At 36.0% G+C, this 72,089-nt stretch overlaps 1 non-coding gene across 1 annotated transcript; it reads right to left on the reverse strand.

The window, feature by feature from the left end:
* Nucleotides 1–49,915: 49,915 nt before the first annotated feature.
* On the reverse strand, nt 49,916–50,021 carry LOC128291145 (small nucleolar RNA R71). The gene has a single exon (XR_008280921.1). It is a non-coding gene; the product is annotated as a small nucleolar RNA R71 (small nucleolar RNA).
* Between the last annotated feature and the right edge of the window lie 22,068 nt (nt 50,022–72,089).

The raw sequence follows: 72,089 nt of genomic DNA on the forward strand, positions 1-72,089 counted from the left end.
TGTAATTGTGTACCCAAGGTTTCTTGTAGTTTATTCTAGAATCGAGATGTAAATCAAGGATCTCTATCTGAAATATTGGAGACTGACACTCCATCCAATCTAACAATCTCAGAAACATATAATTCAGCCAACCTATCCAAGGAAAAATCCATACGTATCGAAATAAAGTGTGTAGACTTTGTTAACTAGTCGACGATTACCAAAATGACATCTTTCTTCTTTAGAGATAGGGGTAATCTTAATACAAAATCCATGGTAACTTTTTCCCATTTCCATTCCGGTATGGTAACTAGCTGTAATAATCCCGAAGGCAATTGATGTTCAGCTTTTACTTACTGACATATCAAACATTTAGATACAAATTCAGAAATATCTTGTTTTATTCCTGGCCACCAATACATCGTTTTCAAATCATTGTACATTTTGTTACTTCCAGGGTGAACAGACATAGTACCATTATGAGCTTCGTTCAAAATCTTCTGTACAAGTTCTGAAATCCTCAGTACACATATTCTAACAATTATTAGACCCAATCTAAAATTCTGAATCAGAATTCAACTCACACTATAGCCGTTTAGCTCGTAGTTCATCATCATTGATGAGCTTCAAAAATCTATTGCAAAAACGTCGGTTTAGCTTTTAACTTAGCTATGATTGAACAACCATCAGATAAAAACAATCGGGTATTCATTGATGGCAAGGCAAATAAAGACTTTCTGCTTAGAGCATCAACAACCACATTGGTTTTTCCCTGATGATAGTCAATGACAATATCATAATCTTTCAATAATTTGAGTCACCTGCGCTGTCTTAAGTTCAAGTCTTTCTGCGACATCAAATACTTAAAACTTTTTTGGTTAGTGAATATGTGTCACTTTTCACCAAATAAGTAATGCCGCCAGATTTTTAGTGCAAATACAATGGCTACCAATTCAAGATCATGTATCAGGTAATTCTTCTCATGTGGTTTTAGTTGTCTTGAGGCATAGGCTATTACTTTACCTTCATGCATCAATACACAATTTAAACTATTTAATGATGCATCAATGTAAATTATAAATTACTTACCCGATTTAGGCTGAACTAACAGAGGTGCTTCAGTCAACAAAGCTTTCAATTTGTCAAAACTCTGCTGACATTTATCAAACCAATCAAATTTCACATCTTTTTGCAATAGACGAGTCATTGGAGAAGTTGTCATTGAGAATCCTTTAACAAACCTTCGATAATACCCAGTTAATCCCAGAAAAATTCTAACTTTATACACATTCTTTGGTGGTTTCCAATTAACAATAGCTGAAATTTTATTTGGATCCACTCGAATACCTTCTGTAGATACTATAGTCCAAGGAAACCGACTTCTAGCAGCCAAAATTTTTACTGAATTTGACATACAATTGTTTCTCATGTAGAGTTTGCAACACTATTCTTAGATGATCAGCATGTTTATTTTCATCTCGAGAATATACCAAGATATCATTAATAAATACCACCACAAACCTGTCTAGATATCGTCTAAAAATTCTTTTCATCAAATCCATAAATACGCAGGTGCATTTGTCAAACCAAAAGGCATTGTAAGAAACTCATAGTGCCCGTACCTAGTTTTGAAAGTTGTCTTTGCAACATTTGATTCCTTCACTCATAGCTGATAATAGCCAGAATGGAGATCTATCTTTGAAAATGCAGTGGCACGTTTCAACTAATCAAATTGATTATCAATTCAAGGTAGGGGATATTTGTTCTTTATTCTAACTTTATTCAATTGTCTGTAATCAATACATAATCTCAATGATCCATCTTTATTCTTTACAAAAAGAACCGGTGCACCCCAAGGTGAAAAACTAGGTCGAGCAAAGCCTCTGTCAATCAATTCTTGAAACTTTTCTTTCAACTCTTTTAATTTAGTAGGAGCAATTCTGTAGGGTGATATAAATATTGATGTTGTTCCTGGAACAAGATCTATAGAGAACCCCACTTCTCTAACCGGTGGTAAACTAGGTAATTCCTCTGGAAATACATTAGGAAATTCACAAACAACTAGCACTAACTGAATTTTTGACTCAGATACTTTAGTATCTAATACATATGCAAGATAAGCATCATATCCCTTTCTGATATATTATTGTATCGATATAGCTGAAATCATAGTAGATAGCCCATCCAGGTTATCAAATTCAACATGGAGTAACTCACCATTCTGACATTTAACACAATGTATTTTTATTTACAATTTACCACTGTATCATGCTGAGTTAACCAATCCATTCCCAGAATCACATCAAATTCATCAAAAGACAACAATAGTAGATCAGCCGAAAAACAATAACCCTTCAACATCAATGGGAAATTTTTACAAATTTTGTCCACCATAACATACTGGCCAAGGGGTTTGAAACTTTAACTACAAATTTAGTGAATTCAATAGATAAATTTTTAACAAACACTAAATTTGTACCAGTAGTAACATCAGGTACAGATGCATCCTCTCTTGCACATATAGCATATGTCCTTGCCAGTGCTCTGGCTTCAGATTTGTCTGTTGAATCTTTTGTGACACCTCAGCTGCCACTAATATTGCCGGGGTGTCGAGGTGGTCTGCCTCTTGAGACAAGATTGCTCGGTCTAAAGGTCTGAACAATATCTTTTATAGGTTTTTTGGGCAATCTATATGATAGTGGTCAAAAGAACCACATCTAAAACAAGCTTCACTTCTTATGTGGCATTCACCAAAATGTAATTTATTACAATGTTTGCATCTTGATTTAGGACTTCCAACACTCCCTACACTTGCAACAGATGGAAACAGAGATCTCGGATTAAAGCGTTGAGAGCCCCGCTCTTTTCCATAATATCTCATAGATGCAATAAAACGATCATGGTACTTCTTTGAATTCTTTAAAACAGATGATTGTGACTTGCTCACAAATCTTTTACCAGAATTTCAGGCTTCCCTCTCTGCTTGTTTCTTTTCTTTACTTAATTCCTCAACTTTGTGTACTCGATCTGCCAACACCACAAATTCTCTTATTTCTAGAATTCCAATCAATAGCTTGATATCTTCATTTAAACCCTCTTCAAAATCTTTATACATATCAGCCTCAGTCGGAATCCATTTTCCGGCATATTTGCTCAACCAAACAATTTCTCGCTCATATTCAGATACAGTCATGTTTCCTTGTTTGATCTCTAAAAAAAATCTTTCTTTTTATGATTTAGGAATCTCAAACTAATGTACTTCTTTCTGAATTCTATCTGTAACAATTCCCAAGTAACATTTTCTCTCGATACAACAGAAGTTATGATATTCCACCAATGGTAGCCTTTGTCTTTTAGTAAAGATACTGCACATTCCAAACATTCAGCCTGTGTACATGATAATTCATCTAGAAATCTGATGGTCTTTTCCAACCAAAACTCAATCATCTCCAGATCATCATTGGCAGTAGCCCTAACTTCCGGTGCCCCATACTTACAGATTTTATCCATCGGAGGCTTACCAGTTCTAACATGTTCAGCACTCTGTGACATTTTTGGAACCAGTTGAGCAACAGGAAGGGGAGGTTATTGTATAGTACGATTTGTTCTTATGAATTTTGTAAACCACTTATTCATCATTTGGAAGAAGGTTTCTTTTTCCTTCTCACCTCAGCCCTCTGATTCGAGCCTTCTACTACTAGATACAGCTCAATGCTCCAGCTTTCTCGGATTCAGCTCTGGCTAGGTTGGATGACGTTACTATATAAAAAACACATTTAAAATGGTCAGGAGATATCACACTATCACAAATTATATAATGGCGTGTATAGCTAAACTCGTACTTGCTACATTAGTTCAAGAATTGACTAAACCATAGCTCTGATACCAATAAATGTAACACCCTTAACCCGTATCCATTGCTGGAATAAGGTTACGGAGTATTACCAAAGTTTACAGAACAATTACAGATAATTCATGTCATTTACTATTCATATTTGAAACTATTCATATTTTCCCTTAATTGAACTCCCGAGCCCACTTTAATCATTAGAATCAAGTCGAGACTAAATCAGAATCTCAGAAATGTTTTTGCAAAATTAAAATTTTATTCTTATATACAAAGGTCACACACCCGTGTGGATAGGCCGTGTGGCTCACACGGCCATGTGACATGCCCATGTCTCAGGCTGTATGGGCATTTGATGTGAGACACACAGTCATGTCCTAGCCCTTGTCCTTACTTGTGTAACTCCCTAAATTGTGCCACACGGTCTGCCACATGCCCGTGTGCTAGGCTGTATGGTTAATTTAAATTTTAAAAATTAGGTGTAGGTTTCACACGGCCAAGACACACACCTATGTTCTGGGCCGTGTAGCACTTACAGCAGAGACACACACCCATGTCTCTGCCCGTGTGCCCAATTCTGAGCATTCTATTTCTCAATTTCTAGATGCAGGGGACACATGGCCAAACCACATGCCCATGTGTCAGGCCATGTGTCACACACGGTTAACACATACGGTCGTGTGTCTACCTATGTGGACAAAATAAGGCCATTTTCTAGCCTTATTTCTCACCCAAATTTAACCTTCAACCTACAACAACATTTGCATATAACCAAATCAAGTCATATAAATCAAGAAAACATCATTAATATATATGAAATAGTATCACATAGTCATATGATCAAACTTACCTTCTTGTAATGATTTATATTTTACTCTAATTCAATTTAACCAAACCACATACATATAAGCTAAACATGATATGTAATACCCTTACCCGTATTCGACATTGGAACAGGGTACGAGGCATTACCTGACGTAAACACGAGCAAATAGACATTCTGAGTTGTAAATTTGACACCAGATTAAAACTTTTTAACAGTCAATCACATCGTCCCAGAAATGAGCATACGAGGCCCAAAACATGCTTCGGAAGCGGTTTGGGACTAAACCGAGAACTTTAGAAAATTTTACGACACTTAGAGAAATTTTTGCTAAAACAGGGGTCAAATGCCCGTGTGGACAGGCCGTGTGGTCACACATGCCCGTGTCCCTAACCCGTGTAACTCTCTGTTTGTCACCAAGAACAATTTGAAGACACACGGCCTAGACACAGGCCTATGTCTCGAGGCCGTGTCCTTTACACGACTAAGACACATGGCCGTGTCTCATGCCCGTGTGCTCGATACCGAGCATTCTGTTTTGCAACAATTTTGGTGTAGGGGACATACGGCCAGATCACACGCCCATGGGCTGAGCGTGTGTCACTTACGGCATAGACACACGCCGGTGTGCCTACCCATGTGGACAATAATAAGGCTATTTACCAAGCCATTTGCCACCCTTATTCACACATACACTTACCCCAATTCAAAGGCACAAAACAATACATACTTAGGCAACCAAAACATCCACATTCATGGTTAAAACATATCAATTGTATATATTTATCTAACATATGCACTACATTTATTAAGCTCTAAATCAAACATACAAATCTCACATTCATTAGGCTTCGTTTAATTACTATCTAGTTACCAAATTATACTCAAATTCCTCATCTCATCAATAGGTCACAATTCCTAACATTACACAATCATGCCATAAATCACATTTCCAAATATTTCACATTCAGCAAGCATACCATGATCATATCATCCATAGACATTGAAACATATATGAATATACTTAGGCTTACAACCATGTTGCCACTATAAGCCAACTTACATGGCCAAATAGCAAAACAAGCCTTTGACAATTACAAGCCATTACATTAGCTAAAATCATATGACAAATATAACAAAATGACCAAGTCCTTATACATGCCATAACTCAAAATACTTGAATTCATAAATACCCAAAATGATAGCTTGATAGTGTGATAGGATCTCTGGCGATCTCCAACTCAAGCTAGCTTCATGGCACTATAAAACATGGGAAAGGAAGGGGGTAAACTATATAGCTTAGTAAGTTCGTATGAACATAATAAGCAACTTTTAACAATCATTTACCAAGTCTACAATATAAACACAAAACAAAATAGTATAAATTGCTATAATCCTCATAGTTATAAATTATCCAGTCACATTATTTGCTATATCAATTTGCAAGCATAATTTTACATGTCTTGACTTTAGCCTAACAACCATAATCTCTCTGTTATAATTGATTACCACAATCAACCAATCATTTCAAACCTCATAATAAACATACACATTAATTATGAGTATTCACTTTTCAAGTATATATTTTTAACATCTTTCAATTGTTAAAGCTCATACCTTCCCATACTTCCATAGTCATCTTAATAGGCAATTATGCCAATCATTTCTTTTTTTCTCATATCCGATAAATCGCAATTTGTGTGAATAAAACATGCTATATCATAACTCAATTTAGCCCAAAAACCAATTACACAATTGCCAACTGAATTTACCATGTATTTCATACATCACAAAAATAGACCAATAGTCACAAGGCTTTCACAAAAACATTCTCATGGAAACCATGAATTCACAATGTCATAAAGTCAATGCTTATAAACTTTATGTACATCCCTGTACTAATTCATAATACTTACATACTTTTTCTCTTCTTTGACATACCCGTTGAATTTCCTGTTGAACCACTAGGAATATTAAAGGATACTCAGGAATCTCATACACACAGTACCATACCAATTGCATATCCCAAATATGGTCTTACATGAACTCTAGTATCGATGCCAATAGCCCAGCTATGGTCTTACACGAAGTCTCATATCGCTGCCATATCCCAAATATAGTCTTACACAAAATCTCATATAGATGCCATATCCCATATATGGTCTTACACGTAAACTCAGTAACCCTAATGTCATGACATTTTTATCCTATCTATTCCTAAGGTTCAACCGGGACTTCTGCTGTATCGAACCTCTATCAGTCATTTTTATAGTGTCGTACTTAATAACATTCACATTTTAATTCAATAATTTAGCATTTACCACAATCATATTAGTTAAGCAATTATACATAAATAATTTAATACTTATTAAATATATGAACTTACCTCGGCATAAAAATGACGAAAAAGGCTTAACCGTCAAATACTTATTTTTCCCTCTTTCTAATTTCGAACCTCATTTTTCTTGATCTATAATATCATATTTAACTTATTTAATCATTATACTATTCACATCAGCTCAAAATCATATTATAGAAAAATTACATTTTTGCCCTTAAAGTTTCAAATTTTTACATTTTAGTCCCTAGGCTCGTAAAATGAAATGTACTCAATTTCTTCAATACCCATGCCTAGCCAAACCTTATACATGCTTATAGCAGCCCACATTTTTCTTTTATTTGCATTTTAACACCTATTTTATAGCTTTTTACAAATAAGTCCTTTTAGGCATTTTCATCGAAAATCACTTAGCAAAAGTCATTTATCATACGACAAACATACATTTCCTACCATTAGACATCAAAATAAACAAATATCCATCATGGGTAAAATTTTAGACCTTGATTATTTCTTAAATTAGTGGTAGAAATAGATAGATCATGTTATGAGGATTGCAAAAACATAAAAATCATTAAAAACAGAGCTAGAACGAACTTACAATCGAGCTTGGAAGCTTGAAAAACCCTAGCCATGGTTTCTCGTGAATTTCGGTCATGGGAGGAAGATGGAAAAAAAATTGGCTTTTAATTTGGCTTTTTAATTCATTTAATTACCAAATTACTAAAAGGCCCTTAATGAAAAACTTTAGAAATATACCTAACCATGTCCATTTTTGTCCAACAACTTAACCAATGGTCTAATTTCCATTTAAGGACCTCGAATTTAAAATTTAATAGCAAGTAGACACCTCTAGCATGTAGAACTCAACTTTTGCACTTTTTACAGTTTAGTCGTTTTGACTAAATTGAGTGCCCAAACGTCAAAATTTTCTAACGAAATTTTCACGAAATCATTTCATAAAATTGTAGACCATAAAAATATAATAAAAATAAATTTTTCTACGTTGGATTTGTGTTCCCGAAACCACTATTCCAACCAGACCCAAAATCAGGCTGGTACATGATATATAACTTTATAATAACATACCAATACAATCCATTTTAGCCATTCCTATGGCTAAGTTACAAACGACTATTTACATGCCAACATAGGCCAAGTTAACCTATACATGCCATTATATCAAAATAAGATTACTTTTTATACCAAAACAAGTTGGAGGATAGTGTGATGATACTCCGACTGATCTCCAACCTTTGCGAGCTTTCGAGCACTATAAAACAGAGAAAAGAAAGCCTAGTAAGCATTTAATGCTTAGTAAGTTCGTATAACAGGAATTTAACTTACCATATAATTACATTTAAGATAAGTAGACAATAATTATCCAAACAATTTGGCTTATTTCCTAAAACACAATTTCACCAAATCATGTTAGTTAATGATGGGCGTCGAAACCACAAAAAAGTAATTCCTACAAAGTAACTCTAATTAGTAGTAAGAGTGGTAGTAGGGTCGAGTCTGCAGTGATTGGATGCTATAATAAACTTTTGTGTATAGCTTATGATCAGAGTGTTTGTCGTCTTAAAGGTCATGGCAATAGTCGTGCCCACGACTACAATCGTACCTACAAAAAAATAAAAATAAAAGTAAATTAGGGGGTTTTGAAATGTTAAGAAACTAAATAATTGAAACAACATAAATAAATAATTAAATAAATTAGAAAATAAATTTAGAATTTTGCAAACAGATAAAATAAGCCTTAGCCTTAGAATCGGTAAATTTCGTATCAAGAAGCAATCCTCGAAAATTAATCTTCTCCTCCAATCGATAAGATGGTTATAGCAGTTAAGAACGTCCTAACCACTAATTCTTCCTCTAGTAGCTGGTTCTGGTACAACCTGCAAACCAACCCCTATCGATTATCTAACTGAGATACACGTGTTCTCGATTCAATATTCCGGTAGCCTTGTGTTCTGAAGAACCCAATTCGAATTAACGGCCTCAACTGCGTAGGTCATTTAAACCCGATCACTTCTTCCTAGATTTGTTCTCGAAAATCTAAATACAGCACAGCCGACTCGAATCTCCAACTGTAAGCAAACACGGCTCCAACCTAGCGTTCACTTTGATTTGAAATCAAATTTAACTTTAAACGATGATTGGTCTATCTCGATACTTAGGAAAAAAATGAATATCGATGGGATAAATTTTCAACACGAATTCGTATCTCAAGATTCCCGACCAGAAAGAACACCGGCCCAAGGCTAAGATGAAATTTAGTGAAGCATGAAATTATTCATGCTTTGTATGTTTTGAAAGGTGGGTTGAAGATAATGGAAGAAATTGGGGAATGGAGAGAATTTAAAGGCAATTAGCCCAATTTATAAAAGTAAGCAAAATGCCAATGAAAATAGTAATAGCTCACGTCAATTCCAAAGATAAAGAAGGAACAATTCTATTCCAAATTGGAGTAGGAAAATAGAATTAATTGATGATTTCCTAAGAACAATTTATATACATATGGTTTACTAAATTTAGCCTAAACTAATTTAATATAAAATCAAAAATAAAATAAGATTTTCCTATTTTTGACTTTTACAAAGTCAAAACATTTGATGTGTCCTTGGCTCTTTTTAGCTTGTTTTTGACTAATTGCATCCTTGATAAGATTAAATCATAAAATCACTTGATTAACAAGGTTCAGTTAAAATATAAACCAAATTAAACAAAAAAAATGCAAATTAACATGTTTATCAAATCCCCCTACTTAGATCACGCTTGCCCTCAAGCATGTTGTTCCTTCAAACACTAATAATTATTCGACAATTTATTACAAATTGAGCCTTTTTTCCACATCCATAATCAACGCAAACAACATTGGCAAAAATTAAACAAATTCTCAGAATGTATAGTTTAATCAACAAGTGTCTTAAAATTGGAATATGTAAACTAAATAATTTCACTAAATTGAGTTTCAATCCAAAATTTGCAAGGCATTATTAATTAGAAAGAATTTTTTTTCTAGACATGGTCAAAACTTTTTACGTGAACTAGGACAACCCAAGCACCCTATCTCGGTTACTCTGTTCAAATAGTATTTTTTTAAAGGCTTAGTTAGCGGAATGTTTGTAAGTTATCGACTTGTCACTCGAACCTTTTTACGCGAGTTAAGATGACAACCTAAGCACCCTGTCCCGGTTACTCAATTCGGTCACGTTTTCGAAACTTTCACTCATAACTTGAGCCTTTATTTATTTATTTATTTATGTACACAAGTAGATTATTTTTCAAAAAATCAATTTAATGCAAAGTCTAGTTACATATAGCAACCTTAAAACGCAAATGTCGACTAATCTAGATACTTTGAACACTTTAATTCACAATTTTCCCAATTGTCCAAATTGACTAAGTATTGATATGAGAGGCTCAACGTCGGAATAAACTATTGAATAATTCTAGCATAAGATTGAACACATGTAAAAGAGAGACATGTAGCAAAAATAATGCATATTAATCATCAATTTCAACCCCCCTACTTAAACTTTGCTTGTCCTTAAGCATGTGTCATATGAGATAAAAAAACAACAGCTCAAATAACAGGTAAAAAGAAAAGTTCAGAATACTCCTCAGGTGTTTCAATCGATGTTGTCGATGTTGGGAAATAATTTGTCAGCATTTAGCACGGTGTGCCCAGGCCACCATCAGTATCTAATTTTGGGAAAATTGACAACCTCCATTACGTTCCTGAAAACATCAAATTAACTAAATTAAATAAAAATTTATTTATTTACATCCTAGATCTTACTAAAACTTAAAATTAAACAAATGAAAATAAATTTGGGTTGCCTCCCAAAAAGCACTTTTGTTTAATGTCATTAGCTCGATGACCTTAAATGTTATTTGTTTGCCTCATTAAGAATTAATTTTTCCATCTCGTGCACTTGGATGTTCTTGCAGAAAAGTCTCGATCTTTGCCCACTATCCTTGAAACCTTTCCCAAATTCCTCTATCATTAGTGGATTGAGGTGTCTTTAAGCTTTTCCGTTCAAGTTTATATTTTTCTCTGTCGGAATCCTTGTACATTCTAGAAATGGTTTCAGATCTAATTTCGAGGCTTTCATGATAGCTTCACATATTGGTTTTTAGATCATCGATAATTCCTCTTGTTTAACATCGATATCTACATTCCTGCAAGGCACAGTTTGTAACTTATCACTAGGATGTCTCGTATCCTCATAAACATTAAACCTAACCACATCTCCATCAAATTCCATGGTGAGTGTTCCATTCCAAACATCAATTTTCATTCACGCAGTGCTCAAGAATGGTCTCCCAAGAAGTATGTCAGATGAATTGGCCGAGTTTTCATCCTCCATGTCGATAATGTAAAAGTCTGCAAGAAATATTTGCTCGTTTACCTTAACAAGAACGTCCTCCAGCACTCCTTTTGGATGCACTATAGATCTATCTACAAGTTGAATAATTACATCTGTTTCCTTCAAAAGACTCGCATTAAGTAGTTTATAAATTGACAAAGGCATAACCTTAATTGATGCGCCTAAGTCACACATTGCTTTTTTAATACCGACACTACCTATTTTACAATATATGAAAAACATACCTTGGTCCTTACATTTGCGTGGTATTTTCCTTTGCAGAATGGCAGAATCATTCTCTCTGACATTTACCTTTTCATTGCCTAAGAGTTTCCTTTTACTTGTGCATAACTCTTTTGAGAATTTTGCGTATCGTGGAATTTGCTTAATCGCATCGAGGAGAGGTATGTTGATTTCTACCTTTCAAAAGGTATCGAGGATCTCCTTCTCATCTCGCTCCTTCTTGCACTGGACAAGTCTGCTAGGAAACGAAGGTGGTATTGCAAATGACTTTTGTGGTGCTGACTCAACTGGAGTCTCCATGTTAAGTTTCTTCTCATCTCAACCAGCATTGTGGGCACGACTCATGCCAGGTACGGTTTCCAAAACCTTCCCACTCCTCAACGTTATAGCACTTACATTGCGTCGATGATTAGGCTCAATTTGGGATGGCAGCTTACCTTGAGACTCCAAACGACTAACCGTTAGCACAAGCTTGCTCACTTGTTTATCTAACTCCTGCAAATGTATTTCAGTTTTTTGCTAAAACTTTTCATTACTATTGGCTAGCCTTTCTACTATAGCTTCCAAAGATGACTTTGGGGGTGGTAATTGTTGATTCGGAGGCGGTCTTTGTTGGTAAGATGGATTAAACTGATGATTCGACCCATAACTTAGATTCGGGTGATCTTTCCACCCCACATTATATGAGTTTGAGTAGGGGTCATATCGCCTTTGAGGCGGTTCTAGAAATTTCTCGATAGCATTCGCTTGTTCTGTCGAATCCTCATTTAAAATCAGACAAGAGTCCGTCGGATGGTCTGGCTTAGCGCAAATTCTACACAACTGTGCTGGGGTCGTCTTATCTGTAAGTAAAGTTTGAACAACGTTAGTTAGCTTATCAGTTTTATCTTTTAAGGATAAAAAACTTAACCTATGAACCTGTGTAACACCCCAAACCCGGCCTAGACGATATGACCGGATCCGGTGCGCCACATTGATGCGTTCAAAATGTTCCGTATTACTTAGTTTGGAAAACTTAGTTGGGGTTGTAAAAGATACTTTCTAAAGCAGGTTAAAGTGAATAGAAGTTGTGCACCAGGTAGGAAACCAGAAAGAAGAGGAGGTGAGTCCGTCGGACTGCTTGAGTACCAAGCTCTCTTCGGTTCCAATCCTAGACATGCACACCACCATTGCCACACCTTAACGACTCGTATAATTTTGAGAAAACCGTCTGGTTTTGTCTATCTTAAGAAAAGGATTAAGTTTGAAAACGTTTGCTTAGCGGAAGTCTTACTTGTAATCGTGTTATTTTGAAATCTCTTGATGTTTTTGAAAACGCGTCCTAAAGCTAATCCATTTTCCTTAGTTATCATAGTTTTTTTTTCATCATAATAAAATAAAATAATAAAAGTAAAACAAAACCATAAAAAAATAATTAAAAGGCCTTATTACACTTAAAACCCAAAACCATAAATGAAATTAAAAGGACGTCCAATTCACTAGAAAGAAACCAGGTTTGTAGAAACATGTGGCCAGTCCGAATCCCTCGCAGCTCCAAGCCCATTATGGTTGAGGATTACCTGCGAGGATGAAAATAAGGGGTGAGTTTTGGGAAACTCAGTGTGTAATCCAACCCAACCATAGCCTAAATCAGTTCAAACCACAGAGACAGAATAAGTTGGCCTCAGCCCAGAACAGATATCAGAATAAAGCCCGTAGGCCCAGAACAGACCAGAATAGATATATCATGCTTATGCAGAAACCCAATCATATCCAACCACATACACCCCCATACCATCCTTTCACCATGTTGGGAGACTACTCGACCCACCCAACCGCTACACGCCACAAAAATATGCAGCATGGGCGCAGATCTGAAAATGTGACAGAGTCACGGATCTGAATATTTTGTGGCGGTGCCACGGAATCAGAATATCGTGGCGGGGCCACGAGCAGAATAATTTGTGGCATAGCCACCGGGCGCTTCCTCCATAATATAACCCTTGTCTCCATGCAACAAATATTCATTCATGGCATACATCATCTGATTTAATTCATCACGCTTTTGGACAAAATTAACCCTAGGGGTATAAAGGTCATTTGCACACATAGGGGTATAATGGTAATTTTGCATACATAGGGGTATTCTAGTAAATCTAACTATTTCTAAGGTTTTCATGCATATCGTAGCCATTACGTTTAGCCAGAAACACTTATCGAGCGTTCTTACCGAATTGGGCCCGTTGGCCCATTAACCCAGTTTTGGCCTATTAAGCCCAAAATATCAAAACGCATGAAATCGCGTGTACCAAAATTTTATCACTTCCGATTACTAGTAATAATTACCCATACGTCTTACGAGCATTTGCACACTCGCAAGTGCCCAAAATACCGTTTTTTTGGCATTTCGACTTTTCGGCTTTTGCTGATCTAGCCTATGAAAGGGTGTCAGTTACACACCTGTTTTCGGGATTTCCTCGTCGAGATCTACACCCGAACTGCCTACAATTGAATCACTTACTATTACTCCAAATATCAAAAATACAATTGAGTATCTAGTCCCTTACCACATTCGGCCAAACATGCCAAAAACCCTTATTGCTCTTACCTTCTGCAGAAAGATGGTTAACTCCAAAGATCCGATCGTTCCACTGTCCAAGCCCTTGATCAACCGCCTCTAAATCACGCTATTACCAAAACAAAATAGTTATTACGACCCTCGTGGTTACAAGTCCAAATCGACAACCTCCTAACTTTTAGGGATTTGACTTTTCTAAAATATGTAAGAAGACTAAGTTTTGGCGAAGACTTACCACCGATTCCTTAGTATTTGTTTCCAACGAGTTTTCCACTCGATCCCGATGTAGATCTAAGCCCTCGGATGATAAAAAATTTGATATTTGGTGACTTGATGATTCGCCAAGTCCCTTTTAATGTGGGGTTTTTGGCTTTTTGCAACTTGTGTTTAGAAAGGTAAAACGAGAGGGTTTTGCTTTGGTCTTGTCGTCAAAATTGAGGTTTTAGAGGGCTGGTGAATCGGCCACAAATGATGAAGGGAAGAGATGTGGTTTTGGTTATAACAAATCGGCACAAAAAGAATAAGATTTGAGGATTTGGCTTTTTATGATGTTAAACTTATAAGGCTAAAAATAAAAGATTAAGGATGTGATGAAGAGTAAAGAGATAGAAGGGTTCAATTTGTGGAGAAGGAAGGCGAGAAGGTAGATGGAGAAAAGAAATAAAGAAAAGAGGAGAAGAAAAGATGATCGAATTTCGGCACAACACACCCCAAATGCCAAAATTCCCACTACTACAATACCTAGCCGAATTTCCCATGCTAGAGTCCCTTGGCTGGCGACCTCTTGCTCCTTGATCAACTCCTAGATTTCCTCCCTTATCTTTATCCTTATTCAATCCCTTACCTTCTTAAACTCTTCTGACAGGACTTTTATTTCGGTTCCATTACTTCCCTTTCTGTACATAAAATTAATCACTTAATTTCTTTGTCATTGTGACTTGAACTGGGTCCTCCCAAGCTTCACACGCCACTAACATCCTTCCCAGTGGCGTCACATGCCACTTACCACTTGCTTCCTTGTGATCCATTTTTCACAAATAATTCCTAAAAGCCCAATTTATCGAACCCCTTTCCCTCTGATTTAAAATTAATTAAAACTACCGGGTTTTATCCTAAGCTTGGGCCTTCTAGAGGCCTACCAACATAATTAATCCTACACATAACAAACAGAACACAGAATTTTAAATTTTACAACTTTTATAGAATTCCCGAAAATTTGGGGCGTTACAGCTCTACCCTCTTTAAAGAAATTTCGTCCTCGAAATTTACCTGATCCGAACAGATGAGGGTATTGTTGTTGCATTGTCTCCTCTGGCTCCTAATTAGCTTCTTCTCTGCCATGGTTACGCCAAAGCACTTTCACTAATGGTACCGATTTCCTCCTCAGAACCTTAACGTCTCGATCCAATATTTGTACAGGCTCCTCCTCAAAGGTCAAATCAGTGTGCACCTCAATTTCTACAACCGGCACGACATGAGTAGGGTCAGAACGATAACGCCTTAACATGGAGACGTGAAAACATCGTGAATCTGTCTAACTCGAGGCAATTCCAAGCGATAAGCCTTGGGCCTACTCGCTTCAAAACCCGATAAGGCCCAATGAACCATGGACTCAACTTGCCCTTCTTGCCAAACCTTAGTATCTTCTTCCAAGGTGAAACCTTCAAGAAGACTATATCATGCCATCGAGTATTCAATCTCCTTATGCTTCAGATCTGCATATGACTTTTGCCTATCAGACGCTTCCTTTAACCGATCTCTAATTAACTTGACCTTATCCTCAGTATCTGCCACCAACTCAGGTCCAAGAACTTGTCGCTCCCCCAGTTCAGTCCAACAACTAGGTGTTCGACACCTTCGCCCATACAGTGCTTCATAAGGTGGCATTCGAATACTCGACTGATTACTATTGTTGTATGCAAACTCTGCCAAAGGCAAGTAATCCTCCCAACTAGCTCGGAAATCAATAGCACATCCCCTCAACATGTCTTCCAGAATCTGAATAACTCTTTCCGACTGACCATCAGTTTGGGGATGGAAAGCCGTACTAAAGTTCAATCGCGTTCCCAACGCCTCATGCAACTTTTGCCAAAATCGAGATGTGAATCTAGGATCCCGATCATAGATAATCGAAACCGGAACTCCATGCAGTCGCACAATCTCCGCCACATACAACTTGGCTAACTTCTGAAGAGAAAAGTCTGTGCGAATAGGTATAAAATGAGCCGACTTGGTCAACCTATCCATAATCACCCATATCGAGTCTTTCTTCGATGGTGACAAGGGTAGCCCACTCACAAAGTCCATGGTTACCCTCTCCCACTTCCAAAGTGGTATTTTTACTGGCTGCAATAATCCAGAAGGTAACTAATGCTCAGCTTTCACCTGCTGGCATGTCAGACATTTCCCCACAAATTCAGTTACCTCTCGCTTAAGTCCAGGCCACCAATACAGTTCTTGCAAGTCATGGTACAACTTATTCCCTCCAGGATGCATGGCACAAAGTCCCCCATGAGCTTCCTTCAAAATTGACTGTCTCAAGTCAGAGTCCTTTGGAACACAAATTCTTCCTCGAAAACACAGAACCCCACCATCAATTATCCCAAACTCAGAAGTTCCCCCTTCCTTAAGTTGTTGAAAACGAGGGACCAAAGACTCATCCTTCAACTACTTCTCTTTAATCTGATCCACCCAGGTTGGCCTTACGTGCAATTCAGCCAATAGACTTCCATCGTCAAACAGACTTAGACGAGCAAACATTGCTCTCAGATCAGATACAGCTCTACGACTTAGAGCATCGGCCACCACATTAGCCTTGCCTGGGTGATGTTCGATTGAACAATCATAATCCTTAAGCAACTCGATCCATCTCCTTTTCCTAAGGTTCAGTTCCTTCTGAGTCAGCAAATACTTGAGACTCTTATGATCTGTGTTTATAATACACCTTTCCCCATACAAGTAGTGTCTCCAAATTTTAAGCGCAAAGATCACTGCTGCTAACTCCAAATCATGAGTAGGATAGTTCCCTTCGTGAGGCTTAAGTTGTCGAGACACATAAGCAACTACCTTACCCTCTTGCATCAACACACAACCCAAACCTACGTGTGATGCATCACGCATACCTGATAAAATCTTTCCAGACACTGGTTGAATTAACACAGTGCTTGATGAACTTTCTTCAACCTCTCAAAAGCTTCTTCTGCTTCTCCGTCCATACAAACGGTACTCCTTTCCTTATGAGTTTTGTGAGAGGTGCTGCCATCACCGAAAAACCTTCCACAAACCTTCTGTAGTAACCTGCCAATCCTAGGAAACTTTGAATTTCTAAAACTGACCTAGGTGGCTTCCATTCCAAAATTGCTTCAATCTTTCGAGGATCCACTCTAATCCCTTCTGCAGAGACCACATGCCTCAAAAAGGTTACCTCACTAAACCAGAACTCACACTTGCTGAACTTTGCATAAAGTTCCTTCTTCCTTAACACTTGTAACACAGTGCGGAGATGCTCATCATGTTTTGCTTCGGTCTCAGAATATACCAGAATATCATCAATAAAGACGACCATGAACCGATCCAGAAATGGTTGGAACACACGATTCATCAGATCCATAAACGCTGCAGGAGCGTTTGTTAGTCCAAATGGCATAACCAGAAACTCATAATGACCATAACGAGTCACGAATCTTTGTCTTATGAATATCGCCTCCTTGACCCTTAATCGATAATATCCGGATCGAAGATCGATCTTGGAAAATACAGAAGCTCCTTTAAGCTGGTCGAATAGATCGTCAATCCTTGGCAGAGGGTACTTATTCTTAATCGTTAGTTTGTTCAACTGGCGATAATCAATGCACATGCGCATCGTCCCATCCTTCTTCTTCACGAATAGCACCACTGCTCCCCATGGAGACACACTTGGCCTAATAAAGCCCCTATCCAACAATTCTTGAATTTGCACCTTTAACTCCACTAACTCCTTCGGTGCCATCCTATATGGTGCAATGGACACCGGTGTTGTCTGTGCAAGCAGTCGATTCAAATTTGACTTCTCGGTTTGGAGGCAATCCGGAAGCTCCTCGGAAAGACATCTTGGAACTCTTTTACGTTCTAACCGTATCCTTTGTCGGCCCCTCTACATCATTCGACTTACAAATGCCAAATAGGCCTCACAACCTTTCCGAATCCACTTTTCACCCTCAATACCGATATCACATTAGACAAATAGTCCCTTCGCTCACCTATCACCATAACCTCATCCCTTCCATGGTCCTTAGCACCATTCGCTTAGCAAGACAGATCCGAGTCACCTTATGCTTAACAAGCGGTCCATTCCCGAATGATGTCAAATTCTCCAAGCGGCAACTCCATTAGATCGCCGGAAAGATCCTACCTTGCGTTTCTAAGGGTACATCCTTATCTGACTTGTCTACCCTAACGAAAGTGACCCAAAGGACTTAACACAGATACCCCACTCACTATCTCCTCAGAATGCACTCCCAAAGACCCAGATATGGCACACGCAACATAAGAATGAGTAGATCCAATATCCACCAAGGCAGTATACGGCATATTAGAAACTAAAAACGTACCAGTTATGACATCAAGTGCGTCGCCCTCCTCTCGACGATGAGCTGCATACACCAACGCTGGATACCGAGCCTCAGCATTTCCGACTCCCCTGTCAGGTGCCCCTCGACCTCGACCATTTCCATTCCCATTTCTGCCCCTACCTTGTCCACGTCCTCTCGGTGGTTGTGGTCCACCTCTCATGGGTTGAACAACCTTCTGTACAGCAACCTGAGCCTGATCAGCTCTTTGTGGACAGTCCTTAACTCTATGCTCCATAGATCCGCATCGGAAACAAGCACCAGAACATTTCCTACACTCACCCAGGTGTACCTTACCACAATCCCCACAGATTGGCGGTTTAACCACACTCATCGGAACGGCTAGAACTGGCTCTTCCACTCTCGCCCTTTTGGCATTCTTGTTTGCTCCACCCGAAAGTCCAGAATCCCTCCAGAAACGGTTCCGATCTTTCTCACGGTTTTGCCTCTCAGTACGCTTTACCTCCTCAGCTATCTTAGCTTTTTCCACTAGAACCGCGAAGTCACGCTCCCTCTGCGGAGCAATCAGCACCTTAAGGTCATCTCTGAGTCCATCCTCAAAGCGAACGCTACGCTCATACTCCGTAGCAACTATTCCCATAGCATACCTACTCAACCTTAGAAATTCAGCCTCGTACTCAGCGACAGTTTTGCCTCCTTGGACCAGATTCAGGAATTCTTTCCTACGGGCATCCACATAACTTGCCCCGACGTACTTTCCTTTAAAGGCAGTCTTAAATGACTCCCAAGTAACCCTATCAGTGGGGTTCCATCCTCACGGTGAGCCACCAGCGATAAGCCTCATCTCAAAGAACAACATCGGCCCCCTTCGACCGCTCCACGTAATGTCCAAGTCATCCATAATTAGTTCCGTGGCCTCCAACTAATATTCTGCCACATTCGGGGCTACATCAGACACACCCCTAAAGATCTCCACTCCGTTAGCCCGGAGTCGTTCAGAAATCGATCCTCGAATTCCATTGCCCGAACTTGCCCCGGCAACCCTTTCCAGAACTCGAAGCATTGCCTGGGACAGGGCGTCATCCCCGGCACCATGATCATGTGATTCCACTTCCGTTGCCGATGGTACCGGTGCTTCTGCCAGTGGCATATGCCCTGAAGACGAAGATCCCGCTCGAGCTCTTCCTCAGCCTCGTCCACGGCCTCTACCTCGAGCTGCTCGCGTACTCATATCGTATTATCTATTTACGAATTTTATGCATTAATTTTAGCATTCCAGTGATTATTACAGATGTTTTATGATTCAAACAGTAATTCAGAGGTGGTTTTCGTAGAATCGACGTCTAGCTCTGATTTGATCTTTTAGCAAGCTTTTCTAGGATTTGAGTAGCATCCTATCTAGAGTATTCTAATAAAGTCTCGATGCAGACGGATAATTTAGAATATATTGAAAAATTCGAGAATACTTACGAGCCAATGGAGATTGAATGCCACCTTCGAAGTCGATTTAAAGCGATTGTTTTTTGAAAATCTTCATTTTTGTAAACCCATTCCACAGCCGAGTTATTGCAACTTGGCTCTGATACCACTAAATGTAACACCCCAAACCCGGCCTAGACGATATGACCGGATCCGGTGCGCCACATTGATGCGTTCAAAACGTTCCGTATTACTTAGTTTGGAAAACTTAGTTGGGGTTGTAAAAGATACTTTCTAAAGCAGGTTAAAGTGAATAGAAGCTGTGCACCAGGTAGGAAACTAGGAAGAAGAGGAGGTGAGTCCGTCGGACTGCTTAAGTACCAAGCTCCCTTCGGTTCCAATCCTAGACATGCACACCACCATTGCCACACCTTAACGACTCGTATAATTTTGAGAAAACCGTCTGGTTGTGTCTATCTTAAGAAAAGGATTAAGTTTGAAAACGTTTGCTTAGCAGAAGTCTTACTTGTAATCATGTTATTTTGAAATCCCTTGATGTTTTTGAAAATGCGTCCTAAAGCTAATCCATTTTCCTTAGTTATCATAGTTTTTTTTCATCATAATGAAATAAAATAATAAAAGTAAAACAAAACCATAAAAAAATAATTAAAAGGCCTTATTACACTTAAAACCCAAAACCATAAATGAAATTAAAAGGACGTCCAGTTCACCAGAAAGAAACCAGGTTTGTAGAAACATGTGGCCAGTCCGAATCCCTCGCAGCTCCAAGCCCATTATGGTTGAGGATTACCTGCGAGGATGAAAATAAGGGGTGAGTTTTGGGAAACTCAGTGTGTAATCCAACCCAACCATAGCCTAAATCAGTTCAAACCACAGAGACAGAATAAGTTGGCCTCAGCCCAGAACAGATATCAGAATAAAGCCCGTAGGCCCAGAACAGACCAGAATAGATATATCATGCTTATGCAGAAACCCAACCATATCCAACCACATACACCCCCATACCATCCTTTTACCATGTGGGGAGACTACTCGACCCATCCAACCGCTACGCCACGTAATTATGCGGCATGGTCGCCGGATCTGAAAATGTGACAGAGTCACGGATCTGAATATTTTGTGGCGGTGCCACGAGAATAGATATACGTGGCAGGGCCACCAGAACAGATAATTTGTGGCATAGCCACCAGGACGCTTCCTCCATAATATAACCCTTGTCCCCATGCAACAAATATTCATTCATGGCATACATCAGAAAAATTTAATTCATCACGCTTTTCAGACAAAATTAACCCTAGGGGGTATAAAGGTCATTTTGCACACATAGGGGTATAATGGTAATTTTGCATACATAGGGGTATTCTAGTAAATCTAACTATTTCTAAGGTTTTCATGCATATCGTAGCCATTACGTTTAGCGAAACACTTATCGGCGTTCTTCGAATTGAGCCGTTGGCCCATTAACCCGATTTTGGCCCATTAAGCCCAAAATATCAAAACGCATTAAATCGCGTACCACGCTTTTATCACTTTCGATTACCAGTAATAATTACCCATACGTCTTACGAGCATTCGACTTTTCGCAAGTGCCCAAAATACCGATTTTTCAAACATTTTGGCTTTTCGGCTTTTGCCGATCTAGCCTATGAAAGGGTGTCAGTTGCACACCTGTTTTCGGGATTTCCTCGTCAAGATCTACACCTGAACTGCCTACAATTGAATCACTTACTATTACTCCAAATATCAAAAATACAATTGAGTATCTAGTCTCTTACCACATTCGGCCAAACATGCCAAAAACCCTTATTGCTCTTACCTTACTGCAGAAAGATGGTTAACTCCAAAGATCTGATCGTTCCACCTGTCCAAGCCCTTGATCAACCGCCTCTAAATAATGTTATTACCAAAACAAAATAGTTATTACTACCCCTCAGGGTTACAAGTCCAAATCGACAACCTCCCTAACTTTTAGGGATTTCGGCTTTTCCTAAAATATGTAAGAAGACTAAGTTTTGGCGAAGACTTACCACAGATTCCTTAGTGACTGATTCCAAAGAGTTTCCCACTCGATCCCGATGTAGATCTAAGCCCTCAGATGATAAAAAAATTTGATATTTCAGTGACTTCAGTATTCGGCCAAGTCCCTTTTAATGTGGGGTTTTTCGGCTTTGTTGCAACTTGTGTTTAGAAAGGTAAAACGAGAGGGTTTTGCTTTGGTCTTGTCGTCAAAAATTGAGGTTTTAGAGGGCTGGTGAATCGGCCACAAATGATGAAGGGAAGAGATGTGGTTTTGGTTATAAGAAATCGGCACAAAAAGAATAAGATTTCAGGATTTCGGCTTTTTATGATGTTCGGCTTATAAGGCTAAAAATAAAAAGATTAAGGATGTGATGAAGAGTAAAGAGATAGAAGGGTTCAGCTATGGAGAAGGAAGAGGAGAAGGTAGATGGAGAAAAAGAAATAAAGAAAAGAGGAGAAGAAAAGATGATCAGAATTTCGGCACAACACACCCCAAATGCCGAAATTCCCACTACTACAATACCTAGCCGAATTTCCCATGCTAGAGTCTCTTGGCGCCACCTCTTGCTCCTTGATCAGCTCCTAGATTTCCTCCTTATCTTTATCCTTATTCAATCCCTTACCTTCTTAAACTCTTCTGACAGACTTTTATTTCGGTTCCATTACTTCCCTTTCTTGTACATAAAAATTAATCACTTAATTTCTTTGTCATTGTGACTTGAACACAGGTCCTCCCAAGCTTCCACATGCCACTAACATCCTTCCCGGTGGCGTCACATGCCACTTACCACTTGCTTCCTTGTGATCCATTTTTCACAAATAATTCCTAAAAGCCCAATTGATCGAACCCTTTCCCTACTGATTTAAAATTAATTAAAACTACGGGTTTTATCCTAAGCTTGGGCCTTCTAGAGGCCCACCAACATAATTAATCCTACACATAACAAATAGAACACAGAATTTTAAATTTTACAACTTTTACAGAATTCCCAGAAATTTGGGGCGTTACAACCTGTCTCGTGGGTTCTATGGCTGGTCAGAATTGTTGAGAGTAAGTGGCAATGGTTGAAATCAACTCTCTTGCTCTTTGGGGTGTCATATTAACGAGTGCCCCCTACTTACAGCATCTATCATCTTCATTTCCATTGGGAGTAATCCCTCATAGAAATACTACAAGAGTGATTGTTCAGTCAATCCATGTTGTGGGCAGCTTACACACAACTTTTTGTATCAATCTTAGTAATCGTAGAGAGATTCGATGTCTTTTTGACGAACCCACAATGTCCCTCCTTAGTTCGGCCACTCGGGCTGTAGGAAAGAACTTGTCAAGGAACAAACGAGACATGTTAGACCAAGTATTGATAGATCCCAGAGGAAAATAAAATAGCCACTCTCTAATAGATTTGGCTAGTGAAAAAGCAAAAGCACGAAGTTTGATTTGGTTTTCGTTACTCTCTGAGGCTTTATGCCTGTGCACACCATATGGAATTCCTTAAGGTAGGTATGAAGATATTCATTCTGTAATCCAAGAAAGTGGGTAGTAAATGAATCAATCCAGATTTTAACTTGAACGGCGTTCCTCTTACCGGATAGGTTATACATAAGGGTTGTTGTTCATCCGGTGCCGCAGCGAGTTAGCGTATCGTCTGTTCAGCCATCTCATTTGGTTCATCAAATGAGAAAATTTCTTCAGTATATGATATATTTTCAAATCTGGGATTTGGCCGTTTACAGCGTCGAATGGCTTATTCCACAGTTGCGGGCCAATTTCTCAATTTCTGGTTCAAACTTTAAAGTTCCTGATTCCGATCTGGTCATAAACAAAACAAACAGAACTTAAAAGAATATCTCCAATCCCTGGGAATGGTGCCAAAATTTGATGGGCGTCGAAACCACCAAAAATAATTCCTACAAAGTAACCTAATTAGTAGGAAGAGTGGTAGTAGGATCGAGTCCACAGGAATTGGATGCTATAATCAACTTCTCTGTATAGCTTATGATCAGAGTGTTTATCGTGTCGAAGTTCGTGGCAATAGTCGTGCCTACGACTCCAATCGTAACTGTAAAAAAATAAAAATAAAAGTAAATCGAGGGGTTTTGAAATATTTAGAAACTAAATAATTGAAACATCATAAATAATTAATTAAATAAATTGGAAAATAAATTCAGAATTTTGCAAACAGATAAAATAAGCCTTACCCTTAGACTCGGTAAATTTCGTATCAAGAATCAATCCTCGAAAATTAATCTTCTCCTCCAATCGATAAGCTGGTTATAGCAATTAAGAACGTCCTAACCACCAATTCTTCCTTTAGTAGCTAGCTCCGGTATGGCTTACAAACCAACCCTTACCTATTATCTAACCGAGATACACGTGTTCCCGATTCAAGATTCCGGTAGCCTTGCGTTCTGAAGAACCCAACTCAAATTAATAGCCTCAATCGCGTGGGTCATTTAAACCCGATCACTTCTTCCTCGATTTGCTCTCAGAAATCTGAATACAGTAGGGTCGACTCGAATGTCCAACTGTAAGCAAACACGACTCCAACCCAACGTGCACTTTGACTTGAAATCAAATTTAATTTTAAGGGATGATTGGTCTATCCCGATACTTAGGAAAAAAAATGAATACCGATGGGATGGATTTTTAACACAAATTCATATCTCACTATTCCCGACCGGGAAGAACACAGTCCCAAGGCTAAGATGAAATTTAGTGAAGTATGAAATTATTCATGCTTTGTATGTTTTGAAAGGTGGGTTGAAGATAATGGAAGAAATTGAGGAATGGAGAGAATTGAAAGGCAATTAGCCCAAATTATAAAAGCAAGCAAAATGCGAAGGAAAATAGCAGTAACTCACGTCAATTCCAAAGAAAAAGAAAGAACAATTCTATTCCAAATTAGAGTAGGAAAACAAAATTAATTGATGATTTCCTAATAACATAAAGCCCCTATTTATATACATGGGGTTTACTAAATTTAGCTTAAACTAATTTAATATAAAATCAAAAATAAAATAAAAATAAATAAAATAAAATAAGATTTTCCTATTTTTGGCTTTTACAAAGTCAAAACATTTGATGTGTCATTGGCTTCCTCCACCCTTTTTTTATTTTGGCCCCATTTCAATGATTGTCTTTCAAATTGGCTCTATTTAGCTTGTTTTTGACTAATTGCTTCCTTGACAAGATTAAATCATAAAAGCACTTAATTAACAGGGTTCAGTTGAAAAATAAACCAAATTAAACACAAAAATTATGCAAATTAACATGTTTATCAATTAAGTAATTCACATCATACCAAGAACATGGATGAGCTCGTTATTTAATGTCTTTCATATTCATATGCTTTCCATAATATTATTCCATATTATATGTATATTTTGATGACAAATCATTTCAAATTCAGTTTAGCCATGTTAGAACTTTACCCATTGAATTTATTAGAAATATCGATGGATACACTCATATAGTACATTTTAGTGTACACTACTATAATTCTTCAATTCATTTACAGGGGTACCCAATTAAGGCACATAATTAGGAAGCACACTCTCGAGCCTTATAACAAGAAGCTCACGCATAGCCATTTCGGAAAGCTCATAAAGAGCCTATTGGGAAGCCTACCTGGACTATATAACGGGAAGTTTAAAAAAGCTATAATCGGGAAGTTCATAAAGAACCATATCGAGAAGCTTCGTATAGCCAATATCGAGAAGTTCAAGTGAGAACTATCAGGAAGCTCACAAAGAGCCAATTTAACGGGAAACTCACAAATAGCCTTTAATCGGGATGCTCATAAGAGCTTAGGTGTGTCCACAACAAATGTAAGACCACAACCTATCGGGACGCTCTGAAGAGCTATAACGGAAAGCTCACTGAACCATATAACGGGAAGCTAGAGAGTGCTAATAACGGGATGCTCTTTCAAGCCATGGTGTGTCTGCAACATATGCAAGACAACAACCAATTTGGGAAAACTTGTATCCATTGAATTTCACCTATACAAACGGGACATAACAGTTCTTGGATATATAATTATTTTCATTTATATAACCAATTCATAATTCACATATACGATATTCAATTTTAACATAAGAATGTACACAATTTAGTTACACAAACTTAGCTCGATACTTGTTCGCACACGAAATCTACTGATCCGAAACTTTTTGTTTTCCTCGTTCTAACTTCAAATTTAATTTGTCCAGATCTATATAAATGAATTTAATAATAAATTTATCACATTTCATATTCAATTGGATTCAATTCACACCTTAGGAAAAATTACCATTTTACCCCTAAATTTTCTATAAATTCCAATTTCGTCCTTAGGCTCGGAAAATGAAATTCATGTAATTTAATCCTTATTCCAAGCCTAACCAAAATTTTCATATAACATTTACAACACTTATAGTTCACAAGATTCAAAATTTTTCGATGGGTTTTACCATTTTTCGTTTTAGTCCCTAAATCATGATTTCATAAAAATTCTTTTTTGTAAAAGTTGTTTATTTATCAACAACCTTTCATTTTCTACCATAAATTTCAAATTTTTAGCATATTTTTCCATGTCAAAACTTTTTTTACTTTTATAACTTTTCAAATTAATCCCTAAAATAGATAAATTAGACTATCCCGATCTCAAAAATATAAAAATTACTAAAAACGAGACAAGAATACTCACCCAATTGAACCAATTAAACATGCTTGAAGAATTTTCTCTCTCCTAGGGTTTCCATATCTTAATTTGGGCAAGATGATATAAAATAAGATGATATTTCTATTATCATAATTTAATTATTTTAGTTTTCAATTTAGTCCTTAGCCTTTTCTAATTTTTCCATGGATGAATCACCAAAAATATCTACTAACGTTTCTTTAATGGTCTAATTACCATATAAGGACCTCAAATTTTGAATTCCATAACTATATGATACTTATAACTACTTGAATGCAACTTTTGCATTTTATGCAATTTGGTCCTTTCCCTAATTAAACACATAATCGGTAAAATTTTCTTATCATAATTTTCATATGACATTCCTATCATAATGCAAACCATGAAATAATATTAAAATAAAATTTTTTTTCAGCTCTGATTTGTGGTCTCGAAACCATTGTTCCGATTTCAGTGAAAATGGGCTATAACACTTTTTGTATATGGAATCTAGTTGACATATGTGGCTAATGGTGCTAAATGTTAAATGGTCAATTTGGCAGTATGAGGGTGGATTTGATATGTGAATAAAATAGTAAGTTTTGGCTAAACTATGCATATAGTTATACATGTTTAATTATTGTGATTGAGGTGCCTTTTGGGCATATTGGTTGTATGAACATATACTTTATTTGGATAGCATGTTGTTGCATGATTTGGTGCACTTTAGGATGCTTGATTATATGTGGAAAATTGATTGTAAGTGTATGAATGATTGGGTAAGAAAATTGGCTTGGAAATGACCTATTTTTCATCCACACGGCCAGAGACACGGGCATGTGTCTTAGCCATGTGTGACACACGGCCATGTGACACCGCTATGTGTCCCCTGTAGTTTTTTTTAAAGGTTGCATTTTGAGAGTGACACAGTCAGGCACACAGGTGTGTGGTTTGGCAGTGTGACTAGAACGACGAAAATATGCAAGTGTACACAATCGCAATAAGTAATAAAGTGACAAGTAAATGTCAAGTTATCGTACCCAAAGGGACTGTGAAAAGAATTATTTATGAATGCAATTTTAAAAACACTTTGGTGAAGAAAAATATTTTGATTTGAGGAGGTGACCAAAAATTAGGATTTTAACAAAGTAAAATAAATAAAAATAAAATAAAATAAAAGTTTCAATGCACGATTTCAAAAGATGATTTGAATCAAGATGACATAATTGTGTTAGATTAATTGCATTTCTTAACTTAGAATTATTAAACTCATGTTTATGTTGTTACGAATAAATTCATCGCAAATCAATAATTTGCTAACTTATGAACATACTTACCTACCAAAATCCATTTATCTCTTGATTATATCTCTATGTCAATTCAACTGATTAAACAAATTTTAATAAGCAAATGTGTTAATGCACATACATACTTATGAAATTAAAATAATCTCTTGTACATATTTCTATGCCAATTAAAACAATTAATTGAATCTCATAAGCACATAAAAGATTATGTGAGGTAACAATGTATTTCTACCTTGAAACAGTTTAATCACAATAATCTTGCAAGTTATGGAAGGCTAATGTATCGCTAGATATTGTTGCTAATTTAACCCTCAGCTACCTTAGATGATTAAACATGCACTAATTAAGTATTGTGTCAATTAATTACAATTTCAATCCATTTAAATAATTAACTCATTAGTTACCTTACAATTGTAATGCAAGAATAACTTAGTCATGGTTTTACTTAATCAAACATCTTACTAAGGCCTATAATAGCACAAACACAATTTTAATAATTCAAGTAGACGAAATGCAATCAACCTAACACGAATTAAATTCAAGCCATATTAATTAAATTAAACAATTCAGCATCAAAAATATTCATAGACATGTTCATCATAACAACAACAAAATTAAAAGGATAGGGAACAAGAATAAAATATGATGTTTTCTCCATGGCTTAACTAGTTTGCCCCACTCCTCTTTCTCCACTTCTTCTTGTCAAACCGGGGCTTCTACGAACACTTGAATGCTACTCGAAATGGTGGTTGATTGACTCTTTTTCAAGTGGTGAAATCGAAAAGGGAATAGGGGAAGAAAATGAAGAACAATGGAAGGGAATGAACAGAGAAAAATGAGAGAGAAGTGAATAGATAAGAAGAGTTGAGATGTGTTTGAAATGAGCTGTAACAGTCTATTTTTTGTTAAATCGGAACAGTGGTTTCAAAACCACAAATCTGATGTTATAAAATTATTTTAATATTATTTTTGGTGTTTACAGCATGAAAGTATGAATGTGTGAAATTTTCGTGAAATAATTTTATCGTTTAATTGTTCAATTTGAGAAAAAGGACTAAATCGTGTAAAATGCAAAAGTTGCATTCTATTTGTTAAAGGTGTTTAAATGCTATGAGATATTAAATTAAAGGTCCTTATATGAAATTAGACCATGGATAATGAGGATGGACATGTATGGACATATATTAAGCATGTTTTGATGTATTAAGAAAGGTTAAAATAGTAAAATGTAAAATAAGTAAAGATTAAATAAAACAAACCAAATTTCCTTCTTAATTATCATCTTCTTCACCGATTCATAAAATAAGAAAATCCATTAACAAGGTTTGAAGGTTCGGTTCTTGCTCATTTTAATAGTAAGTCCGTGTTTGCTCGATTTTTAATGATTTCTACGTTTTTGTGATCGTTGTTTTGTAATCTAGCTAGCTCGTACCTTTAATTTTAAATTTGTTAAAATTTTGACAGTTTCCATTGTTGAATATATGTGTTCTTTGATGTTTAATGTTGAAATATTAAAGCTTGATGATAGTTTTACATATTTTGTAAAGTGACTTTTGACAAAAATGTCAAAAAGGGATTAAGTTGTGAAATGTAAAAATTGTGTGGTTGAAATGTGAAATAAATGAAAGTTTTGGGCTGCTAGGAACTTATGTATAGATCGGCTAAGCATGGGTTAAGTTGAATTGTGTGAATTTTGTATATTTGTGAAATAGGGACTAAATTGATTAAATGTGGAACTTTAGGGGCTAAAGTGTAAAAATGCCTAAATATGTGTTATGGATTGAATTGAATGAATTGATGAATAAATGAGTTAGTTTTGAATGTATATAGATCAAGAAAGAAAGAAATCGAATTTAGATCGGGGAAAATCAAATGTTATCGAATAGTCGATTCGGTCCGTCTATCCCGAATATGAGGTAAGTCCATATGCAAATAAATGTCTTTAAATTGAATTATATATGTTTATTTGTGATTGCACTGCATTGAATATCAAATGATCAAATATGAGCAAGGATCGATAGGGTTACAATATTTGAAAGTCCCGTACAAACCTCAGGAATAGTATAGGATACAAATGTCATGACATTAGGATTACCAAGATGAGATTAAGTGTAAGACCATGTCTGGGACATTGGCATCGTTATTTTATTTCATGTAAGACCATAGCTGGGCTATTGGCATTGATATATGATAATATGTAAGACCATATCCAGAATATGGCATTGTATGAGCTATAAGTGATTTTCGAATATCCTTAATGATTCCAAAAGGTTCAAAGGGCAATGACAAGACGAGAAAGAATGTGTGATTAAATTAAGTGATACAGGTACGTACGAGATTTATACGAGTATTGAAAAGAGAAGTATTTGTTGAATTTACATGTGTTCCTTGAATAGTTAGACAATGAGAAAGGTTTGTGAATGTATATATACTTATTCATAATTTGTCTATATGATTGGAATGATGTTGTTTCACAAGATAATTTATTTGTTTATGGCTTACTAAGTTTTTTAAGCTTACTTTGTATGTTCTTTCCCTGTTTTATAGATAGTCGAAGCTAGCTCGAACTCAGGTATCATCAAGAAACATTGTCACACTATCGATCAACTTGTTAATACTTTTGATACGTTGTAAATATGATATATGGCATGTATAGGCTAGTGTTATGATGATATGTTTTGAGTAATGATATTAGTCATGAGAGTTGGCTTGTAAATGATGTAAATGTTGGTGTGTATTTGGTCAATTAGGTTGGCTTAATTTATGAGCTTGGTAAGTGATATGTGATGTATAAATTGCCTTGTGCTTTGGCATGTTTGGTATGGCATGTTGAGACTTGGTTTTAAGATGATGAATTGGTAAGTTTTTGGTTATGAATTGGTTGTTGAATGGATGGAATTTTAAATGGCATGAAATGTATATGAAATAGTATGTTTTGGCTACCTATAAATGTATTGAAATGTTACAAAATGTTGTGGTTTAGGTATCCTTGACTAAGGGTGAGAAATGTGGTTTAAAAGAAGCCTAATTTCGCCCCACACGGTGAGCATGAAAGTTTCCAAGAGAGGTTTTAATAAAACTGTTCTATTATTATTAACTAAAGAACTGAACTTAAATAGAGAAAAGAGTCCTAATCCTAATTGGGAAAATAGTTCTCTTATTCTAATAAACTACTAAAATACTAAAAGATAAAATAAAAATATCCCTAGAATATGAATAAAAATTATCTACCTAAATAAGATTTATCTACCTAAATAAATTTAAAATATATACATATTTCAACACCCTCCCTCAAGTTGGTGCATATATATCAATCATGCCCAACTTGCTTACAAGAAAATCAAAGCTTGTCTTAGGGAGTCCTTTGGTGAGTATGTCAGCAATCTGTTGTTTTGAAGGAAAAAACGACATGCACACTTGGCCTTCTTCAATCTTCTCATTGATAAAGTGTCTATCAATCTCAACATGTTTAGTTTTGTCATGTTGGACTGGGTTGTGAGCAATACTGATGGCAGCTTTGCTATCACAGTACAACTTCATTGGTGACATTATTGGTTTCCTCAGCTCTTCTATAATCCTTTTTAACCACATCATTTCACAAATTCCTTAAGCCATTGATCTAAACTCAGCCTCTGCACTACTTTTTGCTACAAAACTTTGTATTTTGCTTTACCAAGTCACAAGGTTCCCCAAACAAATGTACAGTATCCTGATGTAGATCTTCTATCTGTTATTGAGCCTACCCGATCTGTATCTGTATAAGCTTCAATTCCTCTTTGTTTAGATTTCTTAAAGAATAAGCCCTTTCCAGGTGAACTCTTCAAGTATCTTAGAATTCAAAACACTGTTTCTTCATGTTTCTCCATTGGAGAGTGCAAAAATTGACTCACTAAGCTCATTGTAAAAGCTATGTTTGGCCTTGTATGTGATAAGTAAATTAACTTACCAACTAATCTTTGGAATTGCCCTTTATCAACTAATCGACCTTCTTTACTTTTGAATTTTAAATTTGGATCAATTGGTGTGTCAGCTGGGCGGCAACCACTTATCCCAGCCTCTTTTAAAAGATCAATCATATATTTTTTCTGAGAGACCAAAAGACCCTTCTTTGATCGAGCAACTTCCATTCCAAGAAAGTATTTCAAATGACCCAGGTCTTTGATCTCAAACTCCAATGCTAGATTCTCCTTGAGACACCTTATTTCATCCACATCATCTCCTGTAAGAATGATATCATCAATATAAAATATAATAATTGCTATTTTACCTTTTTGTGAATGTCGATAGAACATTGTGTGATCAGTTTGCCCTTGTGAGTAACCTTGTTTTTTAACAACTTGAGTGAACCGTTCAAACCAAGCTCGAGGAGACTGCTTTAGACCATACAAAGATTTCTTGAGTTTACATATTCAAGTTCCAAATTTTTCTTCAAAACCTGGAGGAGGATCCATGTAAACTTCTTCTTCAAGTTTCTTATTTAGGAAAGCATGCTTCACATCTAGCTACTGTAAAGACCAATCAAGATTAACAAAAATTGATAAAAGAACTCTAACAGAATTTAATTTGGCTACTGGAGCAAATGTTCCAAGATAATCTATCCCGTATGTTTGAGTGTACCTTTTAGCCACCAACCAGGCTTTGTATCTATCTAAAGATCCATCTGGTTTGAATTTGGTTGTGAACACCCATTTACAACCCACTATTTTTTCCCTACAGGATATTCCATTATTTCCCATGTACCTATTTTTTCAAGAGCGCATATCTCCTCTAAAATATCCTCCTTCCACTCAGGAACCTGTAAAGCATCTTTCACATTTTTGGGTATTTTTACAGTATCGAGACACGAAAAAAGGTTGAGAATGTCGAAGACAAGGCTTTATAGGATACAAATTTAGACATGCGATATTTGACAATATTTCTAACACATTTTCTTTTGGCAATTGAAATATCTAAATCAGAAAATTCATTGGCTAGATTTTCACCTAGACTTTTGACAGGATCTTGTGGGTCGGATTCTTGGTTATGAATCTGGTGGATTCCACTTTCTTGATTTTGATTTCTTCTTGAGTAAACAATTAACTCCTCTGTTTGTTCTTTATTCTCATGATTAGATTCTACACCTTCATACTCATTTTCATTAACATTAACATCATTAATTTCTGTGTTAATTATAAATTCACCTTCCTTATTATTAGAATACCTATGTTGTATATTCCTAGTCTTTTATTGATCAATTATAGAATCTTCCTTAGTATAATTCCCTCCCTGAAGATTAGAATCAAAATAAGATTTGTTTCAACAAATGTGACATCCATGGTAACAATAATCTTCCTATCAATTGGATCATAACATTTGTAACCCTTTTTATTAGAAGCATAGCCAACAAAGACACATTTTGTTGCTCTAGGATCTAGTTTACCTTGGTTGTGAAGATGAACAAAAACACTACACCCAAAAATTTGGAGGGACAAATCTGTGATCAATTTAGAGTTAGGAATGTTATCTTTAAAGAGACGAAAAGCAATTTTATATTTTAGAGTTTTACTGGGAATTCTATTAATAAGATATGTAGATGTTAACAAGGCTTCGCCCCAAAGATAACGTGGTACCTGACTAGTGAACATCAAGGCTCTAGTTACTTCCAAAAGATGTCAGTTTTTTCTTTCTGCAATCCCATTTTGTTGTGGTGTGTTTGTATAAGAACTTTGGTGGATTATTTCATGTTTGGTTAAAAAAACACTTAATTGGTCGCTAAAAAATTCCCAACCATTGTCAGTCCGAAATACTTCTATTTTCACACCAAATTGTGTTTTCACCATAGCATAAGAAGACTAAAACACATTTTTAACTTCAGACTTCTCTTTTAATAAAAACATCCAACAAATTCGAGTATGATCATCAATAGATGTCACAAACGAACGTTTTCCTAAAAAATTTAAGACTCTTAAAGGTCCCCAAACATCACTATGAATTAACGAAAAAGGTTTGGAGGCTTTATATTTTTGAGGTGGAAAGAATGGCAGATGATGTTTAGCCAATTCATAAAATTCACAATGATATGAAGAAGAACTTTTATTTTTAAATAGATTAGGTAACAAATATCTTAAATAGTAAAAATTAGGCTGTCCAAACCTATAATGCCAAATCATAACCTTATCAAAATGAGAAACAAAATTTAAGCATAAAGTAGTTGTTGGTTGACTTAGATGGTTGTCTTCAAGAAAGTAAATTCCACCAAATTCTTTAACATTGTCAATCATCCTCCCCAATACCATGTCCTGAAACTTACACATAGAAGAGTCAAATATAACATGATAATTTGACGACTGGGATAATTTACTAATCGATATGAGATTACAAGCTAGATTTGGCACATGTAAAACATCATGTAAAACCAAGGAAGACAAAATTTTAATAGTGCCTTTCCCGGCTATTGCCGAGAAGGACCCATCTGCTACTTTGATCTTTTTATTTCCTACGCAAGGTGTGTAAGTTGAAAAACAAAAATGACTACTAGTCATGTGATCACTAGCTCCAGAATCAATGATCCACGTGTTTGTTCTACAAGCCTTGGCACTGAAAAAAATAGAAAAATTAGTACCTGATTAGGCAAAAGAGGAAGAAGGATTATTGGATGAGTTAGGAATAGAAGAATTCATCCGAAACTGTGGTGATTGAAAACACTTGTGTAGATTGTGACACCCCTAAAGTGACCTTAGTCGGAAAGTGGTTTCGGGACCGCTAAATCGAGTCACCGAAGCATTTGAATGTGATATTTATTGTCTAGAATATGTGAATATGAATGTGTGAAAGTTTTAAGCTTCGATTTAGTCGATTGCATGTGAATTTAGTCAATAGGACTTATGTGAGAAAATTTAGAAATGTGCTAGGCAAATGTAAGTGGCCTATTAATGCATGTTATAAGAATGAAGGGTTTGCATGTCAAATATCCATTTATTTTGAGTAGTGGCCGGCCATGGATGGGTCATAGATGATAATATGAATTTCCTATTAGCATTATGGGTTTAGAAAATAAAATAGTGAATTAAGAATGATAAAACATGAGGTGAGTGGGAGGAGAAACCAAAGTTGTCCCCCCCCTTACTCCCCATTGCCGTGACTAGACAAAGAAAAGAAAAAAAAATGTTCATCCTTTAACATCCTTGGCCGAAAATTCTAAGGAGGAAGGAAGAAGAAAGGTTGAAGAGGTTCGGCCATGCATGTAACTAGGCTAAGGTATGTTTGATGTTGCTCCATGAGATTCATGTATATTTTTGGTTGTTAGCTTGAGTTCTACCTAGCCCATGGTTTAAATCTTTGCTATGTGAGGGAGATGATAGAGTTTGAGTGCTCAACAAAAAGGATTGGATGTGAGTGTGTGTGAGAATTTGAAAAAGGTAGGTCTTAGCAACTTCATGAAACATTCGGCCATGGTAAGAAGTGGAAGAGAAATATAGTTGTTGTTCATGTTAGATGAAGTAGAAGTTGTGTGCTAAGGCGAATGTGACTTTGAATATTATTGAGTAATGTATGTGTTTTGAATTGATGGAATGGAGAGGACGCTCTAATTTTGTTATGAACAATTATATGTTAAATTAAGGGTTGCTAAGTTAGCTATTAAGGTGAAGTGCAAATGTTAGTATTTGATTACTAGTGTATATAGGTGTTTTAGCCGAGCTTTGAACTTGAAACAAAATGGTAATTAGTCAATACAAGTGACCATATTTGTAAAATGTATTAAGCATATAATCGGCCTCAACATAGACATGCATATTCGGCCACATGAGGTAGATTGGTGTTGCATGTATTCGGTTAGAGGCAAGCATATTGATGCTTTTATCTTGGCTTAGATAATCGGCTAAAAGAGAGTGTGGGCTAATATGTTGAGTTGATTCATGATTTCATATATATATGACTTTAATGTCTAATTTATATATGGGTTAAGTACCTTGAGTTTCTCTTTTTGATGTTCAAATGATTAAATCAATTTATTTGTTAAATTAAGCTCAAGAGCAAAGGGGAATTAAATCCGATAAAGGGAAGGAAAAAGTGATCGAATAGCCGTCGTAATCATTCGGCAACTTCCGAGGTAAGTTTTAAGTGATTAAACGTTGAGTAAATTCAATCATAATAGGACATAATGAGTTGATTTAATAAGATATGATGTGGCCATGATATGTCTTAAATTCAAATGGTAAGTTCATAAGTGTTTGGACTTGGAAATTTAAGAGCAAATTGTAATAATTTGCTTTGGGCAGCAGCAGTAACGTGGTTTTAGAAAATCACCATAAATTGTTGGTGTGGAATTATAGGCTGAATAAAATATGTAATCAAAGCTTAATTAGTCTAGTTTCTTGTAAAAGAGACCGTGTGAGCAAAGAAATTTCCTATAAAGAGATATTTAAAGTTGTGTGAGACAATGTCGGAATGACTCCGAAATCCCCTATTCTGTTTTTAGAAAATCATTATAATTTGTACAAAAATGGTTATAAGATAAAATTTATATTCTTAGACTCCTTAATGAGTCTAGTTTCAAATGAAATCAAATAGAACACATTTTGAATTCTGTACAATGAAAAATTTGATTCGTAGTGAAGAGTGGTCAGATTAGTCAAACAGTGAAACAGGGGAAACTTTAAGAAAAATCTGGTATTTATTGGCCAAACCTAAAATTCTGGAAATTTTATGGATGGAAGATATACGAGTCTATATTCAGGGAAAATTAATAGCAAGTGATTTGGAGTTTTTTAGCTCCAGTTATAAATAATTTAGTGACTATTTCTCAGGAAAACAGCTCATCGTGAATATGTGATTTTGTTGTAAACATGGATAAAACTTGTTTCAGTTGCTCATAAGCTATTGATTAAACCCATACGAGAATTCTAAATCGTGATATTGTAAAATGATATATGAGTGTTAGATGGATCTTTGATATTAAAATTTGTGAAATTGTAAGTTTATGAGTATTCGAATATGAAATGAGAGTATGGCGTGAAATTGAATTATTCATTAGAAAATGATTGATGTAGATTCGGCCAAGACAAAGTGTATACATGATAGTATATGTGGTATGTGAAGTATATTTGGATAATTGTGATGTGAATACATGAAAATCTATATTTTGATTTAGGATTTTATGTGATGAATGTGAACATGCATATGTGTGATAAGGTCGAATGGCCAATGTGATGAATGTGAGCATGCATATGTGTGATAAGGCCGAATGGCCAATATGATGAATATGAACATGCATATGTGTGATAAGGCCGAATGGCCAATGTGATGAATGTGAGCATGCATATGTGTGATAAGGCCGAATGGCCAATATGATGAATATGAACATGCATATATGTGATAAGGCCGAATGGCCAATGTGAAATATGTATGAGATATGTATATGTGGTAAAGCCGAATGGCTAGTGCAAAATATGTATGAGGTATGTATATGTGGTAAAGCCGAATGGCTAGTGTGAAATATGTAGGCGATGTGCGTATATTGTGGCCGAACGACCAAATGTGAAAGGTGTGTATTATTAGATATTTGATGAGGCAAATGAATTACAAATATGACAGTCGATGTGAATGTTGTAACATGTGATTAAATGTACATGAAACTTGAAATATATTCCGGTAAGACCCGATGACTACGTGTGGAGATTATGTGCAGGTAAGACCGATGACTACGTGTGGAGATTTTGTCCGGGTAAGACACGATAACTTCGTGTGGAGATTTCTTTCGAGCTAAAGGTCTCGCCGATAATCCGAGTAGAGGTTAAAGCTATAAGACTTCGTAATAAAATTGCTTATAAATATATTCAATGAGAAAGGTTAAGCGGTATGTACTCCAAGTTTATATGTGAGCTTGATTTGAACTAAATCATAAGGTAGTTATGTGATGCATACGAGAGCAATCTATGAGACTATTCCCATGATTATGTGACATTGGATCGGTGTGAGAGGTTATGTGAAATCATACAATATATCTATGTCACATGAGCTCACTTTTATGTGAAAGTTTATCGCCTATTGTATATGATGAGATGTGCATATTCGGTAAAGGGATGGTATGCCCGAAGGAAGAGTGAAATAAAAATACGAACAACTATGTTATAATTTGATTGTTATCTGTTGACACCGCTTAAAACTTACTAAGCATTGTAATGCTTACTCCGCTTACTTTGTTTTCTCTGTTTTATAGATCTCATTGAAGTTACTGTGCTCGGGGATCGTCAAAGAACTAGTCACACTATCACTATCCACCGCTTATTACTGTTATGTTTTGAGTTATTTTATGGCATGTATAGAATAGACTAGTGGCGGAAGAATATTTTTGGTTAATGTATATAAGCCATGCGAAAATGGCATCTTTTGAATGTTTACTTAGAAGTTTGAATTTTATCCTGGTCGTGCTTAGTACTTATTTAAATGAATGATCTTTATTTCAAGAAAAGTTCAAAATTTTACTGTTCTGATATGAGTTACAAGACCGGTAATGCCCCTTACCTATTCCGGCGACGGTTACGAGATAGGGGTGTTACATAGATGCTCTAATTGTTCCTTATTGAATGGAGACCATTCCAAAGAACTTTGGCCCTCGTAATTTCCATTGGTTGTTTGGAAAGCTCTTTTATCCCCTGATTGTGAAGCACGACCATTGCCAGTCTTTTTCCTTCCATTGTCTGTTTCCTATGGAGCTTCCAACACGTTTCTTGAGTGTGCCAATATTTTTTACAATGATCGCACCAAGATTTAACCATGATGTTACTAGAGATTTAACCTAGCTCAGATGCCATGAAAGTTTCCAAGAGAGCTTTTAATAAAACTGTTCTATTATTATTAACTAAAGAACTGAACTTAAATAGAGAAAAGAGTCCTAATCCTAATTAGGAAAATAGTTCCCTTATTCTAATAAACTACTAAACTACTAAAAGATAAAATAAAAATACTCCTAGAATATGAATAAGATTTATCTACCTAAATAAATTTAAAATATATACATATTTCAAACAGAGCACACAAGTGTGTGACTCAACCGTGTGCCTACTATAACTTAGTTAAAACAAGTCAGTGAGTTATATGGCTTAGACACACACGCATGTCTATTAGCCGTGTGTGGCACATGGGCTAACACATGGGCCTGTGGCTAGCCGTGTGACCTAAGTCAGTATACCCTCCTAATTTTACACGGCCATGGCACACGGGCGTGTCTCTGGCCGTGTGATACAAGTCAGTATGTATGCCCTATTTCTACACCGCCTATGACACGGGTGTGTCTGTGGCCGTGTGAGGCACACGGCCAGTTCATACGGGCGTGTGATCCCTGTATGCATGAAAATTTTCTAAGCTTTTCCAAAGTTTACAAATGTTATCAGTTTAGTCCCAAACCTCTTCTAAGCATGTTTTAAGGTCTCGTAAAGCCTTATAAGGGACAATGTGATTATGTTTGATTGATGTTTATGTGATAATGGATTCATGTGTGAGAAATGTATGTTGTATGCTGTAAGTTGTTCGGCCTCACAACCTTATTCCAGTGATGGATACGGGTTAGGGGTGTTACATAAGCAGCTAAGGGGGTATTTATAGGTTGAAATGATTGTTAAAATTAGCAAAAATCATTAGCCATAGATTCCCCCATGGCCGGCCAAAAATGTGACAAATTTGAAGAATTAAAACTTGCTATCTTAAGGGAGGGGCAAATCTAGAAAGGCACAAATAGTGGAGGGGTTTGATTGCAACTTGAAGGAGTCTTGAAGAGCTATTTTGCAAGTTAAATAATCAGCCAAGAAAGCTGATTGGGTCAGCATGTGGGATGATTTTGGGCTGCCCAGTGCTTGGTTGGATCAGTTTTCTTGGTTCAGCTCAACTGGGCCACTTTTCATAATTAATTAATAATAATTTATTTAACCCAAATTAAATTGGATTAAAATTAAAATTAATTATATTATGAATTAATAAACATAATTTGGACCATCTTAGACTGAAAAATTAATTTGCCTTGGTGCTTCAAAATTGCTTCTCGATTTTGCTCTTCTAGTAGTGTCTGCCGAGCCGTTTTCACCCTATGCGAATCTGTTGAAAATGATCAAAATTAATAAAAATTTATTATAAAATTAAGTAAAATTCAAAATTTTAATAATTTAAGTAAAATTTAATTATTTTATAATAATTAAATATTTTTCGACAAGAATTTTACCGAAACTGCATGAATTACAGTTAAAAAGGGCATGAAAAAGTGTTTATATTTTCTTGTTTCCACACTTCCAAACTTAATTCATTGCTCGTCCCAAGTAATGCACAAATTTGTAAAGAATTTCTCGAAAACACCTTTGAAAACTTTCTTCAGAATAACATTCTTCCTAAAAATGACGATTTAAGTATACTTATGCTCAAAAACAAGAAATTTGATACTTATGCTACTTATGTATACATATCATTCAAATGAATCTCAATTATTGTTATGATAGTAAAAATAAAGTAAGTGCTTTCTCAATAAAGACATGCTAAATTCCTACTAATTTGATTTTATTCCCTTATTCAAGAAAGTTGCAATCATTAAGCCTTCATATGTTGAGCATAACAATTTCTCTCCACTAATGTAAGTAGCATAGAAACTTGAATCAGTAGGTCTTTCAAACGGTTGTAATGTGGCTAGGCTAGGGCTGGGTAGAAGATAGGTAAATTTAGGCTAAAAACCTTAAACTCAGCTTCAATCGGACCTTCGGAATAATTATCTTCAATACACCAACTTACTTTGCTTTCACATGCTCTTTTGTACATCTATTTTCTTTCAAATACATATGTTTTTTTTTACGTGAACAATTTACTATATGTAGCACCCCAAGTAATTTAATTTTTCTTCTATGGATATCTAACATAAATGAGTATTTGCTTTAGTGGCTAAGTGTTCTGTATGTGTGTTTGAGGTTTGAGGTTCAAGTCTTATGTTTGTAAATTTTGGTTATTTTGGAATTAAGCCTTACCTTTCTGAGTAAACTTATATTGTATTGCTTGTGAAACCATATTAAAATGAGCTTACTGGTTCAAATGGTAGGGGAGTCAGTATGTTGGATGTCCTGTGTTCGAATCCCTGCGTGAGCGTAGGAGATTAATTTTCGCTCTGCTGGCTTATAGAGTCTCATTTGAGTTGAAAGTCTGTGAAGGTTGAGATAGTGGGTAAGTGGGAGGAAATTAAGGGATTTAATGTCATATCTTATATTTTATTTATTTTCAAAAGTTTATTTTCAAAAGTTTTCTCTTTCTAAAAATTCCTAAAATTTGTTACGTTATTTTCTTTTCTCTTGCTCTCTACTATTTCTTTTTCCACTTTCAATCTCTTTTTGCTTCTTCCTCAAATATCGGTTGTTTCCTGGTGTAACTGTTGTTACTACGATCTCTTTTAGATTCGATAATCGGTATGGTAAGTGGAATTGCGTTGATTGTTAACAATTGATTGTTGAAATTTTGAGCGATCTTATTGATGGCATATAAATTGTAGTGATACTTGAATTCTGTGGTGTAAGAGAAGTCAGTGAGGCAGTGGTTGTCGCCTAATGGTCTGATTTGTATAAATAGACGGGTGTGATCGCAGTAAGTAATTGTGTTTGGCTCGATTTGGGTTTGAAGAATTCGTGACTTAGTTACTAATTTAGATGTTGGGTACTCTATTTTTAGGTTGCAGAAGGCTCGGGGTCATTTTAGCATCAAATCGGCACCATGTGTGTTCCCAAAATGTAGAGAAATGAATGTCGACAAAAGTAGAAAAACCTTACTGTCGACGCCACATGGGTGTGTGGTCACCCATGTGGTACACCGTGTGTGAGGACATCGTTGTGTAGTCAATAAAGACATGGTCGTGCACAGTAAATGACCATGTGGTGACTCGAGTGTGGCCATGTAGGCCACATGGGCGTGTGGATCCTTTGGCTAGGCCATGTGGGCCACACGGGCAAGACCAATCTGGGTGTCTGGGCCACACGAGTATGTAGGTCCATATAGGCCTCACGGGCATATGGGTCCATAATTCTATAATTTTCCCTAGGGTCGCACAGGTCGCTTCGATTGACTGTGGGCCTACTGTAGGACCGGTAATGGCTAAATAGACTATATTCTGTATGTGATGAAATACTGATAGGCTGATCTAATTAGGATACTAAATGTATGTTTGACTGTACTGTTTAAGCATGTCTGTTATCTGTACCTAAGTATGTTGAGCATGTTTATTCTGTAATTCTATATCTGTTATCTGCATCTATTTTGGGGTGGGATTTATATGCGAAGGAAGTGTTCTGTATGGCAATCATCGCCTATTTTCTAGTAACTTGGTTGCACTATATCTGATACATGTCGTAAAGGCATAATATGGTGTGTAGGGATGGATAGGTATTTTTAACCCTACATGGTGTGTTGGGATGGTTAGAGATGGTGTGTAGATGTTGGGGGTAGGCTTCTGATTATCTTGATCTGTATACCTGAATTTGATTACTGTATCTGAAAGGGGCTTGAACCCAAATCTATATCTGTTTCTAATTATATGTATGATTTTGTATGTTGCATATGCAATTCTGTTGGGCTACACACTGAGTTTACGTAAACTCACCTCTGTTTGTCTGTTTCTATACAGGTAATCTATAGAATTAGGCGGATCGGTGTGGTAGAGACTCAGCAGTGGCCACTTTATCATAAAACTGTTAAAACTTAGTATTTTTTGTTTATTTTAAATTTTGGACTTATTTGAGAGTTGTAATTTTTTTGGGACACTCTGGACTATTCAGTTTTAACTTGATTTTGAATTTAATTGGTCGATATATTTTGCATGCTTGATAAAATGATTTATGAAACCGGATTTTGCTCAAAAAAGAGGTTTTTCTAAAATACGTAATAGACTTCTGAAATATACTGGTTTTGTTTAACTTCTGCAGTAGTAAGTGTTTTGGCAAATGAACTGTTAAAATGATGTTTTTTTGTGATAAACATGAAGAAATGTGAGTTTTAACAGAGATTAGTTAATTGAATCAACTTGTTTTCAAAACCCATTCTTTGTGACACATTCAGATTCGACCATAACGTCCAAGCCGTGTTTGGGGTGTAACATTTAATGGTATCAGAGCTAGATTACAAAACTCGACTGTAAATTTTAGGATCCAAAATTGTGTTTCAAAAAGATTTTTTTTAAATGATTTGAACAATTGAGAAATTATTTGGTACACCGAGTCTCCGGTGCTGATCCAGTAAGTATCTTTGTACTTAGATTAAACTGTTCTGAAATATTGTAGTTAGTACTTTCAGAAACGTACTGAAATAGTTAGAGGCTGAAACTTTTGAAAACTACCGATAAAATATTTGTTAATAAATAACTGGAAGTAATACATAAAACTTTGTAATGTAGATAAAATTTGAATTACAATATGAGCGCTCGTGAAACTCATGAACGTGGTATTCATGGCCGTGGTAAGGGCTGTAGAGGGGCTCTAGCTGAGTCTTCCTCACTTGATGGTATGCCACATCTGGATACGAGTAAGACACTACTTTCGCCTGCTACTGAAACAAGGCCTCAAAGCCGTTCGGCTGGGGATGACGCGCTGTCCCAAGTTATGCTGAGGATATTGGAGAAGGCCCGTTGGATCCCATGCTGAAGCTAGGGGCCGTGGGTTGGTAACTGAACGACTCCTGTCTAATTGTGCTGAGCTATTTAGAGGTCTCACTAGAGTTTTCCCTAGTGTGGCCGAGTACTGGTTGGAGGCCACTAAGAGGATTATGAACGATTTGGATTGTACTCCGAAGTAGAAATTTAAGGGTGCAATCTCCTTGCTTCACGACGAGGCATACTAGTGGTGGTTAACAATTGAGGAGGGTACTTAGTCTGATTGTTTGACTTGGGATTTCTTTAAGACCACCTTCCAGAGTAAGTACGTGGGGGCGAGCTATGATGATGCTTGTAGGTGTGAGTTCATGAATCTCACTCAAGGTGATAGATCTATGGTCAAGTATGAAGCTAAATTTCTAATATTGAGCCGCTATGCTCGAGGCATGGTGGCGTCTGAGTATGAGAGATGTGTTCTGTTTGAGGATGGGTTAAGAGACAGTTTAAGGGTACTGATTGCTCCACATAGGGAGTGAGAGTTTGCTATCTTGGTTGAGAAGGCGAAGATATGTTAAGCGCGTGGAGCGCTAGAACAGGGATCGTGAGAGAGGCAAGACTAAGAGGGATTTAGAGCCCTCTAGTTCTATACAGAGGCCTAAGAAAAAGGCTAGATTTGATGGACCAGTTGAGTGGGGGTCCCTGTTGCTCCTACTGGGATTTAGTCGTGTAGTGGCTGTGGTAGGCGCCATCCGCGCGAGTGTTGGAGGAGGATTGGGGCTTGTCTAAGGTATGGGTCATTAGAGCACCGTATTAGAGACTGTCCACAGTAGGCAGATCAGATGTAAGCTTCAGCTCCGGGTTCTATGTAGCCTTAGATGGCAGTTCAACAGCCACCTAGGGGCTGTGGTGCAACTAGGGGTGGTAGATAGAGAGCACCGGGCAGAGGTGCTAGTCAGACAGAGGTGAGGTAGCCTGAACTTGTTTATGCTGCTCTATGCCAAAAGGACAGAGATGCTCCAGATGTTATCACCGGTGCGTTCTTAATTTCTGATGCACCTTATACTGCTCTAATTGAGATAGGTTATACACACTCCTATGTAGCTAGCTCTGCATCTAAAAACTTGGGGGTTTCTGTTGAGAGCACTTTTGTAACATCCCGAACTAAGGTCTATTCAGAACAGTGATTTTGAGACCATAAATTCAAAATAGAAATAATTATTTTATGATTGTTTAATGGTTCATAATATGATTGCATGTTTGTGTGAACTTTCATGAAGAAATTTTATGCCTAAAGTGTCCAATTTGTCTTTAGGGACTAAATTGAATAAATTGCAAAATATGTATTCTAGAAGCTTCAAGTATGAAATTGAATTGGATTATTAATTAGAGGTCCTTAAATATTAATTGGACCAAGTTCTAAAATTTTGGACAAAAATGGGCATGAATAGGAAAAATTTGAAAGAAAGGCTTAAAGGGCATTTTAGTCATTTAGTAATTAAAAGAATAAAAAGGGAAAAATGAAGTAAAAAATTTGATCATCTTCTCCATGTATGTGCTAAAATTTCAAGAGACACCATAGCTAGGATTTTCAACTTTTCAAGCTTGATTGTAAGTGCTCCCAAGCCCTGTTTTTTATGTTCTTTACATTTTTGAGATCCTTGAAGCACGATCTATCCATTTTTAGCCATATTTTGAAGTAGGTTTCATGTATGAAATTTGACCCATGTGTGACATGTTTGTATTTTGGTGTTTAATGGAAGAATATGAAAGTTTGATGTGTGATGAACATCTTTTACGAAGTGATTTTTAGTGAAAATATCTAAAAAGGACTTATTTGTAAAAGATGTAGAAATGGGTAGTAGAAATGTGATTTAATGAGAAATGTAGGCTGATATGAGTTAGAATATGAATCGGTTAGGTTTGGGTAACCAAGAAAATGCATGCATTTCATTTTTACGAGCCTAGGGACTAAAGTGTAAATAAGTGAAAGTTAGGGGTAAAAAGGTAATTTTACCAAAGTATGTGTTATGGGTTGATTTGAACAATGTATGTATTAAATAAGTTAAATTTGCCATTATAGATCAAGAAAAACGTGATTCGGGTCTTGATCGATGGAAAAACAAGGTTTATGAGGATTAGGCTCGTTTCTACCATTTTGTACCGAGGTAAGTTCATATGCAAATTATGCAATATGTACCTTACTTTAAATCTTTTAATATTTTATGTATGGTAAGTACATATATAATTAATGTGATGTTTTATCATGTGTTAAACGCTTAAATTTTATTATGAATTATGATTGATTTTTCCATGAGTATGCAATTGGTGTTATGGGTATTGAAATCGACATTACGAGAAAGTTCGATGGAAATGTGGTATCGAAGAATCACATTTGGACCTTAGGAATAGTTTAGGATACAAGTGACATGTCACTAGCAACTATGCGATCTGAGCTCATGATATATGTGACACATGTTATGGGGTTCTGGGTAATGGTCTCGTATGTTCTACCGGTGGCTGGGTAGTCCGGCATGTGTTGTGGATACCTGAAAGCTTGTTTGAGCAGCCCGTGTAGCTACATCTTGACTGACAACTCATGTGAGTAGACCCGTGAGTAGCTCGAAAGTGAGCAACATGTGATATGTGATTTGAGGTAGTGTTGGCTACATATGAGGCACTTAGGTGCGAAATTTCCAATGTATCCATTGGTGTTCCAAGTGTTCAACAGTTAGTCCAAAGAGAAGTTCAATGGGTAATCTTAATGAATACGTCAAAAATGAGAAGGAAAATTATTATGTGCGAGTGGGCACAGGTATGTACATCGAACTCATGAGAAATACCATGGGATATGATGAACTTGTGGTAAGAATATATATATGAAGAATAAATTTAAGTTATTTGATGATAAAATGCAAGATTATGTTCATTATGTTAATTGTATGATTAATGCTTGTTTAAATTGTATTTTATTTGCATGTGAGCTTACTAAGCTTTAAAGCTTACCCCTTTTCCTTTCCTTTCCCTTTTCTTATAGTGTCACCAAGCGAGCTCGGGGATTAGAGGACTATTAATTGGAAAATTTGGTATAGTTAGTCTCAATATTTTGAGTATGGCATGTATAGGGACTTGGTTTTTTAGTTATGTGTTATATTGATTAGCCAAACGTGTTGGCTCATGATAGTAATGTGATTCATTTTGTATATGGCCAGAAGAGGTTGCTCATATTAATTATTTGGGTTGTAACCTTAATTATTTATGCATCCATGCATATGTGTTATGCTTGATGTGGTTTCTTGTGGATGACATGTGAGATGAATGGCATATGATATCAATGAATGAATTGGGATTAATAGGTATGACCACAACTATAGTATAATTGATTAGATTAAAAGAAGAATTATATTGATGAAGAAAAAATGAAATTGGTGTGGAATGTTATATATAAGTATAATGGTTTGAGTATGTGATATGTTAACATTACAAAGTCATGGATTAACCATGATTATGAATGCTTGCGTAACTGGAAACACGGAAATTTACGCATTTTTACATACCCTTTTTAACTTGAAATCATACAATTTCGATAAAATTCTTGTCGAAAAATAATTAATTTTTATAAAATAATTAAAGTGCACTTAAAATATGAACATGTTGAATTTTAGTTAATTTTATAATTATTTTTGATGAATTTTGGTTATTTTCGACAAATTTGCACAAAGGGCGAGAAATGGCTCTGCAGACATTGCTAGAAGCACAAAACTGAGAAGCAATTTGAAGTACCGAGGTGAAAATAAATTTCAGCCTAAAATGGTCCAAAATTATATGCATTAATTCATAATATAATTAATTTTAATTTATATCCAATTTAATTTGGGTTAATAAATTATTATTAATTAATTTTGAAAAAGTGGTCCAACTGAACCGAACCAAGTGAACCGAACTGCCCAAGAAATGACAGCCCAAAACCGTCCCAACAGCTGACCCAAATCAGCTTATTAGCTGATTATTTAAACTTGCAAAGAGGCCCTCGAAGACATGTTCATGTTGCATTCAAACCCCGCCACAATTGGTGGTTTTCTAGATTTGCCCCAAGCTTAATTTAGCAAGTCTGAAAATCATCAAACTTGGCACATGTGTGGCCGGACAAGGGAGGGCTCTTTGGCTAATGATTTTAGCTATTTTTAGCAGACCTCTTCATCTATAAAAACCCCCCTTAAACTGATCATTTGAAACACACCCTCAATTCATTCACATCTCTTCTCTCTTCTCTCACTTTCTCCTTTCATTTTCCCTTCCAACATCCCTTGCTCTTGTGCCGATTTCTCCCATTGGGAAAGGGTTGTTCTTCAGCCATTTTGGAGCAGCAATTTAGTGTTCATAGAAGCCTTGATCGGTGAGAACAATAAAGAACGAAGACGGAGCAAACTAGTCAAGCCACGAAGAAACACCGAATTTGATTCTTATTCCCTATCTCTTTAATTTTTGTTGTTGTTATGATGAACATATCTATGAATATTTATGTTGTTGGAATGGTTAATTGAATCAGCTTAGCTTGAATTTAATTCGTGTTGGTTTGATTGCATTTCATCTTCTTAAATTATTTAAATTGTGTTTATGTTGTTATAGGCCTCAGTAAAATGTTTGATTAAGTAAAATCATGCCTAAGTTATTCTTGCATTATAATTGTTAGGTAACTAATGAATTAATTATTTAAACGGATTGAAATTGTAATTAATGGATGCAATACTTAATCAGTGCATGTTTATTCTTCTAAGGTAGCTGAAGATTAAATTAGCAACCTATCTGGTGATACACTTGCCTTGCATAACTTGCAAGATTATTGTGATTAAATTGTTTCAAGGTAAGGATACGTTGTTACCTCACATAGTCTTTTATGTGCTTATTAGATTTTATTAATTGTTTGAATTGACATAGGGATATGCAAGAGATTAGTTCAATTTAATGAGTGTGTATGTGCCATAACATGTTTGCTTATTAAAATCTGTTTAGTCGTTTGAATTAGCATAGGGATATGTTAAGAGATGAATGGATTTGTATAAGTGAATATATTCATAAGTTAGCAAATTACTGACTTGCCGTGAATTTATTCGTAATAGCATAAGCATGAGCTTAATAATTCTAAGCTAAAGAAATATAATTAAATCAACACAATTATGTCATCTTGATTAAATCATATTTAAAATCGTGCATTAGAACTTTTATTTTTATTTAGTTTAAAATCGTATTTTTCTTAATCACCCTTTTCAAAACAAAATATTTTTTCATCACCAAAGTGTTTTAAATTGCATTCATAAATAATCCTTTTCACAGTCCCTGTGGGTATGATAACTCAATATTTGCTTGTCACTTTATTACTTGTTGTGATTGTGTACTCTTGTACATTCCCATCATTTCATGCTTTTAGCACCGGTGCCGGGGACTGTTTTAAAAGACATTATTTGTGAAATCGTTAATTTTGCATTTTGGTCTATTTTTTTCTGTTAAATTTTAATTCCATTTTTTTTTGTTTCAGGTGTTTATGAGTATTGATCAAATTTTTGACTTACTTCTTGTAAACCCTAAAATTGAATGGACTTTCTAGCAGAGGAGAAGACAAGCGAGCCGACGAAGGACTGAAGATATGAATTTTGAAAATCCAGTAGGAACATTCATTTATAATCCTCACAATCTGATCATTGTTGCCGATGATAAAAACTATGCCATTCAACAATATGCCATTCCTCTATTCAATGAGCTCAATCTGAGTATATAATCCTTACAATCTGATCATTGTTGCCGATGATAAAAACTATGCCATTCAACAATATGCCATTCCTCTATTCAACGAGCTCAATCTGATTATAAGGAGACCCAAAATCAAGGCACAACAATTCGAGCTGAAGCTGGTCATGTTCCAAATGTATCAAAATATGAGTCAATTTAGTGGGATTCCTACTGAAGATCCACATCTTCATCATCGGCTATTCATGGAAGTGAGTGAGTCATTTAAACTAGTCGAGGTGACTGAAGACACCTTGAGACTGAGATTATTTCCGTACTCTGTAAGAGATAGAGCATAAGCGTGGTTGAACTCCCTACCGTCTGGTTCCATAACTACATGGCAAGAGTTGGTTGAACGTTTCTTAATGAAATATTTCCCTCCATCTTCAACTGCCAAGATTCGAAATGAAATCACTTCATTTCAGCAACTTGATGAAGAATCTTTATATGAGGCATGGGAGCAGTTCAAGGAGTTACTACGAAAGTGCCCTCATCACGACATTCCTTGCTGCGTTAAAATGGAGACTTTCTATATTGGTCTCAATATTCATACTTGAATGATGGTGGATGCTTCGACAAATAGAGCCCTTCTATCTAAGTCTTATAACGATGCTTATGAGATTACTGAAAGAATTTCCAGCAATAACTATCAGTGGCCAACCAACTGAGTAGCCTTAGAAAGACGAGCAGCAGAAGTACATAAAGTGGACACACTTGCTTCTTTAGCAGCCCAGGTATCCTCTATGTCTTCTATGCTTAAGAACATAATTGTTAATGGTTTCAATGGAAATCTAATAGGTCGGCAATTGAACCAATTCAAGAATATTTCTTATGAATGCTATAAAGATGGTCATTTCTTTGAAAATTTCCCATCGAATCAAGAGTCAAATTATTACATGGGAAATTAGAATTGGAATTGGTCTGCAATCAAATTTTTACAACTCTTCATGGCAGAATCATCCAATTTCTACATGGAGTAATCAATAGGCGTACCATAGCGACTCTGTTATGCCATTTCGACCAAATTATCCGTCGGAATATTCTCTACAAGTGCAACAACCCCCACGAACTAAATCTTCAAGTGATCTTGAGAATCTGCTAAAGGCATACATAGCGAAGAATAATACCACTTTAAGAAATCTGGATAATCAAATGGGTCCGCTAACCAATGAACTTCGAAATAAACCCCAAGGTATTTGGCCAAGCGACACAGAAAATCCAAAAATTTTGGGCAAAAAACATTGCAAAATAGTCTTTTTCCAAGTGGAAAGACATTAGAACCCAATGTGGTTGAGGTTCAAGATGAGCTTATTCTAGCTCAAGACAAAGAGGAAGTTCAACGACGTGTTGAAACTCCTGTATCACAAAAGTTAGATTCAGTTGTCCTTGATGAGGTAAACTCTAAACCAGTTAGTTCTGATTATCTAACCCCCTTGTCAATTGTAGAAAAATTTCCATAGAAGAGTTGTCCAATTAAAGCTAAGATTCCACAATTTCCATATCCTCAATGACTCCAGAAGTAGCAATGAGATACTCAATTGAAGAAATTTTTTAATAACAAGGTGACTTTTAATAACATCGATGCTGCTAAATCCCCAGATGTAGTTGAAGACTATTCTACTATTTCCAAGATGGAATCACTGGCTTCTTCAGAGTTGGAGCTCAATTCTATAGATGATCCGTTAGAATGCATTCTGCTAGCGGATTCGCCAAGTGATGATGAAGACGAGGAATGTTTGGCTTTGTTAGAAGCTAAAACGAAGGGATTCACTCAGGAAGTTCTACTGGAATCATTAGAGTTATTATCTCGGGAGTACACACAACAAAAAGTGTTGATTGAAGAGCCAACTAAATTGGAACTAAAGATTTTGTCTTTTCATTTGAAATATGACTATTTGGGTCTGTCTTCAACTTTGCCTGTCATTATTTTAGTTGAGTTCACCAAAGATCAATAAGAAAAGGCACTTGTGATTTTGGAAAGGCACAAGAAAGGTACTAGATGGATTATTTCACATATTCGATTCACAAGTTGGAGGATTTGTAGGAATTACAGGAAGTTAAACAACGCCACCAGGAAAGGTCATTATGAGTTTTCTTTCCCTATTAAGATGTTGGACAAATTTGATGGGAAAGAATATGATTACTTCCTAGATGATTATGGTTGGTATGACAAATGGCCATTTGACACCACCATGGTCAATGATGATCCTAAATAAAATGGAGAGAGTTCTCTTCACTTTCTCTATCATTATTTTATATTTTTAGTTTTTTTTCCTCTTTTGAATAAAATGGTAGACTTAGATAAAAGTTTCTTTCATTCATTACATTAATTAAAACTCTGTCTAGGAGATTGGGACTTAAGCAGGACCATCCGTGACCTCTCTAGTCTTTCCTGGGTGTTTAATTTAATGTAATTTTTCAAAAAAATATTTTTCTAATTAGCTCAAAGAATTTAAGTATTTGTTTTGTTAAATAAAGGGTTAACTTTTAACCCAAGCACAAATTTCTTTGAGTTTTTTTTAGTTTATTTTCAGTATAGGAGCCTAGGATCCAAAAAAGAGCTGCCTTTGGGCTTAAAACACTACTAAGAAGGGAAATATTCAACCCTTTTCTGCACAAACCTATAGCCCTTACCTTACTACACCACCACTCCCAAGTAGCCCAATAGTGCATCTCACTTAACCCCTTAATGTTGTAGTCCTTAACTCCCTGAATCACCACCCCAAATACCTTCATTCGAAGTCACCAACTACCACAACTAAACTATCCTTAAAATTGTCACCCTTTTCAACTCTAAACCTTACCCTCAGCTACACACCCACCTGCCCAAAACTGAAACCACCCTTAACAAATTTTCTAAGTTTGGCACTAAGAGTCCCTTTATCTAGCACCATTCTACAAAGTCAATAGTTTGGAATAATGGTTATGATGCAACACATGCAGTGGCAGCAACAAGCTTATTGGAGATATTCAAAAATAAGGGATGACTCTGTGGGAAGCGCTTTTATAAAAATATACAATGACCCATTTATTTTTGTACCTGAGTCACCAGATTTCAAATTTGAACCATGGAGTCCACTATCGAAGAGGGAGCAAAGCGATTCATGCAAAAACAAAGATCATGGAGCAAAAGATGAGTCGAATTCAGAAGGATCTGCAAATAAATAAAGTGGGGATCTTGACTTTATTTTATTTCTGTTCTTAGGTCATTTTAGGATTATGTTTAATTAGGAATTTTATTTTCGCATAATAAAGCAAAAGATGGAAACATGAATAAAAATGAACAAATCGCAAAGCATAAAGTGTGGCAATAGGTATATATATGTCTAAAATTGGATCTAGAAAGAGTTTAGTATTTAAGCAGTCAATTTGACTCACCTCCTCTTTTCTAGAATCCTACCTGGTGTATAGTATCTATTCACTTTTAAACAATGAGGACATTGTTCATCTTAAGTAGTGGGGACCGAAAAATTGAAATTATTTCTACTCAGAATAAGATTTTTCTTTTAATTATGATTAGGATATATTTTGTTCAATAAATTTTAAATGTTGTTAAGTATGCTAAACTTCTCTATAAATAAAGTTCGAAATTTTTCAATAATTATTATGTTAGCTTAATAATGACATGAATGTATTTTTAATGGAGCATACAAATCGTACCATAAAATTTTTAGTTCCTTAGGAAAGTTAGAAATGCATGAAAGTTTAAGTCTTTAGAATTGACTTAGTAGTTTCTTGACGTGAAATCCTAGGAAGCATGGAACATTGAAAATGATTTAGGCAACTTTTGTTTGGAATGTTTGAGCCTTTCAAGCCAACCATGATGAAATTTTTATCCTTTGAAACCTCACTTTGAGACTATATGGCCTAATTTTATTTGAACCCTTGCAAATTTAGCCATCACTTCTCTCTTAACTATCTTAAAATTGTACCAAACACTAGACTCAGTACTATTCAAAGTATTATTTGAAATTAAGTTTGGGGGAGTTGAAAAGGAGTATAAAATGCTCTAAAATTCTAGTACATTCAGTAAAATGCTCGTGTGAAAAAAAAGCATGAGTTCTTAAAATAAAATGTACAAAAGAGCATGTGAAAGCAAAGAAAGTTGACGTATTGAAGGTAATTATTTCGAAGGACTGATGCAAGCTGAGTCTAGGGTTTTTAGCCTAAAATTATCTATCTTCTACCTACCCCTAAGCCCAACCATGTTACAACCTTGTTAAAGACATATTGATTCAAGTTCCAATGCTACCTATATTAGTGGAGAGAAATTGTTACGTTCAACATATGAAGGCATAAGTTAAACTTAATGATTGCAACTTAATCTTGAATAAGGGATTAAAATTAAATTGGTAAGGTTTAACATGACTTTATTAGGAAGCATTTAGTCTAATTTTTGCTATCATAAGAATGATTGAGATTAATTTGAATGATATGTATACACAAGTAGCTTAAATAACAAATTTCTTGTTTTTTTGAGCATAAGTATACCAAATTCATGATTGTTGGGAAGAATGTTGTTCTGAAGGAGTTTTTCAAAGGTGTTTCCGATAATTTCTCTTTAAATTTGTGCATTACTCAGGACGAGCAATGAATTAAGTTTGGGGGTGTGGAAACACGGAAATTTACGCATTTTTACATACCCTTTTTAACTTAAAATCATATATTTTTGATAAAATTCTTATCGAAAAATAATCAATTTTTATAAAATAATTATAGTTCACTTAAAATATGAACATGTTGAATATTAGTTAATTTTATAATTATTTTTGATGAATTTTGGTTATTTTCGATAGATTTGCACAAAGGGCGAAAAATGGCTCGGCAGACACTACTAGAAGCACAAAATTGAGAAGTAATTTGAAGCACCGAGGTGAACTAAATTTCAGCCTAAGATGGTCCAAAATTATATGCATTAATTCATAATATAATTAATTTTAATTTATATCCAATTTAATTTGGGTTAATAAATTATTATTAATTAATTATGAAAAAGTGGTCTAATTGAATCGAACCGAGTGAACTAAACCAACCAAGAAATGGACAGCCGAAAACCGTCCCAAGAGCTGAGTCAAATCAGCTTATTAGCTGATTATTTAAGCTTGCAAAGAGGGCCTCGAACACTTGTTCAAGTTGCATTCAAACCCCTCCAAAATTGGTGGCTTTCTAGATTTTCCCCAAGCTTAATTTAGCAAGTTTGAAATCATCAAACATGCCACATGTGTGGCTGGCCAAGGGAGGGCTCTTGGGCTGCTAATTTTAGCTATTTTTAGCAGCCCTCTTCATCTATAAAAATCCCCTTAAGCTGATAATTTGAAACACACCCTCAATTTATTCACATCTCTTCTCTCTTCTTTCACTTTCTCCTTTCATTTTCCTTTCCAACATCCCTTGCTCTTGTGCCAATTTATCCCCTTGGGAAAGGGTTATTCATTAGCCATTTTGGAGCAGCAATTTAGTGTTCATAGAAGCCTTGGTCTGTGAGAACAACAAAGAACAAAGACAAAGCAAACTAGTCAAGCCACAGAGAAACACCGAATTTGATTCTTGTTCCCTATCTCTTTAATTTTTATTGTTGTTATGATGAGCATATCTATGAATATTTCTATTTTTGGAATGGTTAATTTAATTAGCTTAGCTTGAATTTAATTCGTGTTGGTTTGATTGTATTTAATCTGCTTAAATTATTTAAATTGTGTTTATGCTGTTATAGGCCTCGGTAAAATGCTTGATTAAGTAAAATCATCCCTAAGTTATTCTTGCATTATAATTGTTAGGTAACTAATGAATTAATTATTTAAACGGATTGAAATTGTAATTAATGGATGCAATACTTAATCAGTGCATGTTTATTCTTCTAAGGTAGCTGAAGATTAAATTAGCAATCTATCTGGCGATACACATGCCTTGCATAACTTGCAAGATTATTGTGATTAAACTGTTTCAAGGTAAGGATACGTTGTTACCTCACATAGTCTTTTATGTGCTTATTAGATTTTATTAATCATTTGAATTGACATAGGGATATGCAAGAGATTAGTTCAATTTAATGAGTATGTATGTGCCATAACATGTTTGCTTATTAAAATTTGTTTAATCGTTTGAATTAACATAGGGATATGTTAAGAGATATGTAACACCCCGAACCCGAGACCATCGCCGGTGTCGGACACGAGGGGTTAACGAGCTAAATCCTCTTAAAGCACCGACCAATTTGGCATTTCCAGACAGGCTGGAAAACTGCGTCACTATCGTCTTAAAAATCATATCTCGAGTTTCAAAACTCAGAAACTGATTCCGTAAATTTTCTCTGAATTTAGACTCATATATCCTTCCATGGATTTATTTCTAGAATTTTTGGTCGGGCCAATTGGTACGGTTTATTAGTTAAAGTCACCCATGTTACAGGGATCGACTGCTCTGACCTTCGCGCGTTACAACTTGAATATCTCTCTGTACAGGGCTTTAATACTGGTGCCGTTTGTTTCTAATGAAACTAGACTCAAACTGGAATCTGTAAATATAAGGAATGACTTCTAATTCTTTCTGGATAATTTATAGTAAATTTTTAAAGTCGCGACAGGGGACCCAGAAACCGTTCTGGCCCTGTCTCACAATATATTTAATATCTCTTAACATGTAACTTCTATGACCGTTTTGTTTCTTCCATATGAAAGTAGACTCATCAAGGTTCAATTACATAACTTATTCACTATTTAATACCATTCCTACAAATTTTGGTGATTTTTCAAAGCCACACCACTGCTGCTGCCAGCATCTGTTTTCAAGGTAACCTTTACCTATTTCATGATTTCCACGATTCAATTGGCCCTTTTTGCATACATAGCACAAAGTGTGATCATGATTAACCATTCCAATGGCTAATCTTTTCAAAACAATTCCATACCCCATAATGATCATCATACAAACGATTATAGAATCATACTAAAACGATATAAGCTATTTTCGCATGGCTATCCAAGCTTACACAAAACCGAAAGGTACATGACCTTCAACAATAGGGTAGTCCTATACATGCCATTTCAAAGTTCAACCAAAATTATACCAAAATGGAGGCTTTGATAGTGTAGATGACTTCGACTTTAATGATCCCGAATCCGATCGCTAACGAGCAAAATCTATAAAACAGAGAGCCAAAGCAACAGGGTAAGCATTTTTATGCTTAGTAAGTCTCAAGCAATAAAATCAGCTTTAACTAAAGCATTACATTCACATAGCCAAATGAATCATTTCATTAATACACATCCACATAATCATACTTACTTCACACTTCATCATTATATACTTTCACAAGATATCAACCAATTCAATAGCTGAAAACTCGTTAGTCGATTGAGCGAATGTTACTCAAACATATCGACTTTTCCAATGCACATATAAACATACCTTATCCTTTGGGCTTTTCGAGCGTACTAATTAAATTTATTACAGAAACCAACGCTCACCTCCAACCCAAGCTTCTTCGGAATACGACCGAATATAACCACATGCACGAATGCCTTCAGGTCTTAGCCCGGATAGAACGACTTGCACAAATGCCTTCGGGTATTAGCCCGAATTTAACAACTCACACGAATGCCTTCGGGTCTTAGCCTGGATGTAGTCACTAGCACAATTGCCTTCGGGTCTTAACCTGGATATAATTACCAGCATAAATGTCTTCGGGACTTAGCCTGGATATCATTCAATTGCTCATGCACACACATACATCAATAATCATTACACATCCATGTTTCATTTTCGTTACTAAGGCTCAAACACAAATATATCACTAGCGTAATCGCCTTCGGGACTTAGCCCGGGTATCATTCAAATACTCATACACACATAATTCAATAATCATTACACATCCATATTTCATTTCACATAATTCGAGTAGGGTCATTTCTTGAGGACTTACCTCGGATGTTGTCGAACGGCTTCAACGGCTATTCGATCACTTTTTCCTTCCCTTTATCGGATTTAGCTCCCCTTTTCTCTTGAGCTTAACGAATACAAGTAGAAGTATTCAATATTTTTCTCAATAATGTTCACTAGTCAATCACATTCGGCATCTCATATCATCTCACTTTATTATAATTTATCATTCAACCTTTGAACCAAAACGCCATTATATGGCCACATATACATACATCCATATATTTAAGCTCAAGAATTTTAACATAACATCAAGTGCTCAAATTACTCATGTGGCCGATTATACATGGTCATAAATACACAAAATCAAAAATAATTTCAAGGTTTTTCACACTATACATGTACTAGGCCGAATGTACATGCAAATTTCACAACATTCTTCAACAAATTTCTTCTTTAAACAAACATATTTATCACTTTCTTCATAACCAAAATATCATGTGCAAACATATATACACATATATGTGCAAGGCCGAATTTCAAGGTGTCCATAACCATCCAAAACACAAATTTTAACTAACATGCAAGAAGCATAAACCATGCTCATGAATGCTTCATGGCGAATACATCACAATCATGCCCTTTCAACTTCGGTCATGGTTAAACAAAAAAAAACTCAATGTCTTACTCAAGATTGCTACAAAGAAATTTCAAGAGTAGACAATCCATCATTGCATGCATCATTAGCAAGCTTCACATTTAGCATGCAATGGCTTTAACACAATAACAACTTTGGTCAAACACCATTTCCATGGCATAACAAGGATTTGAACCATGGCTAACATGAACATCAAGTTAGCAACTAAAACATGCATGAATCTCATGACACAACCTCATACATACCTTAATCTTGATGCAAGTTTAGCCAAATCTCCTTCTAGATCTCTTCTAAACCAAAAATGGAGCAAAATCCTATCTTCTTCCTTAGTATTTTCGGCCAAAAAGGAGAGAACAAAGATGAACAATTTTTTTTTTTGTTTTTCTTTCACTTGCACGGCAATGGGGGAAAGGATGCTACACTCACACACACATTTTTTTGTTTCTCTTCCCACATCTAATTATTTTATCACTTAATACATCATGCATTAACAAAACATGTCATAACATGTTTTCTTTGCCCATAATTCCTTGCCATGGCCGGCCACCACCTATAAAAAGGGGAATTTGACATGCAAGTCCATTGTTTTGCATGCATGCTTTAATTAGTCATCACACATTTCCCTATCGTACTTTCAAAATTCACTACTAAGTCCCTTCTAGTGAAATTCACCTTTATAACACTAAATCAATCATCAAAAAATGTCACACATGAGCACACACATATTATAGGCATCAAAATAAATTTTAAATTATTTTTATGCCTCGGTTTTGTGGTCCCGAAACCACATTCCGACTAGGGTCAATTTTGGGCTGTCACAAGATAAATGGATTTGTATAGGTGAATATGTTCACAAGTTAGCAAATTACTGAGTTACTGTGAATTTATTCCTAACAGCGTAAGCATAAGCTTAATAATTTTAAGTTAAAGAAATGTAATTAAATCAACACAATTATGTCATCTTGATTAAATCATATTTGAAATCGTGCATTAGAACTTTTATTTTTATTTAGTTTAAAATCTTATTTTTCTTAATCACCCTTTTTGAAAGAAAATATTTTTTCTTCACCAAAGTGTTTTAAATTGCATTCATAAATAAACCTTTTCACAGTCCCTGTGGGTACGATAACTCGACATTTACTTGTCACTTAATTACTTGTTGCGATTGTGTACACTTGCACATTTTCGTCGTTCCAGTAACCAAATGTGCCATGTTGCATGCCATGAAATGAGGTTATGTATGTGAGTGCTTAAGGGTGGAAAATGGCTTGGAAAATAGCCTAGAAATTGTCCACACAGTTAAACACATGGGCATGTGTCTAAGTCGTGTGTGACACACTATCTGCCCCGTGGGCGTATGATTCGGCCGAGTGTCCCATGCACCTTACTTATGCAAGACTGAATGCCCAGTAGTAAATGCTCGGGCAGAGACACGGTCGTGTGTCTCAGCCGTCCACCATGGCCTTAGAACATGGGCGTGTGCCCAGGTCGTGTGAAGTTTGCACTTAACTTTTAGAGTTTAATTCGCCACACTGCCTAAGCACACGGGTGTGTGATTTGCCGTGTGATCTTATTTGGTTGATGAAGTCATAGTCAGATAGTTACACGAGCTAAGGACACGGACGTGTCCCAAGCCACACGGGCGTTTGTGACCACACGACCTACCCATACGAGCATTTGACTCCAAAACAAGATTTTGGTTTAGTCTCGAACTACTCCCGATGTATGTTTTAGGCCTCGTAGGCTCTTATAAAGGACAATTTGCATGTAATTGAAAAGTTTTAAATTTGGACGAAGTTTTATGGCCCCGTTTTGTATGAATGTTTATGTTTAAGTCTGGTAACGCCTCGAACCCTATCCCGGCTTCGGTTACAGGTAAGGGGTGTTACATTTAGTGGTATTAGAGCTATGGTTTAGTCGATTTTCAGACTAATGTAGCATGTGTAAGAGTCTAGCTATACATGCCATACATATATTATGATAGTGTGACGACTCTTGGTGATTTTAAAATGTGTTTTCATATAGTAAATGGATCTCGATAAGGTAGTGACGGATGATGTTGAAAGTAACACGCCTACTCCTACTAAAGGAATAGTACCGTCGGATAGTAGACCCACAACTGTTAGTAGTAGAGAATGAGGCAGGGAAGCCTTTATCCATATGATGGATACCTAGTACACGTAGTTTGTTCGCTCAACCCCCTCCACCCACTCAAAATCCTCAACCCGTACCCCAAGTGCCTCAAGGTATGGATTTTATGAGATTTCATAGAACCCCAGTTGATAAAATTCGAAAGCAAAGAGCCGAGGAATTTAGGGCCAATGCCGATGATGACACCGAAAAAGTGAAATTTTGGCTTGAAAATTCTATTTAAGTATTCGATGCACTATCGTACACACCTAAAGAATGTTCGAAGTGTGATGTTTCCTTGTTGAGAGACGCGACGTATCATTCATGGAAGACACTAGTTTCGGTGGTTCCAAAAGAAAGGGTCACATGGAAATTCTTTCAAGAGGAGTTCCGAAAGAAATACATTAGTGAGCGATTCATCAATCAAAAGCATAAGGAATTTCTTGACTTGAAACAAGGCTGCATGTCAGTTACTGAGTAAGAAAGAGAGTTTGTCCAGCTTAGCAAATATGTTCGGGAGAAGCTAAAAAGTGTAGAAGGTTTGAAGACGGACTTAATGGGGATATTAGGGTGTTAGTGGGTATTCTTGAGCTGAAGAAATTTGTGTGCTTGTTGATCGGGCTTGTAAAGTTGAGGAACTGACCAAGGAAAAGATAAAAGCTGAGGCTGAGGCTAGAATATAAGAAAGAGGCCGATGAGCAAGTCATTTCCATCTCAGTCTAATAAATCCAGAGATATGTATTCTCGTTCTCATGTTTCGACTGGGTATTCGTATAGAAACCGTAAGAAGTAAAGTTCAGGTTTTAAATCTCAGGCTACCTCTGTGGCTAGTGTGGGTAATGCTAGACCTTCCAGACCCGAGTGCCAACAATGTTGTAGAAGTCATTTTGGTATTTGTAGGATGAACGATGGATCTTGTTTTCTATGTGGTTCTCAAGACCATTATATCAAAGACTGTCATGAGACCAATGAAAAATGCTGATAATGGGGCTAATAGCAAATATGTAATGAGGGATACAGCTGTGATATCCAAAGCTAGCGCTCTGGCTAGAGCCTATGCCATACGTGCACGTGAGGACGCATCTTCTCTTGATGTGATCACTGCTACTTTTTCTCTTTATGATGCTACTGTTATTTCTTTGATTAACCCTGGTTCTACTCATCCGTATGTACGCATGAAACTAGTATCTAGCATGAATATGTCTGTTGAGTCTACATAATTTATGATTAAGGTGTCAAACTCGTTAGGCAAGCATGTTTTAGTTGATAAAGTATGTAAGAAATGCCTCTTGGTGATTAGAAGTTATTATTTTCCGGCTGACTTGATGTTGTTGTCGTTTGATGAATTTGATGTTATTATTGGGTATGGATTGGTTGACGTTTCATGATGCTGTAGTAAATTGTAGATAAAAAGTTATTGAATTGAAATGTGAAAATGGTGAAATTCTCCAGGTTGAATCAGATGAGTCAGATAGGTTGCCAATCGTTATTTCCTCGATGTCTGCTCATAAATCTATGAGAAAAGGATGTGAAGCTTATTTGGCTTATATGTTGAATACAAAAGATTTTGAATTGAAGATTGAATCAGTGCATGTTGTATGTGAATATTTGGATGTATTCCCGAAAGGATTGTCAAGTTTAACTCCAATTAAAGAAGTGGAGTTTGGTATTACTCGTTTCAATGGAATATAATATTCCATCAAATTTCCAAGTATTCAATCATCACATAAATGTTATTAACATTTGCCATCACTTTCTCATAGACAATACCATCAACATAAAATTCAATACAATCATAGCAAGATAGATTTCAAGTATATTAACAATAACATGGATATCATGCTTATTTAATCACATGGACTTACCTCGAATGCAATTTCGGCTAATTACGCCATTTTAGTCCATAACCTCGTACTTTTCGATTTAAGCTCGAATATCGGTTCCTTGATCTAAAATGATAAAATTCACTACTTTAATCATCACATTAACTAATACATCCCATAATTTATACTTTGGAAAAATGACCATTTTGCCCCTAGACTTTCACAAAAATTACAATTTTACCCCTAGGCTCATTGTAACATCCCATACTCAGCCTAGATGTTAGGCCCGAATCTGGCGTGTCACATTGAAGTGTCTTTCGAAAACTGGACTTGTTGGTAGAAATTCGTTTCTGAGTTGAAATCTCTTTGTTAAAAAATCAAATCATCTTAACCATTTATTAACCATTTAAAATGTCTTTACTTTAAAAATATTGTTTGTTGCGGAAGCAATATCCAAAAATGTTGCAAAAACGCGATGTTTTGAAGACAGTGAATCTTTATGAAAACCAGCATTCTATCACTATCAGTTAAGTATCAAATAAATAAAGCCCAAATAAAATAACTTAAGTGTAACACCCCGTACCCGAGACCGTTGCCAGAGTCAGACACGAGGGGTTTGCAGACTTAACTCACTTATTTGCACAGTCCATTTTAAATTTCCAAACGAGCTGGCTAACTGCGTCACTGTCACCTTAAAAATCATATCTCGAGTTCCAAAATTCGAAAACCAGTTCCGTAAATTTTTCCTGAAACTAGACTCATATATCCATCTACAAATTTTTTTCTAGAATTTTTGGTCAAGCCAATTAGTACAGTTTATTAGTTAAAGTCTCCCCTGTTTCAGGGTTCGACTACACTGACCTTCATGCATTACGACTTGGATATCTCCCTGTACAGGGCTTCAATATTGATGCCGTTTGTTCCTATAGAAACTAGACTCAAAAATAAATCTATACATAAATGGCATGACTTCTAAATGTCTCTGGTTAATTTATAATGAATTTCCAAAGTCGGAACAGGGAATCCAGAAACCGTTCTGGCCCTATTTCACGAAAACCTAAATATCTCTTAACATACAACTCATATAATCGTTTCGTTTCTTCCATGTGAAAGTAGATTCATCAAGGATTGATTTTTTTATTTTAGTTATTTAACATTAAAAAAAAGTTATAATTTAGTTATTAAACTATTCGAAATTTTAGTGATTTTTCAAATCTACATCATCTTCTTCTTTGTCAAGATTCGCCTTTAAGGTAGACTTTACCTATTTCATAGTTTCCATGATTCAACTAGCCCTTTGGCATATATAGCCCAAAATATAATCATGATGAACCATTCTAATGGCTAATCGTTGCCAAACATTTCCATGCCTCTTAATGAACATATACATTCAAGATGATTATAACATTATGCTCAAAATATATATAAGCCATTTTCGCATGGCTATCCAAATATATACAACACCAAAGTACTTGACTAATAACAAAAAAAGGGTGTCCTATACATGCCATTTCAAAGTTCTACCAAAAGTGTACCAAAAGGAGCTTTGATAGTGTGGGTGACTTCGACTTCAAAAATCCCGAGTCCGATAGTGAAGAACCAAAATCTATAAAAAGAGATTTACTGAAGCGAGTAAGCGATTAATGCTTAGTAAGTTTTGAGCCATAAAATTTGACACAACTAAAATGTAGCATTCATATGGCTAAATGGATAATTTGACATGCACAAATTCTCAATATCATACTTACTTCACATTACCAACCCTTATATTCATACACAAAAGATCAACATAGCCAAAGGCCGGTAGCTCATTTATCAATTGAGCGAATACTTATTTGTAAGGGATCAACTAATTCAAAGCACATACGAAACATACCTCATTGCTGGGATTTAACGAGCGTATTAATTGAAACTATTACAGCAAGGTCGCTCATTCCCAAGCCAAGTACCTTCGAGATTTAACCAGATATAGCTACTCGCTCGAATGCCTTCGGACATAGCCGGATATAGTAACTTCAGACGAATGCCTTCGGGACTTAGCCCGGATATAGTAACTCGCACGAATGCCTTCGGGACTTAGGCCGGATATAGTAACTCGCACAAATGCCTTCGGGACTTAGCCCGAAACTAGTCACTAGCGCAAATGCCTTCGGGACTTAGCCCGGTTATCATCCAAACATTCATGCACATATCAACAAATCATGACACATTTATATTCCATTTTCATAATCGAGTTCAAACACAAGTCACGATATAATCCCATTTTCGCTCACTAGCCACATACAAACAACATGGTTTAGTTTGCTTTATGACACGATCTCTATGCACATACGGCTACCCGTCACACGATAGACAAATTAACTCAACATAAAATTCAAGTAGAATCATCATATCACCGTATATTTGTTACGCTCATACGTCATGACTTAATCAAATCGTAAACTAAGTCTCGTTATCAAAACTTACCTCGGATGTTGTCGAACGATTTCGATGGCTATTCGACCACTTTTTCCTTCCCTTTATCGATTTAGATCCCTTTGCTCTTGAGCTTAATTTAAACAAATAAATTCATTTAATTATTTTTCACTTGGGCAATTCCATTCAATACATGTATGTCATACAATTTAAGTACAATGACCTTGCTCAATACTATTTAAACATCATGCATTACCGAATTTCATCAACACCATCTAACTTCATATAGAAACACGTATCGCCCTAGGTCTGTACACCAGTCAAATGCATCATTTAAATTGTCAAAGTCCACAATTTAGTCATATTTCTCTATCATAGTTTCTTCACTTAAACCGAATTAGCAAGCCCATATAGTCCTTGGTCAATGCTATTTAACCCAAGTCATCAAGAATTTCATTATTTAACACCTTAGATATCCATAGCTAAATAGGTTATTTGTACATACATATATATACATAAGTGCATAGATACTATGTTACTAACAATTATTTCCTTGCTTAGCAGCCGAACCAATATACACATTACTTCATATCTACCCATCACGTTTTCTCTACTTAAACCGAATAAACTTGCACATAAGGTCATTGGCCGAACCTCACTAAAAACAAGTCAACCAAAATCTTAGTATTTATCTTGTGTATAACCTTATTTACTTTCCAAAAATCACAAAAACATCAAACTCTTAATGTTTATGTACAAGGCCGAATCTTAACATGATCCAACCTCCAACTCATTCCTTTCAACAACCAAAACTGAATGTTCAAGCCATCACCGAGATTTCGAAATTTTGCCATGGTTTGTGTAAGAAATTAGCTAATTAACTAGAAACAAGTTTAAAACTTAAGAATTTAACACAACGTACTAACCTCCCCTTAAGCTCAAGGTGACCGAAACCTCTTTTCTTCCTCCTTTCAAACCGGCCAAGAAGAACCAAAGGATGAAGCCTTTCCTTTTCTTTTTTTTTTCTAGTTTCGGCAAAATGGGGGAACAACCACACACTTTTTTTTTCTTTGTTTTCATCATATTCCCTTTCATTATTTTATTCCCATGCTCCTTATTTTATCATACCTCCCATGAAACACTAACTTAACATGTTTATGACATGTTTTTGCCCATCACACTTGGTCCACCATACTTGTCATGGTGCCACTACTAATTAGGGGAAATTGACATGCAAGTCCCCCTTTTATTTCATGCACTAATAGATCCTTATGTTTTGACCTATCACATTTCAAAATTTTCTCACATAAGTCCTATTTACTAAAATTCACCTACAATTAAACAAAATTCAAATATGAAATTTTTCACACATGCATATATACATATAATAAGCATCAAATATGACAGCTAATTATTTTTATGACTCGGTATTGTGGCCCCGAAACCACTTCCCGACTAGGGTCACATTAGGGCTGTCACATTAAGTTTAAGAGGCTTTATTATAGAATCAAAACCCAAAGTAAAATTTTAAATATAAATAAAGTCTAAAGGAAGTAAAAGCTACGGTCGTGTGACCATCTCCGAGTCCATCGCAGCACCGATTCTCCTAATACTGGGGATTACCTGCACAGTTAATAGACAGGGTGAGTTTACGAAAACTCAGTGTGTAATCCCCTTACTAGAGTAACAACAAGATACCAAAATGTAAAAGAAACAATGGGCAGAGCAGCTAACGAGAATAAAGATACGATCTAGTTCATAGCATACGTGGGCCAAAGTCCATTACAATATCATTTAGGTAATAGCCCACAACAGAATTAATTGGGCCTAGCCCATCTCAGTAATAAAACAGAATGTGTGAATGCATGGATGCATGCCATCCCATCCAACCCTGCACTTGCCTCCGTCCAACCCTGCACTACCTGTGGGGAATAACTCACCTACGCCATCCCTACACTTACAATGTTAGCACCAGTTGTGGCACTAGCCAAAATCGCAGCAAAGCAGCTGGTACATATACGGCTTTAAGCCTTCAGTAGCAGTATTATAATTGGCATAAAGCCATCGAACTGTAATAAGTTCGGCACATAGCCATTAGCGAAGGTAATATAATCGGCACACAGCCATGGGTAAATATGATCGACGCAGAGTCATCAATAAATATGATAGGCACATAGCTACAGGTAAATACAATTGGCACAAAACCATAATCAATATAGCACAGAACCATATTTAGGCTGGCATAGAGCCATAAATAGATTAAGTGGCATTAAGCCGTCCGTCGGTCCACAGGTCCACAGTCGTCTCGTGTGACTCGTGCAACCTTAACAGATCAATACTGGATCTACAGCCATCTTGTGCAACTCATGTGACCCTATCAAAACAGTACTTCCTCCATATCAATGTCCCAACCCCATGCAATATGTCGTGTATGTCTTGCTCAATCATCACACGTGTATGCAGAATGGCCATGCTCAGTAATAGTCATTTAAACATATATTAAAAACATATCAATTTTACAACCACAGTCAAATCAGTTAAAACACAGGCACACAATCACAGTCAAATCAATCAAATTCATAGTCTAAACTGGTCATTTACCCACAATGGCAAAACAGTCATTTTGCCCTACAGGGGTATTTCGATAATTTTACACTATAAGGGTATTTCGGTAATTTTACACTATAGGGGTATTTTGGTAATTTTACACTACATGGGTATTTTGGTAATTTTACAAACCAGGGGTATTTTGGTAATTTTACAAATTAGTGGTATTTCGGTAATTTTACAAACCAAGGGTATTTCGATAATTTTAAAATCAGGGGTATTTTGGTAATTTTACAAACCAGGGTCTTAACGACCCAACCAAAGGTCTATCATCGCCTCAAGCGATTTAAGTAACCTAAACAGACATAACAGTGCAAATGGGCCTAAGGCCCATACTCGACCCAAGTGGGCCCATACACTCGTGTGGCCCATTTAGCCCAGAAAGATCCACAGCTATTCAAACGTCACAGTCCAAACAACACTTACCGCATCACATACATTTTATCCGTGTGGGCCCACAAGCCCACTAGGCCCACATGGCTCATTTAGCCCAACGAGGCTCGGAACAGCCCAAGACCACGAGAGCAGTCGTGGTGGCCTCTACAGTCTAACGCCCATGTTCATGGGCTCGGCTCACTGCACGTGCGATCGCATGCTCATGTCGCATCATACGCCATATTTCTGGCTTTTCAGTATTTTGCCGATCTACAGTCATAGAAGTGTAAACAAAACATACTTTTAGCTTTTAAACGATTATTGAAAACTACATACAAATACACACACTTTCAGCTTTTCAGCCAATCATCAAACATGACATACGGTTACACACTTGATCACGTAGAATACTAAGAATTCCTAAGCGGCAAAACCTATTCAAGCATAACAGCGGTTAATCACTTATCAACAAAGTTAAAAGAATATTAACCAAACCCCTAGCCAAAGGATCGACTACCACTTGCCTTGACTCGAATGGTCAACTATGATTTGCCTACTTAATCCAAAGTTTGGTGCAGTCACCCTTCCGTAACCTGGCAGAAAGTCCCGACTTGCTGATACCCTATGACGCTTAAACTTGAGGGCAGAGGCTACACATCCACTCCCAGTCGGCACCACTGTCATCACTTTATTGCTAGAAACCCTTTTGCACATCACGAGTTCGATTAATAGAGATTACTTTCCAAATTGAGAAAAGAAATGGAGAGAGTATGGGATGTAGAAGTAGAGAATCTATTAAACCAAGGCTAAACCGAAAGGGGTTTGAGAGGGGAAAAAAAGAAGAAGAAGAAGTATTCGGCCAATGATTGAAAATGAAATATCAGAGGAGGAAGAGAGCAGAGATTCGGCAATTAAGAGAAAAGATTGAGAAGAAGAAACCAAATTCCACTTAAAGAATGAAATAAGAATGCCCAAAATGAGAGTGCTTATTTGGCCAAAGCAAGCAAAGAAGTCAATATTCGATCCCAAAAATTGAGCAAGAAACACAAGAGAAAAGGCAACAGAGAATTCAGCACACAAGGAGTAAAAACCGAAACTAGATGTCAAACACCATCAAAAACCTGAAATTGAGCAAAGAAAAACCGAAATGTGACCACAATTTCCCCTAGCCAAAATTCTCCCTTTCCACCATCCCAATTCAGCACAAACACTCCTCTCATGCAACTCTCTTATTTCAAATTCCTTCATTTTCTCCCCAAATCACTCAACATCCAATTCAACTTTCCTTGAAACACTCATGACCAATTCAACCTTAGAGTCTTAGTCGAACTCCACCTCCTCCCAAGCTCAGCTAGCAAAATAAATAATTTCTTTACCTATGCCACGAATTGAACCTTAGATCTCATGCACACCACACACGCCACCTTGCCACTAGACCACAAGCTCCTTTTGTGATATATTTTAACCACAAATATTTAAAAATCCTATTTCCAAGCACCAAGGGTTTTATTCACTAAAAACAAAAATTTAGCTAAAGCCCAGGTTTGAACCCAGGATTCTCCAACACTCCCAAATATGCCCAAATACTTAGCCACTAAAGCCAACATGCAATGTGTGAAATTTCTCGCACACATAAACTTTTCTGTGTTCCCACACTTAAGGCCCAATCCTTCTAGGCCCAAATTTAGGGCGTTACACTCGTAAATCAATTTTTATCGAATTTCTTCATTAATCAAGCCTAGCCGAATTTATTTTAGGCTTATAGCAGCCCATAATTTCATTCATTTCACACACTTATCACCTTTTTATCAACCTTTACAAAAAGGTCCATTTAGATTTTTTTTTTTATGAAAATCCTTTCACAAAAGCTATTTATTACACAACCATGACTTATTTTTTTCCATAAAAATTCAGGAAAAAAAACATAAATATTCACATGGAAAAACACTAGACTTTCAACCATTTTTGCAAAATAATCCCCCTATTAGCTAGATTAAGCTATAAGGGTTCCAAAAATACAAAAATCATCAAAAATGACCATCAAAATCACTTACTTGGAAGGGAACTAAGTGGCTAAAAATTTAAGCTCTCAAAACCCCCATGTTTGCTGCCATTTTTGGTGGAAGAAGAAGAAACGAAAATGATGACAACTTTTTCTTTATTTTATTTTATTACCAAAACAAGTCACCTAATGCCACCAAATGTTGACTTTTCAAATTTTCTTGTCCCTAGGCCGACCATCACTCCTCAAATGGCCTATTTGCAATTTAAAGACCTCCAATTTTGGTTCTCTAGCTATTTAACATATTTGGGTGGTAAAACAAAACTTTTGCCCTTTTTACAATTTAGTCCTTTTTCGCAATTAAGCTCACAAACGCTAAAATTAATTCACTAAAATTTTCATGCACTCATATAATCATGTTATAACACAGAAAATAATATTAAAATAATTTTTTGACTTCTGATTTATGGTTTTTGAAACCACTGTTCGGACTTAAGCCCTATTTCGGGATGTTATAAGATCAATGCCAAGAAAATTTTGAGAAATTAAAACAGATGTTGACTGAAGCGCCAGTTTTAACTTTACTAGAATCAAGAAAATTTTATGGTTTATGGTGATGCTTCATTGAGCGGTCTCGGTTATTTTTCGATGCAAGATGAGAAAGTGATCGCATATGTGTCTCCTCAACTAAAAATGCATGAACACAATTATCCGACGCATGATCTAGAACTAGGTGTTGTTGTTTTTGCTTTAAATATTTGGAGACACTACCTGTACAGTGAAAAGTGTCACATCTATACTGATCATAAGAGTCTCAAATACCTCCTAACTCAAAAGGAGTTGAATTTGAGACAACATCATCGGGTCGAGATTTTGAAATATTTTTATTGCGTTATTGATTATCATATTGGTAAAGTTAATGTCGTAGCTGATGTGTTGAGTAGAAAGACAGCGGTTGAATTACGAGCAATGTTTGCTCAACCTAGTATCAATGGCGATGGAAGCTTGTTGGCTTAATTAAAAATCAAATCGGTGATGTTTGATCAAATCAATACAGCATAATTAGATGATGTCAAGTTAGTGAAGAAAGGAGAAATGGTTCAAAATGGCATAATAGAAAACTTCAGCATTGACGATTGTGATTGCTTGAGATTTCATAACTGAATTTGTGTTTTAGACATTGTAAAACCATAAGAGTTGATACTTCGTAAAGCTCATACAGTCCTTTTGCTTAGCATCCTGGAGGAATGAAAATGTATCGTGATCTGTGAGAATCCTATTGGTGGCTAGGAATGAAAAGAAACGTAGTTGAGTATGTGGGCTAAATGCTTAACTGGTTAGTGAGTTAAGGCAGAACATTAGGTTCCCATAGGATTACTTCAGCCTATCCCTATTCCTAAGTGGAAATGGGAACGTATCACAATGGATTTTGTAAAGGTTACCTTTATCGTCAAGTAAAAAAACTGTTGTGTGGGTGATTATTGATCGACTTGCGAAATCGACTCATTTTTTTTTGCTGTCAGGACTGATTGGTCACTCCAAAAGCTTACTGAAGTTTACATTCAGGAAATTATGAGATTGCATGGTGTCTCTATATTGATAATCTCTGATTGAGATCCGCATTTTACTTCTAGATTTTGGAAACAGTTGCAAAAATCTCTTGGTACGAGACTCAATTTCAACACAGCCTTTCACTTGCAGACAAATGGACAATTTGAGCGGGTTATTTAGATTTTGGAAGATATGCTTTGCACATGTGTAATTGATTTTGGTTCAAGTTGGGAACGTTATTTACCTTTGGCTGAATTTGTATATAACAATAGTTTCCAATCGAGTATTCAAATGGCTCTGTACGAAGCTTTATATGGTCATAGGTGTCGAACACCTGTTTGCTATATGGAATTCTATAAAAGAAAAGTGGTTGGGCTAGAATTAATTCAAGAAAAGAAAGATATTGTTAAGAGAATTCGAGATAGATTGAAAAAAGCCTTCAATAGATAGAAATCGTACGTAAATTTGAAATGACAAGATATTGAATTTACTGTTGGCGAGAAAGTATTTCTCAAGGTTTCACTTTAGAAGAAAATTGAGATTTAGTCGAAAAGGGAAGCTGAGTCTTCGTTTTGTCAGACCATATGAGATCATTGAAAGAGTGGGACTAGTTGCATATTGATCAGCTTTTCCTACAGAATTACAGAAAAAGTATGACATTTTCAAGTTCTTAGAATATATCAATCGAATCCGTGTCACGTTATTTCAACGAAAGACATTAAGACTTAACATGACTTGTCTTATGAAGAAGAATCGGTCAAGATTTTAGCTCACGAGGTAAAAGAGTTGCGTAACAAGCGTGTTCCGTTAGTGAAAGTTCTATGGCGTAGTCATAGTGTCGAGGAAGCAACCTGGGAGCTGGAAGAGAATTGTAATGACTCAATAGTTAGGGTGTTGAAAAATGATGTTCAGGACATCGTTTCCGTAAAATGAATATCTACGAGGTTAGTTTAGTAGTGAATTAGATTTTTGTTAAGTGAATTTGCATGAATTTGAAGTTGTTAAGGTGTATGGATCAAATTGCATATGCATTAAAAGTTGAATTATAGATTAATAATTAATTGAGGGACTAAAGTAGTAATTATATAATTACTTAAGTATAGTGGACGGCTTTAATATGTATGTTATATA

The sequence above is a fragment of the Gossypium arboreum genome, chromosome 3 (assembly GCF_025698485.1).
Source record: "Gossypium arboreum isolate Shixiya-1 chromosome 3, ASM2569848v2, whole genome shotgun sequence".
In the NCBI taxonomy this organism is placed as follows: Eukaryota; Viridiplantae; Streptophyta; class Magnoliopsida; order Malvales; family Malvaceae; genus Gossypium; species Gossypium arboreum.